Source organism: Nyctereutes procyonoides, unplaced genomic scaffold, assembly GCF_905146905.1.
Source record: "Nyctereutes procyonoides isolate TBG_1078 unplaced genomic scaffold, NYPRO_anot_genome, whole genome shotgun sequence".
In the NCBI taxonomy this organism is placed as follows: Eukaryota; Metazoa; Chordata; class Mammalia; order Carnivora; family Canidae; genus Nyctereutes; species Nyctereutes procyonoides.
Window position 1 is genome coordinate 45,103,230 of NW_026575044.1, and position 72,089 is coordinate 45,175,318.

Here is a 72,089-nt window from a genome sequence, read left to right on the forward strand (position 1 = left end):
TAAGGATGCCAATGCAAACTAAAAAACAAAGCCTCTAATAAAAAATTTCTCATCAGTGCATGGGCTGATGATCCTCATTCCTATAGCCTCCAGAGCTAAGGAGCCTCTGCTTTAGCACAGTGCACATTTCATGCCCGTGTTAATCACATCATCACCAATTTAGAAGTTGCTTGTCAGAGCTCACAACTGATAACAAGGACTTTTGAAACACGATCTTAGAGTTGAAAATCAAAGGTTGACAATATTTTCATCAGAAATATGTGAATATATTTATTAAGGAGGGAGAGCGTGTAAAACTAGTCCAAGTAGAGGAACGTTCTCAACCCAGTGAGAACCATGCTCTCTTTGCCCCCAGCTAGGAGCAAACTGGCGGAATGAGATGCCAGTGACAATAGAAACAGAAGCCCCCTTCAACCTTGAGATCAACTGGACAGATTTACAGGCTCACAGACTTTCCCAAACCGAGAGAGAGAGAGAGAGAGAGAGAGAGAGAGAGAGAGAGAGAGTACATGCTCCTACCTGTGTATTTGCTTGACTTTAAAAGTAAAAGCATTCACTTTCAGATAGGTTTATCTTTTGTAACCCCAGTGGATGTGATTTCAGGGTCAATGAGATGAAACATTTCAGTACTTGAGTGTTTAGCATGATTTTGAATGTGGAGCATGCAAAAAAAAGTTGAAACTCGGTGTTTCTCTTTGTGTGAGCACCCTCGGGCAACATCTTTTTTTCCCTAGAGCAATGTGCTCACACACCTACTCAAAGCAATGCTCCCAATCTCCTGACCTCTGTGGGGAAAATGAGTTTTACCCCCTAATCACAAAGGTCTGCTCAATGCAGTCATGTTGTCAAATCTATAAAGGCACAGAGGTAAGACTAACGACTTAAGATCTTGCCACTAAAATGAACCTGTTATTTCTGTTGTTTACATTGGGATGTTTGCTCTTTGGTGGTTTTTAAATATAATGTTACAATTTTCATACAATATTATTATTCTGTGTTTTTTGCAGAAGGCATGGCACGGTTTAGCTGATGATGAACTGGGATGCTGTCCGAGTGATGATTGAAATGACGGGCATCTGGCCCTCAGGCGACTGTTTTCAGGAACTGATGTGACTGGGGAGGAGTCAGTCACTGCACTGGGGCCAACCAGGAAATTGGGAGAAATTGAGAGTCTTGGATGTGCCTGTTTGAAGCTCTGAAGTTGGGTAAGAAGTCCTCTGTCCTTAGGTTACAAAATAGTTTATTGGATAGTCATTTGGTAGCACAATAGGTTTTATGTTTTGCAAGTGATCCATCTGGTGTTCATTTTTTTATAAGTATTTTTTTGTTGAAGTTCAATTTGCCAACACATAACGTAACACCCAGTGCTCATCCCATCAAGTGCGCCCCTCAGTGTCCGTCACCCAGTCACCCTACCCGCCCCGCTCACCTCCTCTTCCACTACCCTTTGTTCGTTTCCCAGAGTTAGGAGTCTCTTATGGTTTGTCACCCTCACTGACTTTTCCACTCATTTTTCCCTCCTTTCCTATATAATCCTTTTCACTATTTCTTACATTCCCCATATGAGTGAAACACTACTGTGGATTTACCCCAAAGATACAGATGCAGTGAAACACCAGACACCTGCACCCCACTGTTGATAGCAGCAACGTTCACAATAGCCAAACTGTGGAAGGAGCCTCGGTGTTCACCAGCAGATGAATGGATAAAGATGATGTGGTCTATGTACTCCAGGGAATACTACTCAGCCATCAGAAAGGACGAATACCCACCATTTGCTTCAACATGGATGGAAGTGGAGGGTATTATGCTGAGTGAAGAAAGTCAATCGGAGAAGGACAATCATTTTATGGTTTCACTCATCTGGTGTTCATTTAATATGTGGTTACAGAAGGGATTCCATCTTCTATTTCCCATTTAGGGAGCCAGTCTCCAAGCACTACCCACTGAATAGCTCATCCTTGCCCAGCTGGCCTGTGAGGCTATTCCTGCCCTCTATGATGCTCCTGTGCACACATGTGGCTCTTGCTCTGAGCTCCCTCTTTGGCCAACTTGTCTGCTGTTGTACCACTACTGCATGTTACTATTATTATGGCTTGATAATATCTTGAGAAAACTGCTAGACAAGTTCTTACTCTTTTCTTTTTCAAAGTTGAGTTCGCTGTTCGTGGATATGTATTCTTTCATATAAAGTTTAATCTAAGTTGGTTAGGTAAAAAAATACAACTGGGAATTTCTAAAGATTACATTTAATTTGTACATGGATTTGGGGAGAATTTCCATCTTTGCAGTATTGTAGCATCCCATGACAAAGCATGGGACATATCTCTGTTTAGTAATAAAATCCTCTATGGCTTTTAGTAAAGTTTGAAAATCTGCTTCCTAAGGGTCTCATGTATTTTTGTCCAGTTTTTTTCAAGCATACAGAAAAGTTTTCAAGCATACAGAAAAGTTTTTGCAATTTCATAGTGAACACCTGTATAAACACCACTTAGATCTTACCACTAACATATTATTTTGCCTTTTTCTCACGTATCCCCTCATCTATCTATCCATCTATCCCTCTTATCCATACTTTAATCGATCTCACTTTGGATGCATTTTAAGGTAAATCATAGACATTAGTACACTTCTCTATAAATATTTCAGTGTGAATATCCTCCAAAGGAAATCAGCTTATTTACAGTTTTTCTTTTAAGGACACCATTTATACAAGAACTTCCAAATGGGCAAGACTTGTCATGGTGAAAAAAATAATAATAAAATAATAGAATCAACAGTTATACCATATTGTGTAAAGCTTCTTTCACACAGCATAATGTCTTCTGAGACTCAACCATGTGTTGCAAGTACTACTAAAAATTAATTACTTTTTATTATAGAGTTTTATTCCATTGTATGAATTTATGAGGTTTTTGTGTGTTTGTTTTTCCATTCTCTTGTTAATGGACACTTTGGGGTGTTTTCAGTTTGGGACTTTTATGAATAAAGCTGCTATGAACATTCTTGTCTAAGTTGAAGCTGCTATGAACACATGTTTTCATTTCTCTAGATATGGAATGGCTGAGATGTGATTATATGTTTAGTTTTATGTTTTTTAAAAACTGCCAGAACTTTTCCCAAAGCAGTTGTATCATTTTATTTTCCCACCAAATATTAATGAGTTTCAACTGTTCTACAACCTCAACACATTTGACATTTAAAAAAATATAATTAGCCATTCTGTCAGTGTGTAGTTGTATCTAACTATGGTTTTAATTCTCATTTTCCTGATGACCAATGACATAGAACATTTTCTTTTTTTAATTGAACATAATGTGTTGCATTAGTTTCAGGTATGCAAGATAATGATTCAACAATTCCATACATTTGTCAGTGCTCATCTCATTAAGTGTACTCTTAGTCCCTTTAGTCTATTTCCCCCGTCCCCTCACCCACCTGTCCTCTGGCAACCACCAGATTGTCTTCTGTATTTAAGATTCTATTTTTCTGTTTATATCTTTTTTTCTTTGTTTGCTCATTTGTTTTGTTTCTTAAATTCCACATATGAATGAAATCATATAGTATTTGTCTTTCCCTGTCTGACTTGTTTCACTTAGCATTATACCCTTTAGGTTCATCCACCTGCTGTTGCAAATGGCAAGATTTCATTCCTTTTTATGGCAGAGTAATACTCCATTGTATTTAGATACATCACATCTTCTTTATCCATTCATCTATCGATGGACACTTGGGTTGCTTTCACGTCTTAGCTATTGCAAATAATGCTATGATAAACATATGATTAAATATATCTTTTCAAATTAGTGTTTTGGTTTTCTTGGGGTAAATACCCAAGAGTGGAATTACTGGATCAAGACTTAATTCTATTTTTAACTTTTTGAGGAACCTCCATACTGTTTTCCGTAGTGGCTGTACCAGTTAGCACGAGGGTTCCTTTTGCATCACATCCTCCCCAACAGTTGCTATTTCTTGTGTTTTTCATTTTAGCCATTTTGACAGGTGTGAAGTGATATATCATTGTGGTTTTGATTTGCATTTCCCTAATAAGTGATCTTGAACACTTTTTATTGTGTGTGTTGGCCATTTATGTCCTTGGAAAAATGTCAGTTTGGGTCCAACAAATGAAGTCAGTATAGTTTAATCTACTTCAGATTTACCTGTTTCAACTTTTCCCATCATTTTTCTGTGCCTTTTTAAAGCATTCTCTTGCAGATAATTTATGGTAAACTTTTGAGTCTGTTGAATCCAACCCAAAACTTCTGCCCTTTACTATGTGTGCTTGCCCCATGTATATTTGTTGATGACTATAATATTAGAAATTGTTCCTGCCGTTGTACTTCATGTACTCAAATTTTTGTTTTCTCTATTTGTTCCTGTTTTCTCCTTTCCTGTTTTCCGTTGGATTGGGTTTCCTTCTGATGTTTTAAAAGCTAAACATTCTATTTTTGTCCCTAGGTGTCCTGAAACCTAAAATTGTTCATGATTATTTGCCCCTATTGGTTTAAAAAACTCAACAATATTCTATTTTCCCACTAACTGGTAAGTATTTGGGCACATTCTCATATCTCTCTTGTTCCCTAATTCCTCCCATCAAGTTACTATTGTCTGAAATTCTAGCTGTGGGTTGTAATGGGTATTGTCTTTCTCCCATTTTCTCTTTTTTATCAGCTGTTACTCCTGATAGAATCCTGTTGATACCAGTGTCCTGGACTGTTGCTGCTGACTTGGAGAAGGAGCAGGCGAGGATTGTCTCAGGATATCTCAAGGAGAAAGTGAGAGCAGAACCTAATTCTTCCATTTACATCAGTTCAAAACTACCTTCAGTTGCCACAGAGCTTTTCTTGGTTTTAAAAATTCTTGGAGTTTATACTTCCCCCTCTAGCTTCTATAACTTTTCTCAGGGCGATCCTGGGAAGAAAGCTAGCATCAGACAATTTATGAGCACAGAAATCTGATGGTCTGTATTTCTTTATAGAACAGAACACAACTCCTCTGAGAAAGGAAGGCCTGAACGGAGCAGAACCTTCCTTGGAACTGGTTTTATGGCTTTGAAGGTGTCAGAAAGAATGCCATGGGCAGTGCAGAATGCTTGTCTTAGAGGCCACTGTAGCCATGGCAATGGTGAAAGAGCTGCTCAACTAGTTTAGGAGAAGAGGAGGACAACGAGAAGATAGGAATGGAAAGATATTGACCTTTTTTTTTCTGGAATATGTGAGAAATCTCTTGGGAATTCCCTTCCAAAAAATTGATGTGTAGGGGAAGTGACTATAGGTAGGACATCTCCTCTGGAGTTCTGCAGCTTTGCAGAACTATTCAATTTGTGAAGTTTGAATATTCTTATATCATTATCCTAGCATATATTAGGTATCTTCTAATTACTCCCTGTATATACTTTTTCTCCTTCCTTTCAACCTTCTGCAACTAGATTGAAGCCTCTGAGAAGCGCAGGATGCTTCGTGACCTTACTGACTTATGTCCCGTGCCTGGCACATAATCATGTGTCCTTAATAAATATTTGTTGAAGTTGTACTAAAACTGAAGTTCTTCTTTACTAAATGTATGCTCCTTTCAGTCGTGCATGAGAATGCCTGTTTTCCTAAACCTCTGCCAATACAAGTTATCACTGTTCTTTGTAAAGATTGTAAATTAAATAGATATGAAGAGACATCTCATTTTTATTTTTAATTTGCATTTTCCTGATTCTTGTTGCAATAAAATATTTATCATAGATTTCATTTTCATTTGAGCCACTTGTATTGTGAATTTCTTTTGTCCATTTCCTAGTAGAGTTTTCATTGCTTTCTTACTGATTTGAAGTGCTCTTTCTGTAAGAATAGCAAGCATTTGTTATACTTCCAACTTGAAAAGGTCATTTTTTTCCTAATGATCTTTAAATTTTGTTTTTTGATAAAGTTAAGTTTTTACATCATCAAATCTATCAAATGCTTCCTTTCTAGCTATGTTGCTAATATATTTTCTTGAGTTAATCTTCTTCCTTATTCTGTCTTTCTTAATATTTAACACATTAAAATACCTTATTTAAATTGTTAGTTATTCTGGCACCACTTTTTTTGGGCATAATTTCCCCTCACTACTTTGGAATTCTAATTCCGTTGTGTTTTAATACAACAAATTGAAACTTATCATTTCTAATGAAATGATGCTATCACAGGAAGAGCAAGTATGTCCAAGTGATGAGGGTAGCATTGAACTTGGCCAGGTAGACTCAATGGCCTGTACTCTTTATTGAAATTAGAGAATAGTGTTAGAATGAACAAATGTACAGTGTGTCGTGAGAAATTTCTGGAACAGGATAAATGAACTAATACAATGACTCAACAGTACATAGTGTTCTGTTCAACAAATGGAACCCCCTGCCTTGCTGGTCTTTTAAGACAGATTGGATTACATGTTCCTCCTTTGTGTGTGCTGCTACTTCCATTTCTCGTGACCCCAACAGCTGTATGTCATTTGTTCTCTAAGTGTCTTGTCTGAAAGACACATTCACAGCTACAGACACTGTGCAAAACAAAGCATTTGAGAAAAGTACGTCAGAATTTAGAACAGTTTCAAAGAAAAAGGTAATAAGAGTTGGTGACAGTTGGAGTGACAAAGGTTGTAATTTGAAATAGAAATGCAGACTTCCATAGTGCTCCTGTGGATCAGCTCTGAAGGGAAGGGATTACAAATGGCTCAAGTGTCTCAGGCAGCCCTTGACACTCCAAAGTAGACAAGCACTCAGGTTAACACAGAGCAGTCCAAAGCTGCTTCCTCCCAAAGATCACAGGGTTTGGATGACATGCTTTCTGGTAAGAAAGGTCAGGGAAAAACACATAGAGGTAACCTCTGAGGATTTTGGTGGCCCTCCCCGGCATTTTTACAAAAACCAAGTGAACAATGTGCTTCCATTTATAACAGCCTGGGACTGCCTTCCTGCAACTGCACCAGCCTCTCCTAGAAGCCACATATATATAGTACCTGGCAGCGCTGGCTTTGTTCAGAAAGAGTAAGGTATGAGGCTATTCACTGCATGTATTTTGTAGGCCTTACGCAATGTATAGCTTTCCGTTAGCATACTGATGGGCCAGCTCATGAATGTGAGACTCTGTGGTCAGAAAGCCAAAGGCAAAATGCTCTCCCCCATCAGCCCATTAGCTCAGGGTAAGGTTCTGCTCATCATTGATCTCCTGGTCCCAGAAGGAGTGAGGTTTGGGTGAGTGGTTCTCTCCCAGGCAGATGTGTCCCTAATAATCCCTGATGGCTACAGGACACATGAGACCCAGGATCAGGAGGTCATCCCAGTATGACAGCACCCAGGCCTTGGTCCAAGGCCAGCAGAGACCAAAGAGCAGAGCAGTGTGATAGAGAGGGATGGAGCCACAGCTCAAGACAGATTCTCAAACTTGCCCTGGGCCACACAGGGAGTTCTGCTGCCCTGTGTTACCTTATAAAGAAGGCTATGCGGTAGAGAATCTGGAAGCAAAGAATCATTGATCTGCAAAAATATGGTGAGGACTGCTGGCCCAATTCTGAGGTCCAGAGAGGAAGGTGACTTGCCCAACATCACACGAATGCGGGGGGCTAGTTCCATTAAGCAAGACAGTCAAACTTCGTGGCACCATGGGATGATGAGCACAACTGAGAAAACTCTCTGCATGGATCACATTAATTTTTTCCCCCCTTTTAGGATAGCATTCTGAAAGAGGAGCCCACTGCTGGTATGAGAGTGAAGCATGTGATTGAATCCTGCTGCTCATGGCTTTGTTACCTACTGGCATGGGCCTCATCTGCTCCATCTCTTCCCCAAATTTCTCGGTTATTTCTGGGCTCTTCGTTTAGCTCTCCCCATCCTCTTCAAATCCCACCCTGACCATCTGCTCTGACCTCCTCTTTCTAGTGTGATGGATGGTAGATAGGGAAGGTAGGGGAATGTAAACTGGCCAGAGGGAACCACAGGACCATCCACCATGCATCTTAGACTCAACATCTAGGCTGCCGTGGCCACAGGGTGCCCCTGCCACCTGTCATGGGGAGCTGTATCTGTGATCACCTCTAACATCAATCAACAGTCACACCTGAAGTCTGACAGGGTCATCATTTTCTAGATCTGAAGGAAGATCTCAATGCCTAGAAAACTATAAATATACTGTAAAACTTCAAAAGATAATCAATAATGAATGCAGGCTTTGACTGTTGGCTACTTACTCCTGAGTGAAGGTGGGAACTTGTTCAATCAAGTGGAGTGTTTGGAGGGGCTAACCACTTCAGTGTGGCCATGGATAACTGTGGTTGCACTACTGGCCTAGCATCAGGCAAGTCAAGGGAAAGGTCTGACTTGAGGCAGAGTCCTTCCTTATCTTGTCCAGCTTGAAAGGCTCTCCAGGCTACCGCAGTGAGGTTTGGAGGTGTGTTATTCTCACGCTGACTGGTCATGACTGAAATGCTGTTTCTTCCCTCCTTCACTCTCACATTCATTCAATAAACCAATGTTTATTTTACATGGAGGTCAATGGTTCTCAAACTTCACTGTGCAACAGAATCATCTGGAGGGATAATCCCACTCCTGGGAATATATTCAAAGGAAACAAAACCGCAATCCTGAAGAGATATCTGCACCCTCATGCCACTGCAGCATTATTCACAGTAGCTAAGACATAGAGACATTATTAGTTCCCATCGAGAGATAAATGCATAAAGAAGTTGTGGCTTATAAACATAATGGATATTATTCAGCCATAAGAAAAGAAGGAAAGTCTGTCATTTGTGACAACATGGATGAAACTGGAAGGCATTATGCTAAGCGAAATGTCATAGAGAGAAAGACAAACACTGTGATGTTGCTTATGCAGAGAATCTTAAAAAAAAAGCTAAACTCCTAGAAAAAGAGAACATATTGGTGGTGGCCCAAAGGTGGGGAGGTGGGGGAAAGGTGGTCAGAAGACACAAAATTCCAGTTATAAGATGAATAAGCCATGGGGACGTAATGTGCAGCCCAGTGATAAAATTACTAAGTTCTGTATATTTGAAAGTTGCTGAGAGAGTAGATCTTAAAAGTTCTTATCTCTCTCTCTCTCTCTCTCTCTCTCACACACACACACACACACACACACACACACACACACACAATTTTGCTGTGTGAAGCGATGGATGTGTTAACTAACCTTATTGCGGTGATCATTTTGCAATATACACGTATCTTAAATCGTGGTGCTATACACCTTAAGCTTCTACAATGTTCTATGTTAATTATATTTCAAGAAAGCTGGAAACAGACAAAGAAACAAAAGTACCATCTGAAAGATGTGTTAAATCACAAAATTCTAGGCCATCCCTCAAAGGTTTCTGATTCAGCAGGACTAGAGTAGGGCCTGAGAATTTGCATTTGCAACAAATTCCCAGGGGAAGGCGAAGCTGCTAGCCTGGCATCCACACTTGGGGAATCACTGATCTGGATGCTGAGGCCAGAAGATTTAAATCCATCCCAGGAGCTGAAAATAGAGGCGAAGTTTCTGGATCAGGGAGTTTATGTGGGATATGATCTCAGGAAGCCCTGGGAGAGGAATGAGGGGCAAGAAAATGAAGGAAGGAAGAAGATGGATGTTGTACCACTGACCACCTGGGGCTGTCTGCCCTAGAACTCCACCAGGGGGTCGTGCAGACAGCGCATCACAGGCCTCCAAGCTGTCCCGGTTGGGGGCTGGGGAGGGGGCACCTGGGCCTTACTCTAGTCAGCCGGTGGGTGAGGGTTTTTCCTGCCCACATTTGTGGCCGAGGCAGGGCAGGCTCGGGGTCAGAGGACAGCCACAAGTAGGCCAAGAATTGGGACCTTACGTGTTGGTCAGGGATGTTTGGAAAGGGAGGCCAAGGGGGCAGGGCACTAACAGGCATCAGCACACACACCTAATAACTTCTGTTCCATTTGCGGATATAAGTTATACACACAGAAAGTTTTAATAACTGCAGAGAACATTAAAATTTAAATTACATTGCCATGTTAAAAACTTTCCCGCATGATCTTGAGACCTTGGGTCAGGTTTTGTTTTTGTGCTCAAACACTTCAATTTTCTGGGAAAGAAAGCCACCTGCCTTTGGTTCTAGACTTCCATTAGAGACTGGCCACCATGGAAACAGGATACCTGTTTCCAAAATTAGGACAGAAACTGTGGAGCCCTCCCCACATGCCTCTTCACCTCCAGGCGCATCACCAGCTTCACAGTCACTGCCACCATCACAAATGCATGCACACATGGACACACTCAGACACACACATGCACACACATGGCTACTACGGGTTGAGCTACTTCCTTTTCTTTTTCCCCTCCAGGGCCAGTCTCTGTGGGTGATCAGATTTGTCCAGCCCTTGCCTTCTCCACATCCAGTGAACTGGCCTTTGCACACTACAGTTTTTTCCTTTTCCCTGTTGCCCACCCTGGTGCAAACCTGGTCTGAGGTTGGGAGGGGGGCTGTTGGAGCTCAGACCCTGGTGTTGGGCAAAATTAAGTTTTCATCCAGCTTCTACAGTTTATGGGCTGCATGACCTTCAGGTGTGTTGTGTAGCCTCTTAAACTTCAAATTTGCTCTCAATAAAGTGGAGAGAATGATTGTTCTCTCTTCGTGGAATTGTCGTGAGGATTAAATTAATGCCTTGGACTTTTTTTCTTTTTTTGGATTTTATTTATTCATGAGAGATACAGAGAGAGAGGCAGAAACACAGGCAGAGGGAGAAGCAGGCTCCCTGTGGGGAGCCCGAGGTGGGACTAGGGATCACAGCCTGGCCCAAAGGCAGATGCTCAACCACTGAGCCACCCAGCTGCCCCAGTGCCTTGGACTTTTGATGTGTTCATTAAATAGTAGATCCTAAAGGAGTGGGCTTAGTTTCACAGAGGTGTTGTGAGGATTCAAGAAGATCAGGCTTATGAAGTGACCAGCAATTCCCAGCTCACAGGAGGGTGCAGATGTAACTCATGCTCATTACTCTCCAGGAGCAGTTGTAAAGTATTCTTCGCCCGAGGTTGGGCAAAATTCAATGCTGGATGATTCCGATCCTTCAGGACGCACATCCTCTTAGAGCTTACCTGGCCCCCCTCAGCCAGGACCAGCTTCTGCCTGGGGCCCAGAGCATGTGGGCAGTGTTAGGTCACCTCATGATGGGTGGCCAGGGGCCCCAGCACCCTCTTTGCAGCCACCATCCCTCCTGGGGATAGTAATTCCTCATTCATAACAAATATGCTTTTTGCTTTGTGAACACAAATAGCATGCCTCACTGAATTAAACAAACATTTCACTGTCTTTGCAGACCATGAAATTACTCACATTTTAATCTACTTGTTATTAAGAAATGAGGCTTCTAATTTAATAGGTTCCACAAAAGTAAGTAATTCATAAACACATTTTCAAACTCTGAAGACAGATGAAAGAGTGAAATGATGTGTTAGGAAAAATCTGTCTGAGTCACAGTTTGGGGTTTCAGGGTGTGAGGACTTTCTTGCCCTCCCCAGCAGATTGGGGCTGTACTTGGACTGCTTTGTAAAGCAGGGCCTCCTCTGGGGGTGCCAGGCTCCTGTCCCTTGAGTCATACAAGATGAATTCTTCATGCTTTTATTTTTTTTTAATTTTTTTTAAATTTTTATTTATTTATGATAGTCACACACACAGAGAGAGAGGCAGAGACACAGGCAGAGGGAGAAGCAGGCTCCATGCACCGGGAGCCTGATGTGGGACTCGATCCCGGGTCTCCAGGATCGCGCCCTGGGCCAAAGGCAGGCGCCAAACCACTGCGCCACCCAGGGATCCCTCTTCATGCTTTTAGAGAAAATGCCAGCTGGACCAAAATATGCACCTACAGATATATATGTTCTGATCCTTGTCCCAATACCAAATGAGAGACTTCGGTAAGCACGTTATAAGATTCAGAAGGAAGACATGCTCTTGTATTCTTCCCATTATCTCATTACGTGGCAGAAATATGATCAATTTCTGCTGAGCGGCTGAAGATATCTCCTATCAGAGAGGCGTGAAATGCCCATGCATGAGTCCGTGGGGGGTGATGGGGGGCCATGGGGCGTGTTTAGGCTTCTCTGACCCCTGTAGGTTGCTGCGTTGATGGCTTGTGGGTTTGTTCAAGGAATTAATTGCCAAGGGGAATTTCAGTCTATTTTTGAGATTTAATTTACAAATATGAAATACACATATCTTAATGGTGCAGCTTGATGATTCTGTGCCTATCTGTGCAGCCATCACTGAATACTTAGGTGATGCCTGTCACCTCAGAAAGTTGTCGGGTTCCTTTGCTGTCAATACCACCACTCCACCCTCCCAGGTAGCTACTACTTTGCCGTCTATCACTAGCATTCTTGAACTTTGGGATTATATAGTATATATTCCCTTGTGTTTGACTTCCTTTGTTTGATTCAGTGATTTTCAGATCAACCCATCTTGTCGCATGGATCACTAGTGTCTTCCTTTTTCTGGCTCCGTACTATTCCAGGGTGTGGACACCCCCTAGTTTGTTTATCCAATCACCAGCTGGTGAACTTTTGGTCTCTTTTAAAATTTTTGTCTACTGTGAATAAAGCTGATGTAAACATTCTTGTACAAGAATGTTGTTCTTGTACAGAATGTGTTCTGGGGACATACACATTCATTTCTAGGAGTGGTAGTGCTGAGTCATATGGTAAGTACGTGATTCGCTTTATAGAAACTTCCAAAGGGTTTCCCCAAATGGTTACACCATTTGACATGTCATCAGTTCCAGTTGTGCCACACCCTTGACAAGCCAAGTCCTGCCATTTGAAAGATCAATGGAGAGTCTGTTTCCTATGTTTACTCCACGTGCCTGAAGAACACACTTGCCATTCATGGGAAGCCTCCTATATGCCTAGTAAATATTTTTACTTTAAATGTCACAACAACCCTACCAAGGGAGTATTTTAATTTTCCATTTACAGAGGAAGAAAGTTGAAATTCGTACATCCTCACAGCTAGTAATGCTTCTCACCAGGACTTGGCCAGCATTCTTACCTCTGCGGTGGAGTGGCCAAGGACCTCAAAGAGCACTTTTCCCTTCCTCTTCAATTTGCTGATCCAGAGAAGGGAGTGAGACATGAGGACTTGTGTAAGGCCACAGATTTAAAACCTATCTATAAAGCAGTTCAGCCTCATTTCTCTCTGTAGTCAGACATCGAATGAGGTAACCTGTCTCTAAAACCTGCAGAAAAAAGGCATAATTTACATGGCTTATTTCTTTCCAACCTGTGTGAACATAGACTCCAGTTTCCACTATCACATTGAAATTTTGTTTTGCCACTGTGGGAGGTAACTAAACAAAAAGATAAAGAGAGAAAAAGAGAAGGGAAAAATGAGATGACTTTGTGTAAAAATACCTTGAAAATTCCCACATGGGCACTTCTGGAGAGGGTGGCTTCCACACTGGTTAAAAGAACCAGGAGGAGAGTCGTGAACGAGTGGGCTGGGAAGGCTCAAATTTTCCCAAGTCAGCAGTTGTAATTCAGGTCAGTAGGTAGAGTTTGCTTCCTGAAAACGGTGCATTTGTCAGGCTTCTCCAGAGAAACAGAAGAAACAGGAAATATATAAAAAGATTTATCATAAGGAACTGGTTCATGAGATGATGGAAGCTAACAACCTGCTGTCCACAGGGTGGAGCCCAGGAAAGGCAGTGGTGTAGTTCAGTCTGAGTCTGAAGGCCTGGGAAACAGGAGAGCTACTGGTGTAAGTATCCATCCTGAGAGCAACCAATGTCAGAGGTCCAGCAGACAGACAGAGAAGGGTTAAATTCTCTCTTCTACCTTTCGTTGTACTCAGGGATTGGACAGTTCCCACCCACACTGGGAAGAGCAATCCGCTCTACTGAGTCCACAGACTCAAATGCTAATCTCATCCAGAAACATCCTCACAGACACACCCAGAAATAATGTTTAACCAGATACCGGGGTATCCCTTGGCCCAGTCAATGTGACACATGAAATTAACCATCATTAATAAATTCTGCAGCTGGTATGACTCGATGACGCAATGTTACCCTTCTAAGACATATTTGGTTTTCTAGATCATTTGGTTTTGGTCAAGGCAATATATGATACAATTTGTTTTGTTTTGTTTTTGTCATCTGTTTAGGGAGAGAGTGTGTGTGACAGAGTGAGCATAGGGGGAGGGGGAGAGGCAGAGGGAGAGGGAAAATCCTAAGCAGGTTCCATGTGCCACTCAGACTCCAACATGGGGCTCCATCTCATGATCCTGAGATCATGGCCTGAGCCAAAGTCAAGAGTCAAATGCTTAACCAACTGAGCCATCCAGGGGCCCCAATTTGTTTTTTAAAATCATCGGGGGAAATCTGACTTTCTTCATCAACCACTAGGAATCAGGCACTTTCACATATCCTCTCATTTAATCTCCAGCCTGACCCTCTCTGTAAGAGGACGATTTTTATCTTTATTTCTCGGAGGAGGAAGTCCAGGCTCAGAGAGGTTAAATAATTTTTTCATAGTCACACGGCAGGGGCTAAAATTTCACTCAGGTCATGTCTGATTTCAAAGCCAGAACTCAGCTCACTATACTACACTGTCTTTCCAAAACAGAAGTTTTTATAACACATTTAGATAAATTAAGGTTATTTACTTTAAAAATACGATTGTTTCAAAAGCCACAATTATCCTTCATGTATGATATGAATCAATGTTGGACAAAAATTATACTTAATTCTCTCTGGATAACATTTATGATTTTTATGATATACTCTCTTCCACAGAAGAACATGAGCCTATGGACTCAAGAACTTGAAAAATAGTATTAGTTTAATTAGAAAATGAATCAAATTACTGTTCACTACAATTCTGAACAAAACTCCAAAACTTCAATTGCCTGTGTTCCAACTAATCAGGGTCCTCCATTAACCAGACCTGTTTTATGCCCTCAATGGCAAATTACAAAAAGGAAAGGAAAAGACTTGTTTATAAATCTCAGCTCCTAGAAGGTATCAGGATTTGTCCATGTCCAGCTTCTATACCTTCTAAATCTACCTGAATAATCTAATAATTGGCATTTAAGAATGATGGCCAGGAATTCCTGCTGAACCCCCTGTCCTCAAAGAAAGATTCCACTGTGTTCATTCCTCTGCTCTTACAAGGACAGGAGAATGGACTCGTTCATTTCAGAAATGTTTTCAGTCACAGGGATCAAAAAGGATTTCTTACTTAACTCTCAGTTACTCAGAACCTAAAATTCATCAAACTACGCCATTGCCCAAACATCTCTCTTAATCAAGCTTGTGCTGTGCTCCCAGACTTGCTGGTAGTTGTTGTTGTTGTTTTTAATCAAATGCATCATTCTGGTAACACTGACAAATATGGAGGAGAAGCCTGGGGCGAATTGTGAGCTGAACAGATCTGGGCACATAAACCAGTGGCTCTGCAGGTCCTCATGGAAGAGAGGTTGGGAAGAAGCCAAATGCAGCACCTATTAGCTTTCCAGAATTATTTACCTGGCATTTGCACTAGTTATTTTCAAGATGGGGAAGCATGCATCCTCACACTTAACTTGTGGTGAGCTGCCTCCAAATCTCCCCTTTGCCACCAAAGGGGACAGAGCCGGGCTGCCCGCCCATGCTGGTGATGGCTCATCCTCAGGGAGCCCAAAGTCAGATATTCTGTTCCTAGGAGACTGGCTTTGTGTTGTTTGCTACTGCTGTTTGTTTTATCATTTGAAACACTAAATTTGTTCATTTCTAATTTGTAAAGCAAAGGAGGTATTTTGGTTCAGATCCCCTGAGGAACGAAGGCAGAAAGGAGGAAATGGGAAACAGGTGAATCTCATACACTAAAAACAAACATAATCGTGTGAATCCAGGCTCAGGGCATGTGCGCGATGCAGTGAGCTACTGACCAGGCAGTGCCCTTGGAATAATTAAAATCTATGGCTTATTATATTTCTTGGTGAAGAAGTTTCACCCAGGGACTCGGGCATCTTGGGAAGTTTTATCCTGGCTTTCAAGCCAACTGAATAATTTAGTGGAATCCTAAAACAGTAAGTTACTGATGCTTTCACAGCAAATTCAACAAAGCTGCAAATATTCCTTGAGTACCTGCTGTGTGCCAGGCTGGGCTCTGGGACAACAAGACAGAAGGCACAGGTTCAGTCCCTAGCCCCAGGTGACCAGTATAGGAGTGCAGCGACACTTGTCGGGCAGGGCTCACCAGTCCCAGAGAACTGACCTTGCAAATGCCTTATCCCCATGTGGTGACTTCAGGGCACCTCAAAGAGCTAGCTCACAGGCTCCGAGGACGTGCCCCGCAAAGGATGGGGCCAGACCATTTTACAGATGTGGATAAAAAACAACACTGAAACCACATGGGAAATCATGACCCTTGGCACCACTGGTAGCAGTATAAATTTATACTGGTCTTTTCAAATGTGTGGCATTTTGGTAGTATTTAATGGAATTAAGTGTGCCCAGACTTAGGACCAAGTCATCTGACTCCTGCCCACAGATCGCAGAGCAATTCTTGCTGATTTTATAAGGGATTCTGTGTTGGATTTCATGTTGGCATTGGGTGGGAAAGGTGAGTGGATGATTACCTTGTGTCCACCGTTAGGGCTGTGGACAGGTGACAGGTGATGGGCACCTACTATGGAATACTTCGAAATTTGGAGGAGGAACAAATAAAATGTGCCTAGAGCTATATGCAGAGAATGACACAGAAAAAAAAAATAATAACCCTAAGACAATTTAAGAGGCAGAATGAGAATTATAGCACAATACCAACTGTGTAAATTCAAAACACGCACTCACAAAAACGTGCACATTTAAAGATAACTATATTTGGGAATCAGGATGAAGGGGAAAAAATAAAATAAGTACCTGTATGAACCAATGTTGATAATACTGAAGATTGTTATAACACCGAAGGTGGAAGATTAACTCAACTTTCTTTACCAAAGGGTACTGTGGAAAGGAGACAAAATTTGAAGATGTAGCCCCATCTTCAGCATGATTCAATTAGCATGCAAACTACTTCTGTAGAGGTGTCCTTCCAGGGCAATTGCTGATATTCTGTTCCTGTCCTGCTGAACTCTATGGTGATTCTCCTTGTATAAAGAATTCAGAGTAGACTGGCCTCTGTGGCCCAAAACAGCCTGTGCCATGGGTCGGTCACAGCTTGGCTGGGGCTGTGCTCCACCTGGGATACTCCAGGACCCAGCCTCCAACAGTCACAGCACTGGTCTCTGTGGCAGAAGAAAGGAGACCTCAGGTAAATTGCACACTGGTTCTCAAGACCTCCAACCAAAAGTGACACTTAGCACTTTCACTTATATTCCATTGGCATTAGCAAGTCCCGTGGCCAAGTCCACTCGGAGAATGACTGGAACGATGACAGCCAAGAATATTTGCTGGGAGCACTAACATTTACTCTCCTCGTCTTCAGATAACACTCCCCTCAGATTTCTCCCAGTTGGCTCTCTTGAGCTGTGTGACCTTGGACAAGTTACTTAGCCTTTTCACACCTCAATTTCTTTTCTGTAGATGGGAGTTCTGAGACCTATCCCATGAACTTTCTGTCAGCACACGTAAGGGGGTGCAGTGAATGTGTATAGCAAAGGGTCCGGCAGCCAGGAAGCCCTCAGCACAGTGTAGTCATTGTTCTGAACTCTCACTTCCTCACTTCTACTCTCACTTCCTCTTCCTAGCCCTCCCTCAGATCCATCCTCCACACTAGCCCTGCCTCGATCCTTAAACATGGCTTTGCTCATATCCCCACTGAGGCCAAAAGCATACATTTGCTCCCTGTTGGTGTAGTAATTACCTCGACTGCTGCCTGTGGTAGCATTCCTGTTTTGGGTGCCACCCTCCATCTGAGCTTGCAAGCTCACTGACCTGCATCCTAATCTGTAAGCAAGGTGGGTTACTCAATCCTCATTCATTGCATGCATTTTCCAAGGAATTTCAAGGAATGGGAACATCTTTCTTCACCCATCCATTCATTCATTTAATGAGTGCTTGGTCTACAGCAGACATCATTCCAGGGGTTGAAGATATAGAAATGAAGACAGAGAACATATAGTCCTCATGGAGCCTACAGGAGATGTGCTAAGATACCTAAGATGGCTCAAATAAGTGATGTGTGCCATCGAGACCACTTCATACGGTGAGAGGATAGAGTGTCTGAGTGGGTCAGCTAGGCTAGTCAGGGAAGGCTGAATGATCAAGTGAAGAGGAGAAACCTCATAAATATCTGGGAGAAGAGCATTCCAGAGACACAGTGACAAACCTCATGTCAAGGAATGGAGAAGGCTGGAGTGAGTTCAGCTCAGTGGACAAGGAGAAAGTGGGAGAGTAGAGCAGGGGGGAAGAACTCAGGGACAGGTCATTTACAAGAATGTAGGAAAATGAAAAGCCTTTTGAAGGTTTACTGCTTTTGCCCTTCTATGCAAGGCATGTGTCTTCAATACACACATAATCAGATTTAATCACTGTCTGGGTCCAATTCAAAAACACTTCACAAGACCTTGCCTGATCTTTATCTCTCCTCTTCCCCATCTCCCATTAAAAGTAGTTTTTTTCCACCTTTAAACTTACAAGATAATTTACCCACCCCAAGGATTTGCATCCTTTCGCCTGGAGGAACACCTGTGGCTCGGGGATTTCAGTTCCACAAAATGAAATGGGTACTATTAACAGATACCCAGCATTAGTAGTATTGATATCTCCTTATAACTTTACTCCAGAGTCATATAGGACCAGCTTCAGAAAATCAGACAAAAATACGCCTAGAAAATGGAACAAGTCATCCAATGTCTTTGGTACAAAGAGATGGAACAAGAAAATTACTTTGATCTGGATAATTCTTTTACAGAATATTTCAGCCAGACCCCTTGTCATATTCTCCGTAAGCCTTTACCCTGTCCTGTATTTCTGAGTATTTAGCTGGGTAATAAAGTCCGGCTAAGACAATTGCAGCTATATGGTTTTCAGTTGCTCTGATGTCTTTCCTTTGTGGCTGTGTGAGTGAGACAGGGTCCTTTTCCAAACACAAGGAAAACAAAACAAAGAGAACCCAGTAAAATGAAATCATCCTGGGCATTGTCAGGCCTGCCTCTAAAAATCACTTCATTTTTTTCTCATGTATTTTGCTACCTTTCTAATCTTAATTAATGACCATAGAAAGCTTTGGAATTTGTTGTTCTGTTTCTCTGGTCACATTGTGCCTGGGGTCCAGCTCCCGTACCCAAGTATATAGTTGTTATTGCTTATTAATATTCACCGAACATCTGCCCTGCACTTAGATGCCACTGGGACACCAGAATTAGCTACAGTCACTCTCCAGTGTATTCGGCCTCTGAGCATGACAGGACTCAAAGCGAAGGAGGAGCCTATTTCTGGAAAACAAGGGTGACATCGTGACACAGGCTTGTGGGGTACTGTGTGCCAAGCTGGCTTTGATATTTGTGGATCTTATGATATTTCCAGGTAAGCAATTTGGTTTTGTTTGGTTTCAGAGGGAGGTATGAAGTGGTGGGCAGAAAGGAGGGGAGGGTGGATGGCATGTGAATCATGGAGGGCACATTCTCTTAGGCTGCAGAGGGAATGTTTTCCAACCTTGCTGAGAAATGAGCCTTGATGAATGAATCTATGAATTTAGTTGAATTGTGTCTTGACAGTGGGGATGCTGGGAGTGAATGAATGAATGAATGAATGAGAGAATGCAAAGGAGAAATGGAGGAATAAACCCAGGCTCTTTGGCAGCACACAGAACCAGGGGTAGGAACAAGATGCAGGGCCCTCAGAGTGGAGGTTATAGTTTGAAGAGATAAAAGATAATAACAAAAAGGCCAAGAAGGGGGAAAATTTTGTTTTTTATAAAGTTTGCTTTTAGGGAATTAGGATTTTCAGAGAAATCGCAGATATAAAGTGCACAAGTTCAATGAGTTTTGACAAAGGTATACATGCATGGAAATCACATTCCTATCAAGATATAGAATATTCCCCCCACCCAGGAAATCTCCCCCATGTCCCTGACTGGTCAATTCCTACTCTCCATCTCGTTCCCCACCTCAGAGGACACTGCTGTCCTGGGTTCTATCTCTGTAACTCATTTTTTCCTGTTCCTGAACTTTACATAAATGCAATCACATAGAATATTTGACATCTTTTATGTTTGCCTTCTTTCCCACAGGTCTTTTTTTTTAAGATTTTATTTAGTTATTCATGAGAGACACAGAGAGAGGCAGAGAGAGAGACAGAGACAGGAGAAGCAGGCTCTATGCAAGAAGTTCAATGTGGGACTCGATCCAGGGTCTCTGGGATCATGCCCTGAGCCAAAGGCAGATGCTCAACCACTGAGCCACCCAGGCGTCCCAGCACAGAAGGTCTTTGAGCTCAAATATGTTGCTATTTGGATTGTTTCTTTTTTTTGTCTGGATGGCATTTCATTGTACAGCTCTACTGCGCTTTTTAAAAAAATATTTTATTTATTTATTCATGAGAGACACACAGAGAGAGAGAGAGAGGCAGAGACACAGGCAGAGGGAGAAGCAGGCTCCATGCAGGGAGCCCGATGTGCGACTTGATCCCGGGACTCCAAGATCCCGCCCTGGGCTGAAGACAGGCGCTAAACCGCTGAGCCACCCAGGGATCCCCTCTACTGCACTTTTAAAATTTATTCTTCTTTTCATGGCCACTTCATGGCCCGGTTTTGGCTACTATTAAGAAAGCCACTGTGAGCATTCTTATATAAGTCTCCTTAAATTTTTATTTTTTTGGTATGTGATTTTATTTATTTCTCTTGGGCAATACCTAGAAGCGACATTGCTGGATATAAAATAGTTATATTCTTAGTGTTACAAGAAACTGGTCGTATCATTTTACACCTCAACCAGCAATGTGTGAGGGTTCTGGCTGCTTTGTGTCTACCAACTCTGGTATTGTCAATCTTCTAAATTTTCATTCCTCTGGTGATGATGAAGTTGAATACTTTTTCCTGTGCTTGTTGGCCATTCTCCTCCCAAGGGCTTTTTTTTTTTTTTTTTGGCATTTTATTGATGTTTTTCCGTCTTACTATTAAGTTGTTATGAGTTCTTTATGTATTATGTATACAACTCCTTTGTCAACTATTTCTAAGAGGAATATTTTCTTGACGGTTTAGGGCCTGCCAATTCATTTTCTTCATGATTATTTCTTGTTGAGTAGAAGTTTTGAATTTAAGTCCAATTTCATTTTTTCTTCTATAATTTATACTTTTTAGGTCCAGTCTAAGAAATCTTTGCTTGCTTCAAGCCCAAAAGACTCCTATGTTTTCTTCTACAGTCTTGTAGATTTGGCTTTTATGTCTAGGTCTTAATTAACTTAGGGTATAAAAGGTATAATCATGTGGTGCCTATCTGGCTCAGTTGGGTAAGCAGCTGACTCTGATTTCAGCTCAGGTCATGATCTTGGGGTCCTGGGATGGAGCCCTATGAGGACTCTGCAATCAGTGGGGAGTCTGCTTGAGGATTCTCACTCTCTCCTTCTTCCCCCTGCAACTCATACACATGTTCTCTCTCAAATCAATCAATCAATCTGTCAATCAATCTTTAAAAAAACTACAATCACGAAGTAGGAGTTAAGGTTTCTTTTTTTTCCCAAATTGATTTCCAATTGTTCTGACACCAGTGTGGGAAGACTTCTTTCATTGCATCACTTCTTTGGAGCCTAGTAAGGCCAGCATTTGATGAGGAAAAAGTCATTGGTGATTCCAAAGGAAAAAAAAATGGGGAGTCTGGAGAGATGCCAAGAAAAGAGGAAGGAAGGGCCTTTACAAGACAGGAGAGGATCTTAAAACAGATAGAAGCCAGATTATAGAGGCTAAGTACAGGGAGCAGATACAATGGCAAGAGTAGGGATGGATCATGTATCTAAGGGGTTCGGCTATGAAGACAAGGGTAAGAAAGGGACAGTAATTCTCAACAATCATTTCTAGGTCAAGAGATAGGAAGAATATTTATTAGCAGGCAATGGGCTAGGGAAATAATAATGTTAAGTTGGAAATGTAGAGGCTTTGGGTGGACAAAGGCTCAAATGATCTCCATTTGTGGAGACTTTGCCACTCCCAGAGTGGCACTGCAGTGAACTCATAGAGACATACTGGGGAATATACATTTATGTGCCAATATCTATTCACTATATAAGAACTGACTGCTGAAAGTGCAGTATGTAGAAGTAAAGCACTGAGTTTAAATGGCTAGTCTGCCAGATGGGCTGAGAGCCGATCACCCAGGAGCCGCCATGTCCGTGCCTTTGTGAAGAGGCTCTGCATGCTCCCCTTGGGCCAGAGGAATGGTTGAATGACTCTGCCCTCAACCATTTCACTTTGTGGGAGGAGGAAGACAGACCAGAAGTTAGCTATCAGCACCTGCTTTTCTACATGAAAGTTTTTCTTAAACATCTAAATGGATGAGGAGGATGAGGTAGCTATTTTACTTTATATGTTGTAGACTTTAGCTGCTCTCCTAATCCCACAAGAGAGAGTTTAAGGGCCTATTACAATTTGTTTTCCAAAGGAAAGAACAACAATGTTTACTAATTATTAACTGTATGCCAGGCAGGACTGTTAGATACCGTTGTACAGGTTGTGCACTATACAACTGCATTACACCAGGAGACACTATTCCTATCCTAGCTTGGTGTTGTGAAGTATGGTGGCCTTGATGACAAATGTTACTCTATGGTTTTTACACAAGCAAGCTTACTTAGCCTTTGCAACCACCCTATTGGATTGGCATTATTATGTTCATTCTGTAGATGAGAAAATCGAGGCTCAGAGAGGTAAAGCCCCTTGCCCAAGGACATTCAGCTAGTAAGTAGCAGGGATATAATTTGTAGACCTATTGATTCCAAAACATCACTTCTCAGTGAACTTGAAATATTGGTAAAGTTCACCTTTAGAAGGCAAGTAAGTAGACTATTTGAAGTCTACTTGCCTTCTACTATTTGAAGAAACCAGCAACCTTCTGGGAAGATGTGAAATGAAAAAGGCCACTGGAGTGAAAGTCAAAGGGAACAGAGGACTAGGAACTGCCAGGGTGGCTAGAGAGAGATGGAGGGAAATTCTAGATTGGCAGAAGCTGGAAGAGCAGATGGCCCAGCAACCCAAGCACACCCACCCATGTGGCAGAGAAAAGAGCCAACTACAAAACACCAAAACTGGTCCAGCCATGAGTGGCTTGGGAAAACCCCAGATGGGCTGATCCACTGGCTTAGGGGTAAGGAGGGCTAAATAGGGCTGTCCCAGTGCTCAGAAACTGAAGCAGAAATGCTCAGTGCTTGCTGGGAACCTACTGTGTTCTCACAGGAAGGCAGTTCGGCTCAGAGGCAAAAATGAATGCTTACAATTAGGGTCAAGTTCTGATTCCCAGATTTACCAGGTATGAGACAAAAGGCAAGTAACCTATTTCTAATCTGTAAAATGAGATTATAGTACCAACTGGAAAAATTGTTCTGATGATTAAATTAGGTGATGTAACTTGCGTGCATAGTCAGCATTTAATAAATGTCAGTTACTCTGAGACTCAGGGCATATAAGATGAGACATGATCACAGCGATAACAGTCCACTTATCAAACCTTTGAAGCTCCCAGTTCATAGGCCGCTGTATTGGCTTGTGTCATCCTTCAGCCCCAGCACCGGGGAAGATGTGGGAGCTCAGCTGTTGCCTTACTCCACCGCAGGCTACTTGTGCTCCTTTTCATTTTTTTCCTTATCTGTTCCCACTCTCTCTCTCTCTTTCCCCAGAACACCATGCCCATCAGAACAGCACCCTGCAGTGGCCTCAGTGACAAGCAGAGCTACGTCGTCTGTACTACTGGTCTGAGCGATTCCAACTGCAAGCTCCTGGAAGGGAGAGGTTGGGGCTTGTTAAGTTTTGCATCTTCAGAATTGGAACCTAAATCCCGTCCCTACATGTTGACTCGATGCACGGCCAGTAAGTGCAAAAAAAAAAAAATAACTTGTCTGGCCCCCGCACTTCAGATGGGACATGGACGTGGGGCTGGCAAGTTTCCATGGATGTGGATGAAGAGGGTCTGCTGGCCAGAGTGCTGTGGTAGGGTGAGAACCCTGGATTTAGCTGTGGGCTTCAGAACCAGACTTTCATTACAAGCTGTCCCTGGTGGGTGCTCTATGCGTGCTTCAAAACCATAAACTGGATGAGCAGATGCCTGGCGGTAGCGGGCTGCTTGTTTTCAGGGGGTAGGACGTGCCCAGTGGGCACTTGAAGCATGCATTGCCCATCGCACACGAGTTTTTCTGTCAGGCACAGAAATAAACCTTTCCTTTTCCTGGGCAGTAAAAGAACAGAGCTTTTGAAAAGCCATGGAAAAACAAATTAAACAGTGCCACACTACGGAGTATCCTCTCTCTCCTCTCTTCTCGTAAAACCAAGTGAGACTGTTACTCCATTTGAATGAGTCCTGGTCAGCAGCAATGGGACTATGAAACCCTTGAGGGAAGAGGTCAGACTCACAAGGTTAAACTATAAAACTTAGAGGATATCTTCCAATTAGGAAAGAGGTAGGAAATGAAGAATGCTTTTGGATTTCCAGTAAATGTAATGCTAAAATATTTGGCCATTTGTCTATTGCCATGTATCAATCCAATTAACCTTGCGCCATGCGCCCAACTGCATTCAGTGATCCTGATGTGTGTTACAAATCAATATAAAATATCCCACTGCTGATGGGGATCCTCAGGAACAGAGAAAGTCCAGCTTTTGAGTTTCAGAGTTTTGAAAATGAGTGAAATTCACCTCTCGAGTTATGAAGGTAGTGATAGTCTATGATTTGGTTGCAAACAAACAGGACTTTCATTTTACCGGCAACATAAATTTGTCAAAATCATCAGCATGTAGGACTCTGGATTCTGATTAGCAGTGATAATGGGAAATGAGTTCTAATATTCTGCAGTTGAAATGACCCATTAGTAATGAAATAAAATTGGTACATTGAAATGTTTTCTTAAGGAAAGGTTATTTTTTGCATAATGTCCGCTGGATTTTATTATTTTTTCAATTGCTTTATAAATAGAGAAACAGATGTTTCTCTTACAGCAACTCTGCTTTCTTCAAATTACCTTTGCTGTAAAGGTAAGAAGTGTAAAGGGCAAGTTGAATCTATCATTAATCTTGCGTTTGCTGTGTTCGAACAATTGCCGAAGTTGATTTTGTAAGTATTTTATTATCAAAATAAGACATATGGGGGCGGGGGGTGGGTGGATTGCCAAAATATCCCAGTGAGTATTAGGTTTTTGTTTTATTTCAACTTGATTTATCTATCAACTCATTTTTTGTCTTACTATGTATGTAACAGGGACATTTCTCATTATTCACTGAATTGGTAACTCTTCCCCACGAAAAATATGACCATGGCTGAAATTATTATTATACCCACTTTCAAGGTTTTACATATAAAACTCATTAAAGTTTTGGCAAGATAGGACAGCATCCAGAAGAAATTCAATTTGGTATTTCTGTTTCAATTAAATATGATTCCAGCAGGTTATCAGCAATCCTCAACCAAAACCAAACTGAAGACTTTGAAAAATATTTCCTAATTTACATCTGTGAAGAGAATAGGAAGTGGTTCCCACTTATATTTTCCAAAGTCACTGGAAAAAAAAAACCTATTATATTCATGTTACTTATTACAGGCTTAGGCAGGAAACGGCAGAGGTCAACTTTTTCTCTATAAAATAGTATCCTGTAACTTTTAAACCTGACTGTTACCACTTACGGAAAATAAGATATTTTCCTGACATGGTTTATAATTTAAGTATATGTTAGAGTCGAAATGATTTGAGGTTCTGAGATAAATCATTGCAGCTCTGGCTTAGTAATAAAAGGCATTTATTGAATTAGGTGGATAACTAGTGCTAGTGAGTCTGCCTTTGAACAACAGAAATGCCAGAGCACATTTACGGGGGGGGGGGGGGGGGGGCAGAATGTGCCAGAGGAAGGAAGCACTTATCTCCATGAGCAATCAGTGATGAAGATCCAGAGAAGGCCCAGGGCAGGAAGTGAGAAGGTCAGACCAAGGTTGTGCACTGCTGTGCTGATGTTCCCTGGCTCAGTGACTCATAACATGCAAGGCTCTCCTTGTGCGGCACGGCGTCTGCTGGCGGGAGACCCTGGAGACCAAGAACCTTAACTGGGAAAGCACATTACACATTACAGTGTTCTAGAACAAATACATACTGAGGACTTATGTTGCTTGACATTATAAGAGGTAAAAGAAGAATTTTCTGACCTATAGGAGCTTACAACTGAGTCAGGCAAAGAACACAACATGAGAGGATCAGTAACACAAGATATGATGTGGCAAATGCCTGAGTGATAAAGACCTGAATTACAACCAGAATTCAGAAGAACAGGGAGAGGGAGGAAGGGAAGGAGCAAGCAGACATTAACCAGCGTGACATAAAAACATTCCTTACCTGCAATACGGTGATGGCATCCAGGTGCGGGAATTAGCTGCTTAAAACAGTAGACGGGCTTTCCTAGGGTCGAGACTAAGTCTTTTTTTTCCCCCCTTATGTCTATGTTCAGCCTGTGATTCAATACCTGACACAAAGCAGTGCTGTGAACATCTGCAACTGGAGAATGAACGCATGGGTGCATGTGGATAGACGGTTGATGACCAGTGGTGCGCAAGGGGTTAGACTGGAAGGGGAGAGATGGGGCGGGCACACCTGAAAGAGGATTTATTTTTTTCCTTTTTTTGTTGTTTTAAGATTATTTATTCATGAGAGACACAGAGAGAGGCAGAGACACAGGAACAGGGAGAAGCAGGCTCCCTGTGGGGAGCCCAATGTGGGACTGGATCCTAGGAACCCAGGGTCATAACCTGAGCCCAAAGGCAGACACTTAACCACTGAGCCACGTATGTGCCCCTGAAGGAGGATTTCTAAGCAGAGAAAATCCAAGAGGAGAGGTGAGGCCTTAATAGGAGCTACATGCTACAGGGGAGGGTCAAGGTTGGATGGGGTAGAGGCGGTAGGAAGCCTGGTCAAGGACAGATTGTGAAAGGCTGTGACCCCCTGTGTCACCATGATTGATTACATCCCTCCTTAGGACTTGCTGTGATCTGTCATCCCTCCTCAGTGCTCCTCTGAGCCCTAGGCTGGGCTTTGCTCCCCGCAGCCCTGGCCTGCTTGCTTCCTGCACTCATCCTACACCCCTACCCCCCGGGCCTGCCATGGCTTACCTGCCAGTTCTTCCCGCTGCCCCAGAAACTGTGCCTGGGGGGAGAGGGGCCCGACACAGCGCCCCTGCAAGTCTTAGCACCAACCAACAGCCGTTGAGTGAACTAATGGAGAAGTGAGGGCATTCTACTGGCATTTTTGAATGAGGGAAGGGTGTGACTGGAGCATGCTTCTTGGAGGTGTACTGAAGGAGGGGACAGGTGGTGTGTCAAGGAGGAGAACCATGAAGGTGGGTGTCCATGGCACTAGTCGTAGAGAGACCGAGGCCAAGATGGCATGGGCATAGGGCTAGGCAGCGGAGCTGGGGATGATGCACAGAGTGCGGGCTCGACACAGCGGGAGAATCAACAGGACTCCAAGCCTGAGCACGATGACACTGGCCCACATACGAGGCCCAGGTAGTCAGCCCGATGGCAGTGGTGAGCAAGAGGGGAGGAGAGCAAATGGGAGCCATAGGAGCCTGGGGAATCTGGGCAGGAGAAGGAGAGGGTCAAAGCTGGAAAGGGCAGAAGGGACTTGAACAGTCTGATAGAATGCACCGTGTATCAGCAGGTGCACAGGGAGGGACAGGCCTTCCAGGTGGAGGGGCAGGATGGGGACCACATGTCCTGGAGGTCATATAGCCAGAGCCCCAACCGGGTGAGAGAGAGAGCTCACCAGCCCTTCCACACAGAAGCAGCCCAAAGTGTCCCCCAACCCAAAAGGAAAGCTGTCTTCCCAGTCAAGAAAGAATGGAAGGCTTATCCTGGTCTCCACATCTTAAGAGGAAACAATAAATAGCTATAATTTCCAAAAGCTTGTTTCTCTTAAGGGAATATACACAAGCATTTCTAAGCCAATGTATCATTGGTTCGCTGAGTTTCTGCTAGAAAATGGAGCAGAGAAAACCCAGTGGGTTTATTTTTAGTTCTTACAGGGATGAATGACCATCCCCTGTAGTTTAATGATTATTTGAGTATCCCTTTTGGCAGCAACCTGCAAAATCAATCTATGGTTAGCGCAGCTTAGCCTGTTCAAAAGTGATCGTTTTAACTTATATTGCAGGAGGCAGGAAGCAATGGACTGGCACTAGGGAAGGGGAGCTGGTCTCAGAGCCCAAGGAGTAAAGGTTTCAGCCATGCTTGGATGTCATCTCGTTTTGGACTCCGAGAAGGGCAGGCATTCTCTCTGTAACTCCATTTATCCATCTGTGAAATGGAACACCCACTGCCTGGCTCATGTTTCCCTCCCAGAGAAAGCCCAATGATGCATATATCCTAAAGGAGGGTTCTTTGTGTCCAGAGCTTAAAAAGAAGGTCATAGAACTGCATGGACTGACATAAAAAGATGTCCAGGATACCTGAGAGGAAAAACAAGTTGTAAAACAGTACACACACACACACACACACACACACACACTATGATTCATTTTTTTTAAATAATGGTAATAATTATGTAGATATTAATGTGTGCATAAAAACCCAGGAAAGTCGGAAAGTCTACATAAAATAGCAACTGGTTATTTCTGGGATATGTGATTACAGGGAACATTTGCTTTTATTTCTCATATTCTTACCATTTGCATTTTTATAAACTTGCATTTCTTTCAAAGTCAGAAAAGGAATGTGACGCAAATGGAAGCATATAAATGAAGAAGGTTCTCCACCTGTGGAAGCCCATTTTCTCCATCAGTTAATGGATCATCTTAGCCACAAGCTGTACCGTCTCTGGAAAAACTTTGACGCTGCTAGGGCTGCAAAACCTCATGTGGCCTCTGCCCCTGACGATTTACTGTGAATGGTCCTCACACCAGCAGAGACCTGCTGACATCAGCTCATGCAAGATGGTCATGCTCAGCTTTTGTTGGTTCATGTTTTAAAGCCCAACGAAATTTTCTCTGACAGAAAAGTGTCTCCTCACTAGGAATGAGCAAATATTTTGAAAAACACATTTCTGTGCCTACAAATGGCTGAAGAGCAAACTATCAAGAGGCTTAAAAAAAAAAAAAAACCTCCAAATGTTTAAAAATTAGGATCTGTCAAAATTTGTGTTTCTTCAAAAAGGAGGTAAGGGGCATGGCAGCGGCAGGCATGGGTTAGGACACCTGGGGCCCTGGTTGGGAAGGGCACTTGGAGGGCCTGGGCCTGCCCAAACTCAGCTTGATGCATTGTGTGGCTCTGTTGGGAGTTGGGGTACAGTTATGACGAGCAGTATAAAATTAGGGCAGCTTTGCTTGCCAATTACTGCTGACCAAAGTGAATTCTGATGTGTGGTAACTAGGCTGTAACTTTTAGGATACTTAGGAGGATGATAAAAACACACTCATATACACCCTGGGCTGTGGATGTGCTGGAAGGAGTGGCAGGAAACTCCCTCCCAAAATCCAAGCCCAGTTTGCTATATTAAAATATTTGAATCCAGCTGTTAACCTGGATTCACAGTATTTAAAATTCTGGGTATTTCTCTTACGCTTCATTTAGTTTGACTCACCAAGGAGCACTGTATCTTCCGATGTTCATGTTCTTCCTAGGCTCCAAAAAGTTTGATGCTCACAACATCTTTCTTTGGAAATCTCGCGAACCTCCATAAAGCATTAATAAGAGCTGGTGATCTTCACAGGAGCCCCTAAGAAGGTTCTGTGTCCTGGTAGATTTAGTGTAAATTGTTTACCAAAAATGAGCTTTGTCGAAGTAGATGGACATCTCTCTCGGCCGCCAGTGTCCTCGTTCCAGAGAGACAACACTGTCAAAGTGTGGGATCTTCTAGCACAGAGCCACTGACCATCTGCTGTCCGAGTCCAGGCTCAGAGGACTACCTGATGCAGAGCTGATTTGCAGCATGTCCAAGGGAGAGGAGAGAGAATGTCATGGTGTCCACAAAGAGATGGAGGCTGGAAACTGTGGACAGGCTCACCACAGGTCACACAGTTTGTCATTCACAGGCCGGGAATGGAGCCGACCCATGCCCTCTTGGTCAGCATTCTTTCCCCTTCTCCCAACTGCCTGCTTACCAGGGGCACAGCTTGCCACCTCTCTCAAGGTATACTCGCATCTTGACAAGTCCCTTCTGACACACAAAAATTTAACTCTAAAGACTGATGCGATTAAAAAAAAAACTGACGCAACCATGGGAATTTCATATCAAGGTGAAATTTCGCAGGGAGATATTTGGGCCTCAGACCTTTTGGCACTCTTCCAAGTCACTGCCCTGCCGTGATTACTCCTTTTGCCTTGCTTTTCCTTGGGAAATCCTTTCTTGATTTTTAGCTCTATTAGCCTTGAATGAGACACCTTTTATGTGGACTTTCCGAGTCCTTTTTTTTTTTTTGATTAATTGATAAGAAGGTCCAATACTGTTTATGTTGCCTTTATCTTGTTCCAAGTATGGATTTTTTTTTCCATCACCAAAACCATATGTTCAAGACAGTGATGTGTTGGAGCTAACCCCTACCTGCTTAGCAGAGCCACGTCCGCATCCTCCCCCAACTCCTGTTCAGTGACTTCACACTGGTATCTCAAGATTGGACACGGAGAGAATATTTACATCGTAGAATGAGGCAAACACTAAAATTGAGGATTATTTTTTTCTCCAGAGAGCCTGTTTACCAGCATACAATTGGTGCTAAGTATGCGTTTTTCTACTCTAGCAAGACACTTTATTCATTTGGTAAACTATTACCCACTTGTGCTTGATACATGATAAATACATAATAGATGTTTGTAAAGGAACAAATGAATGAATGGATGGATGATGGATGGGTCTCTTCCAGGTAGATTCAGTGCTCCATGCTAGTTTTTGAGACTCAGTTGGTCACCGAAACTTAGTAATTTTGGATTCTCTGTCTCTTTTTGATTTTTACCTCATATTCATCTTAGTCCCTCAAATGCCAGTCCATGATGTGGGAACTTTTCTACAGATTTGTTCTTTTCTACAGAACTGTTCTTCAGACAAGAGAAAAATCAAACATCTCCTCCACTAAAATGAGGAAGTATGATTTAATTATGATAAAAAGTAATTTTAATTTTTATGGTGCAATATTAAGGAAAATTTATTTATATATATTATTAAAAGTTATTTTTTGTTTTTAAAAGCAGGAGCAAGTCCCAACTATAAACTCTCTGACGTACAGTCTCATTAGTACTTTGCCTCTCTGATTACTAGCTCCAAAAAATCATAACGAGTTGCTTTTAAAATTGATGCTCAAATTCAATATGATTGTTGCTTTGCATCTTGTTCCAGTAAAGTATCTTGTTGATTTGCTTTTTGGGAGCCAAGTAAAGCAGCTCCTGACAAGCTTTGCTTGGAATTTTTGCTTTGGAAAATCGTGTGAATATTTACATAGAGGCTTTAAGCTGCAGGGAATTTAAGCAGCTTAGAAGAATTTTTGCAAAGTTTTTAAAGCAGGGAGTCACTCTAAACTCATAAATACGAATACATTCACGTCAAACTTGAAATTTGTGAGTGCTTCCTATTATTATTGCGTTGGGCCTGGGCCCACACAGCCTTTTGAGCATTTCGGAAGTAACTTGACATAGCAGTTTCCACTTACACAAAGTATTCTATTCCGTATTATCTGCACTAATAAGTTTGGTATGTCTGCTAAACTTCTATTAATAAATGTTCAACATTTTGGTTTTGGCTTTTCATAAACACTTGTCAAACTCAGGCAAAAAATTATAGACCAGATATCATCTCATACGTAACTCAACCCCAAACTTCTGTTGCCCTTGGTTGAATCTTACAAAGAGTATATTGAGTAAAGGAAGTTAGAAACAAAAGTTTATGGGGAGCCTGGGTGGCTCAGTGGTTGAGCATCTGCCTTCGGCTCAGGGCGCGATCCTGGGTCCAGGGATCCAGTCCCACATCAGGCTCCCTGCGAGGAGCCTGCTTCTCCCTCTATGTCTCTGCCTCTCTCTATGTGTTTCTCATGAATAAATAAAATCTTAAAAAAAAAAAGAAACAAAAGTTTATGGACCATATTATTCATTTATATAAAGCTCAAAAACAGGCAAAATAAACCCATGGTGTTAGAAGCCCACACAGTGGTGACCCTTCTGGGGGTCAGTAACAGGAAGTGACAGAGGAGGCTTCCCTGGCTGCTGGAAATGTTCTGTTTCTTGAAATGAACAGGTATGTTCACTGTATAAAAAATATATCAAACTGTGCTTATGGTTTGGGTACTTTTCTGTACGTAACTTCTATTTCAGTACCGAGTTTATTTTTTTAAAATGAACTTTTCCCTGATTCTCTTTGGAATTCTAAAGCATTTCAAAGAGTGAATCTAAGTAGACAAGAGTGGCTTCCCAGAGGGTGTTACCTAACCAAGGTCAATGACCGGAAGGAAGCAGATCCCTGTGCAAAGAAAGACTTGGCCTTACATACAAGGTGCATAATTTGCCTTTCTGAAAGAACTTTCCCTTCCTGCGGCTCCACAATTTCTTTCAAGAGACAATTTCGTGTTCCTCCAAGCAAGAGGTTGTTTGTGAGTAAGAACCAAACATTGTCTTTCAGCTCCTTTAACAAGTGATTGGGAACTCAGAAAGACTTTTAGGGGTCATGGAGATAGCTCTGTGACAGCCTCAGAGAATCCCATTCTGGCATCTTTTCTCCCATCCTAAAATCTGCTCAGGAAAGCTGAGCTAATTAGAAGTGGCCAGCTAGCGTTTCGTCAATAAATTGCTTGGCTCAGCAGACAGTTAATGCAATGCCAGATCAATAGGGACTCTGAAAATTATTTCTTCATTTCCCTCTATGGCAAGTAGAAGCCCATGAAGGACTGAATGTCAACCTTCTGTCAAAGAAGCACAGAGCTTTTACACCTGACATGAGATGTTGCGAGGGAGCAAATGTAAATAGTTTCAAGCTTCTTCTTGATGTAATGTCAGATTTTTGTTTTGAAATGGAGTAGGCACTAAGAAGATTTTGTAAGAAAGAGCCACTCTTTCTCAACCAGAAGCTCTTTGCTTTCCTGGAGAGACCACTGGAAATGGCAACCACACTGTCACTCAGGGTGACTCACTGAAATCACAGCTTTTAGGAGATGATGAGTAGTTATCTTTTATGATCTTACATAATAAAGGAAAAATTAAAAGAATATTGAATGATAAGAGGAAGCTTTTTTGGAGGAAAGATATTTTTATGTGACCTAATAATTCATATTGCATGCTGTTCATTTTCTAATTTTATGGCTATATAGAGTCAACATGAAGCTCTTTTCTGGATTCTGGGATCTCACAGAGGCCTTATGGCACCAGTGTTCACTGGGACCTGGTGGCAAAGGCTTTGAGCTCTGGGAAGCAGTGTTGCAGATACTAAATGGGGAACAACATACTTCCTAAAATAATAACCCTCCAGCCAGTTAAGAAGCCCAGCAGGAAGTATGATGGCTGTTTTGATTTTTGAGAAGGGAGGGAATCGTAGAGTAAAATTATAGAGTCTCAGAGTTCTTTCCTTTCTGTGATTAACTTCAAACTGATAACTGCAATGGATTTTTGTTCCCACGTACAGTTTGCGAACTCCTGTTCTGAATGTCAGATGTAGAAAGACATCTATACCTCAGGAGCAATTCATGCTCTATTTATTTCCTTGGAACCTCCTACCTCCTGGCAGCACAGCAACATTTCCCTAGGGGTAAGCAATCTGGAACCAGAAAGTGTTTTTTTCTTTCTTTTTTTCCTCTTTTCTTTTTTTTGGGGGCGGGGGGGAGATAAAATGACTACAAAATTCCTCTATCTCTGAAGATAAAAGTAAATTTAATCACAATGCCATCAGTTCAGCAACAACAAAATGGCAAAACTATCATGTCGTCCAAACTTCCCATGCAGGCTCGTTTTTTCCCATTGGTTTTTATTCTCTAAAAAGAATAAAATGGAATCCTAATGGAATATTGGCTCACTGGGAATGAATTCTCCACATTCCCCATTTGTTTGTTTTTCCCAAATTACTAAAGACAGTGTAATGCTACATTCCACCAGAGGGAATGGTCTTTTGTGTTGGTTGGTAGGTTTTCAAGGATGTGCATCATGTGAGCAACTGACTCTACACCCTTGTAGAGAGTCAGAGATCTCCATGGCAGAGGGCCCCAAGATGAGGACAATGATCAGACTTAACTATTGCTTTTCACCCTCCATGGTTTTGATGACATTCTTCCCCTGACATTCCGCACTGCCTCTGCGCCTCTATTCCAGCACAGACTGTGTTCTTGTGCATGCTCTCTTCTCTGCCCCAGACATTCCCTGTCACACTTCCCCCAGCTGGTCGTTTCCAAGTCCAGTTCTCAACTTAAATACCACCTTCCTTTGGAAGCCCGTCTTGACCCACCTCGGGGAAATCCATGGCAACACATCCTGTAATCTGGTCCACCTCTCCCTCGGGTTGTACTTGCCTCTTTATGAAATTAGAGCAGTCTTCTGTTGTAATTGGAATGTAAGGGCCATGAAGTCTCAGGCTATCCCTCTTTGTTCCCTGTCCTATCCCAGGACCTGGCACGGTGCCCGCTCCGAGGCAGGCACTTGGCAGAGATTTGCCCACACGTATGTTTCCTCCATCCCTGCGTGAAGCTGGCCTTCCTGTACAAGCCAATACCATCAGAACACTGTACCAGCACCAGTTGCAGGCTGGCCAAGAATTACTTGACAAACGTCTGCTGCCCTTTTCTTTCTTTCTTTCTTTCTATTTTTTTTTAAAGATTTTATTTATTTATTTTCTATTTTTTTTAAAGATTTTATTTATTTATTTGAGATAGAGAGCAGGTGAGAGAGATAGAGAGAGCACAGGAGCAGGGGAGAGGGGAGAAGGAGAAGGCGAAGCAGACTTTCTGCTGAGCAGGGAGCCCGATGCGGGGCTCGATCTCAGGACCCCGGGATTGTGACCTGAGCCAAAGGCAGACACCCAAGCAACTGAGTCACCCAGGTACTCCCAAAGACTAATTTTTATATTAGCAGAGGAGGAACACCAAATGGTTCTGGGCACCTAGGGGAAGAGGCAAGGGGAGCTCTGAGGAAGGAGAGGTAGAGATGTGGTGCACAAAAGATAAATGATTGTCTAATTGTTGTCTGGCCAGCCAATTAACATGAAGGACACAAGTTATATAAATTCACTAATTTTACTTTATCAGAAATTATTATTTCATGAATTTAAAACCCAAATTAATCAACAGTAGAACAAATAGAGTTGTTAGGGCAGAACTGGCCTTGTGTGAAAGATAAAATTTGAAGAAGATTCTGGTACCTTTGGTTTAGGTTCATATTCAGTCACCTCAAAAATTATTAAATTATTTTGAAAAGGGCAGCAGGGTGGGGCACCTGAGTGGCTCAGTGGGTTAAGCATCTGCCTTTAGTTCATATCATGATCCCAGAACCCTGGGGTGGAGCCCCACATCAGGCTCCCTGCTCAGCGGGGAGTCTGCTTCTCCCTCTGTCCCTCCCCCTGCTTGTGTTTTCTCTCTCTCTCTCTCTCTCTCTCTCTCTCTCGCTCTCAAATAAATAAATAAAACCTTTTTAAAAAGTAGTCTTTGAATCCTTTACTCATTCCAAAAAATGCATCACTTGTTTAAAAATCATGATCTCTTCTAAGGATGCTCATCATATTAGAATTGGAGTGACATAGTGGATTACGCAGCCTCCTTTTCTGGATACAAATATGATGATATCACTCCCTCATGCAGCATCTTTCCCTTCTAGAACCCTTCACCTGGAGGAGCAGGATCTTTGACTAGGCTCTCTGCTGTGCTGCTTGCTCTGGACCCTTTATCACCTCGGGCCACACTCATTCTTGTCCCTGGGCCTGATGCAGACATCTCCTTCCCTGGGCCACATCCACCTGCCTTGCTGCTTCCTCTGGCTCACTCCTATATTTTAAATACCTTTGTACTTTGTACTGTCTCTTCCTGGGATAATGGGCAGCTTCTCATCTCACTGTATCTCCAGCCCAGCCCAGGCCCAGTCCAGGGGAAGATCAAAATCAACAATGCAAATGAAGGGAGCTAACGTGACAAAGCTCCACGGGTGGAGTTTCAGGCATCAACCAATGGAAAAACACAATTATTTTGGGGGCTGAGGTGCTGATTCTTCTAAAACTTCCAAAACTCTTCCCAAGCAGCTGTGCACTTTGTCTTTACTTTTGGTACACCCACCTTGATGGGACAGTTCTTTCTTTTTGGTGATAAATGTCACATATATTTGGAGGGCATAGGCTAGGTTAGTCCATTAGTCAATCAATAACCATATATTTTTATTACCTGCTGTATATTCCACTAAATAATATTGTAGAGACTCAAGCCAACTCTCCCTCTCTCCTGGCCCCCAGAGACTGCCCCTGAGATCACCACTTCATCTACACTGTGCATTCTTGGCCAAACAGATTGGTCCCGTCTGGCCTGAGATGCCTCTCTGCCTCCCTAGCCTGTCTGAAAGTCTGTGAGCAAAGCTGGTTAAGAGTATACCTCTGCTGTATTGGATGTCTCCTCCTCCCCAGTTGTTGCACCTACAGGTTGTACAATCGTTGTACCTCTTGGGTTGGTGTTGAGCAAGTAGGATGAACTGCAAGGATAAGGAGATGAGGAGTGTTTGAAATTTGGTTACATTCATAGTCCAATGATGAGGAAGCAGTAGTAGCACGGTGACCCGGAAAGGCCTCGGAGGACCTGATTCAAATTGCCAATTGCTGCCTTCTTTGGTCTTGGACACAGTAACTAATCTGTCTATGGACCTGACTAAGCTCTCAGAGATCTTATGAACATAGAGGAGACAGTGCAGGGGCACCTGGGTGGCTCAATCAGTTTAGCATCCGTGTCTGGATCTCAGCATAGAGGAGACGGTGCAGTGTTGTGAATGCACCCAGCCCCTGTTAGGTGCTCTGTCCTCACTCGCTTCCAGCCCCCAAAGGAGACAGGAGCCTGCATGTCAGATGCCATGAATTCTGGGATTGAATAAAAATGTCTAGATTCCAGGGTGCATTTAGCCCCAGATGACCCTTATTTCCTCTAAGGTTTTTTGTTTCTTAACAGACATCCACAGCCGTACGCAGCTTAAGCCAGACTCACAAAACCTCAAAAACCTCCTGGAAACCTCTAGCATAAACATGCCTCCCCTGCTCCAAGTCTTCAGTTTCTCCACAGTCTATTTCTAGAAGCTAGCAGAGGTCTCAGTCCTCACCTTTTGTGTGTCAGGTTTCGAACTGTATGCTCCTCGGGGCAAGAATGTAGTCTTTTTATCTTGTTATTGTTGTCATTCAGCAGAGATTCATCCATTGTAAGGCAGTGTAGACATTTATGACACTTTATGAATAATGAACAATGACTGTGACCTTGCCAGAGCCAGCAACTTAATGAGTCCAGCTTAGATAGAGCTCCAACTGAGACAGTGTGTGTGTGTGTGTGTGTGACACAAAGATTACTAGCAAGCAAGTGTGCATGTGAGAGTGTGAGTGTGCATGTATGTAAGAGAGAGAACATGTGTGAGTGTGTGAGTGAGTGCAGGTGTGCAGGGAGCCCTTGACAGCAGTGCCAGGGACAGAGCTATCTGTATATAGCTGTGAAAAAGTCATCTTGTCTCCTCTGGGTTTTCATAGAACAAGTCACCAGGTTTTTAAAAAATCTCTTTTAGGGGGATCCCTGGGTGGCTCAGTGGTTTAGCGCCTGCCTTTGGCCCAGGCGGTGATCCTGGAGTCCCGGGATCGAATCCCACATCGGGCTCCCTGCATGGAGCCTGCTTCTCCCTCTCCCTGTGTCTCTGCCTCTCTCTCTCTCTCTCTCTATCATAAATGAATAAATAAATCTTTAAAAAAAATCTCTCTTACCTTGTGGAACTTCCTATCATCACTGTTGTTCTTTAATCCGGTCTCTCCGCGAGGGTGCTGGTCCTCCCCCACGTCCCCAGCTCCTCAGAGGATTCAGCAGACTTGGTGGTGGGCCTGTGGGCTTCTCTTCTGGAGAGGCCCCGGGGCCTCTGCTCCTCTGGGCCCGGCGCTGCCACCAACCGTGGACCCCTCACGGCCTCCGGGTCTCACAGCATCAATGTGGCCAAGGCCCATCAGTGTCATGTGCCTGTAAATAAAGAAATCGAAGGCTCAGAGAGCCCCAGAGTGGGCCTGGGGTTAGGCGACCAGACTGTCGTCTGGGCCTTCGCAGCCTCTCCTGGACATTGTCCCTCTGGAAAGAGAGAAGTAGAGGACATGGAGGCAGCGGGTGAGGAAAGGGGGACAGGATCCACCCTCACTCCCCAATAAAGACCCAGAGACACCGACTTTTCTTTCCAAGGGCAGAGATAGGATGACAGCGGAGGCCTGTGGGGTGGGGGTGGGGGCTTGCCTGGGTGCGTTGGCCTGAGAACACTCTGGACCGTCTTGTAGTCCATTTAACACACTTTTGGTTTCTTGTCTCACGCCTGTAGACATTGTTTTCTTTCCAGAGAAAACTCTAGGCTTGTATGGGACTTAACAGAGTATGGAACAGATGTCATCCGTGGAAAAAACAATGGTGATGAGAGCAGTAACACTGAGATGACTGTCTTTTAGCTTATGGAGGATAGAGAATGACAAGGGGGCTCACAGTCTCTGATCAGCTCCTCTGAGAAGCATGACAGATGAGGGAGACAACCTCGTTCTTCCCAAATGTTCAACTTCAGGCTCTTGTATCTTTAGGACAGAAGCAAATATGTACGAATCTGCATCCAGTTGGCCAAGACTCCCTCATCACAGTGGTTTCCGGTTGGGCCCTCCCCGCCAACTACAACAAAGGCCTCTAAGCTGAGGGAAGCCAGCAGCACTCCAGAAATGTGCCCCCTTTGTCCTGCCAGCACCCCACCCCCCAGAAGACATTTTTTTAAAATTTATTCTTTAGAGACTTTATTCATGAGGGACACAAAGAGAGAGGAAGAGACACAGGCAGAGGGAGAAGTAGGCTCCCTGAGGGAAGGCTGATGTAGGATTTGATCCCAGGACTCTGGGACCATGACCTGAGCCCAAGACAGCTGCTCAGCCAGTGAGCCACCCAGGCGTCCCACCCCCTACCCTACACTTAGAGCTGATAAACTCACTGGGCACCAGATAGAAGGGGATGTATTTATTCTTTACGTCTTATATTATAAATACATACGTAGCTACACTGTAATATTTTAAGCACCAAAGAAAAATCTATAAATGATGGTGCTTCTTTTTCCAACCAGATGTCCGCCTTCCTTCCCTCCCAGCCTCTCTGAGTACTTCCAGAGAGGATGTGGACAGCTGCTGGCACAGTCCACACGGACTTCACCCTGGGGTTTCTGTGAGCAAGGCTCACACAGAACAGTTGGGGCTGCTTGGAGCAATAACATCAGCAGTCAGAACCACTTGTCTTTTTCTATTTTCTTTTCTTTTTTTTTTTTTGGATTTTTTTATTTGAATATGGTTGACATGTAATGTTACATTAGTTTCAGGTGTACAACATAGTGATCCAACTTCTCCGTACTTTATGCTATGCTCCCCACAAGTGTGGTACCATCTGTTAACATGCATCACTATCATAGTACACTTGACTATACATTCTCTAAGCTGTGCCTTTCATTTCCATGATTTAGTCATTCCATGACTGGAATTCTCTATCTCCCACTTCCCATCATCCATTTTGCCCAGCCCCTCACCCCCTACCCCTCTGGTAACCATCAGTCTTTTCTCTGTATTTATAGGTTTCGTTCTGCTCTTTGTTACTTTGTTTAGTTTGCTTTTTAGAGTCCTCATGTAAATAAAATCATATGGATTTGTCTTTCTCTGTCTTATTTCACTTAGCATTGTACCCTCTAGACCCATCCATACTGTCACAAATGATAAGATCTCATCTTTTTTATGGCTTAGTAATATTCCGTTATAGAGAAAATATGCCACATATTCTTTATCAGTTCATCTATTTTTGAACACTTGGGTTGCTTCCATATCTTGATTATTGAAAATAATGCTGCAACGAAACATAGGGGTGTATATATCTTTTCAAAATGGTGCTTTTATTTTCTTTGGATAAATACTCAATAGTGGAATTACTGGACCATATGGTATTTCTATTTGCAGTTTTTTGAGGAACTTCCATACTGCCTTCCACAGTGGCTGCACCAATCTACATTCCCATCATTAGTAGCCAAGGATTCCTTTTTCTCCACATCCTTGCCAATACTTGCTATTTCCTGTCTTTCAGATTTTAGCTATTCTGACAAGTATAAGGTGATATTTCCTTGTGGTTTTGATTTGCAGTTCTCTGGTGGTTGTGAAGCGAGCATCTTTTCATGCTCGCTTTCAAGCTAAGACATATCTGTATGTCTTCTTTGGAGAAATATCTATTCATGTCCTCCGCTCATTTAATCGGATTCTTTGTAAAATCACTTTTGAGTCCCTGTTGTGTATGGTACAATTGCTAGGAACTTTGCACATTACATATTTAATATTTACTTAATACATATAAAGACTTGTTCCTTCTTTTCTGCAACTTCTGTTCGAGTGAAACAATCTTTCTCAAGCATTTTAGCTGTTTCTTCTGGCATTTTTCTCCATCTTGCTAGATATTTTGCTTATATTACAGTTTATTGACTTTTCAGTTTTATCTCTAATTATATTTCTAATATATATGTATATTTTAAACTATGAATGTTATGAGTTTAGCTCTCTCTGCCTTCCTCTGCCATCCCATGCACACTTTCCTTCACCCCTTTTCTCCTGGTGGTTGTGTTACAGTTTCTAGTTAAGTAAATATGCAATGTTTATATCACTTGTATGCATATGTTATTATACATAGCTGAGCTACATAGCATAATTTTACTTCTTTTACATTTTTTTTTCACTTCTAGGGTCAGTAATATCATGATTTTTAAATTTTTCTATGGACCTCATATTAATTCTTCTCCAACACAATAGTAAATGTCTTCTCAACATATTACAATGCACTGGACAATATAGGTTTACTTTTTTTTTTAATTTGAAGATATTCCTGGTGCAGCCATCTATTCTGCTTTAATTGGGATTGGACATCCCTACAAGACAGGATGCACACCTGCCATCCTAAGACTTCTCTTACCACCCTCCTTGACCTTTTCTCCTCTGTTAAAAGTCATGATTTTCTTTTTTTTTTAACTTTTTTTTTAATTTTTTATTTATTTATGATAGTCACAGAGAGAGAGAGAGGCAGAGACACAGGCAGAGGGAGAAGCAGGCTCCATGCACCGGAAGCCCGATGTGGGATTCGATCCCGGGTCTCCAGGATCGCGCCCTGGGCCAAAGGCAGGCGCCAAACCGCTGCGCCACCCAGGGATCCCATGATTTTCATCTTCATTTCCCGTTGCTTCCTCTACCCTCTGCCTCGTGTTGCTATTATGGAAAGACAGCCAGGGGCCAACTAGGAAAAAATTTTGGGAGGTAAATTTAGGGGCTTTAAATGTGTGAAAATATTTTCATCCTACTCCTATATTTGATTGATCTAACATTCTTGATGGGATATAACCCTAGCTTAGAATTTTGAAGGCATTGATCCTTCCTTCTACCAGCTCTGGGCATAGGAATAATAATTTCATTGAATTTGTTCTTTTGATTGCTATATTATCTATTTCTTCTAAGTTTATTTTTTTCCCCATTTTTGTTTTTCTCCTTCACAGTAGATGTCTTTGAGTGTCTTGGGATTCTTGAATGCCTGTATTTATTTAGAAGTGAGGCACTGACATGCTGATTGGAGGCTCTTTTGTGCAAATGGGAATTATCATCCAGAAGAATTTGCTGTAGGGACTCTTGTCATTTTGTTAGGGGACTCTTGAGTCTGTGTTCATGGGTGTTTTTTTCTCCCTAAGTGGAGTCCTGCAATCCATTTCCTTGTGGGCACAGGCTTGGCCCCCAGGACTCTGGTAGTAGTTAGGGGGAGAAGAAGGTGTAGGGGAATGTCACAGCCCAATATGTAGACTTTCACTTATTTTTCCTAGTTTTGACATGATGCTATATCCCACTTAACTCTACCTGATATTCCAATTTCAGAACACCTCTGGTTCAAGCTCTTCAGAGAGGAAGCATTCATTTTTCAGTCAAGGACGTGGAAGGGATAGTAACCTGGCTGGACAGACCAAGGAGGAAATCTGGAGATTTGACTCTGTCTCCATGTTTCTATGTCTCTGTTTCTCTCTCTCCTTTTAAGCCTTACCCACACCTTTGCCTTCAGAGATACCTATGATTTCTGAGTATTTCTGCAAGTCAGTATAATGAGTCAGCTGCTCATTATTGATTTCCCCTCTGCAGGTCGAGTTTTCAGCCAATTATCTTTGTTCCATGAGATTTCCAACTCTCAAAAACTTTTAACCATTATTCTGTGCTGTCACCTTTCTTCTTTTCAGTTTATCACCTCTTCGTTTAAAAAATGTTCACTGTAATTATAACAGAATATAGGAAGAAGTGGACTTAATGCATATTACAATCTGCCATGTTTAACTGGATTTATCCTCACTTGATTCAAAGAGACTAAAAACTTACATAAGGGCATACAGCTCAGTAAGTGACACAGCTAGAATGTCAACCTTCTAGGAAGGAGGGAAAAGGGAAGGTAAAGGAAATCAGGATTGAGATTGTGCATGATCTCAGGTTAGAGAATGACATGTAATGAGATGATGAGTTGGTCGTGGAAGGTGTTGCTGGGAAACACAAATGGGGGAACAGCAGGGTCATCCTTGAAAAATGATTTTGCCTGACATCTCCCTTTTTCCTTTAATCTGTTTCTTTCCAGCTTTTCTTTATCTTCCATGTCCTTCCCTCCATGAACATGTTGGAGAAATCACCACATACTAGTTGGAGAAACTAGCACGTGCTAAGATCAAGGCTAAGTCCTGGAGACACAGGGGTTCATGAGAAGAGGTGTTCCTTTCCTCAGGAAACTCACAATTTCATGGACTTAACACTTACTGTGTAGCACTTTCAGAGCACAGAGGAGAGACGTGGATGCCTAGCTTACGTCTGAGTGGCAAAGTAGTCGGCTTTTCCAAACATCACCAGAGTTCCTTGTCCTTTGACCCAATGTCATCTTTGTCCCCACAATCATATTATTAACATCTAACTATTCACAGAAAATTCTACTATTTGCCGGGTACCATGATAGATCCTATTTAGCTTATTCAAGTCTCACAACAATCCAGCAAGGTAAGGATTATCAGCTTGAGCACACTGATGCTTACAGAGATTAAGGAACTCACCCAAAGTCATCAGGAAGCAAGGCATCTCAGTCTGTCTCCTTCCTCTGATTTTAGATGTCCCTTCTCTGCTCCTCTGTAGTACCCAGTGAAGGACATTGTCTTTGTGCTTAGCCTTCATCAATTTAAATGTTTTAAAATTTGTATATATTCTAGATTGTGTGCTCCCAGGAATGATTGCTTACTTATCTCTGTATGCCTAATGCCTAACTCAGTATCTGGCACAGGATTAGAAATCATTTAATAAATCTCCATATAAGGCAAAGTCAGGATTTGAACACGGATTTTTCTAATTACAAAGCTCTTGTCTTTCCATTGTGTGACTTTTTACTCCAGTTGAGGCTTTCCCTCCTCAGTGTTCCTTCTTATTAGCAAAGATTTATCTTTCACCCATTCTTATCTACTGCCCTATAAATGTTGAGTCCCTACTGAAAATTCATCTTTTCTTTGGGAAGACTTGTGGGCAGCCCGGGTGGCTCAGCAGTTTAGCGCTGCCTTCAGCCCAGGGCGTGATCCTGGAGACCCAGGATGGAGTCCCACGTCAGGCTCCCTGCATGGAGCCTGCTTCTCCCTCTGCCTGTATCTCTGCCTCTCTCTCGCTGTGTCTCTCATGGATAAATAAATGAAAAAAAATTTTTTTAAAGGAAGACTTGTGATTAAACCAAAAGTCATAGGCATGTCTTTTTCAATTGTAAATAAATGCCTTTTGAAAAAAATCCCTCATTGCCTACAAGTGCCATCACAGCCCAAATGTGAGCCACAGAACAAAGTTTTTGTCATAAATATTTACTACATTATGGACAGAGACTTAGGATTCCATCTGTTCTATGGGATTTTCATTTTAGTAGAATCTTTTGAAACCAGATCTGCAAATCATTGTTACTATTGGCCATGCATGGAAATATCTTGCTTAAACAGAACCTTGTGTTCAAATGGCATCTGTTCTGAATCTTTGGTTTGTCCATACAGAACTGCAGAAGGTAACAAAGATAAGCAATGGTGGGAATCTGACTCACCAACAGTCAATCAAGAGGTTGCCTTTCCTGGAAAACTCTCCACCAGGAGCTTGAAACCCAGGTGAAAACAGATGGAACTGGTGTGGTAGGAAGCCACTGCTGCTTTTCCCCAATTCCTTGCCAGGGTCGTTCCCTCAGCCAGGCTTATCAACTCTTACTTATGGAGGCACAAGAGCAGATGAACAGATCTGGAATCTGGGGCCACAGAGGGCTGGGTTACATTCTGGCTGGGTGTTTGGAAACTGTGACCTTGGCAAATTGAAGCATCTGAATCCTAAATCTTTATTTCTTATCTGTAAAATAAGAATAATAACAGTCTTCTAAAGACTAAATGAAAGAACACATATAAAACAATAACACTCTTCTGGGAAGATAGTGATTGGGCAATGGCTCTTCAGTCCCCTTGAAAGGAAATAAAGAATCACACATAGAGATGATGTGAGCCCCCTGCCCCCTGGACACCCTGAATGAGTGTGAGGCCTGGGCACCTGTATATTTTCAAAGTGTCCCAGGGAAATCTAAGTGGAGAGCCACTGCTGTAAGTGAGATTTGGGCCAGCTCTCTCAGCTGAGGCAAAACTTTTGGTTTCCAATCTGAAATTAAAGTAGAGTATCAAGTTCAGGATGTAGCAAGCAACATCACTCTCCATTTGTAAAACATTTTACAATAATTATGTTTATTCTTTCTATATCCTTGATGACAAGTTTGGCTTTATGAGCCATACTTTCTCTTTGAGGACACAAATACAGGAAGATTAGCTTGGAATCCCAAAGGCAACAGCAGGACTGGGATCCAGAACATTATCATCCACCATAGTTGACCACTACGGTTCTTACTTAAGCAGAATGACTACGGACAATCTAAATAATTTACTGCACTAAAAATTTTGTCAAAAAATAAAACTTTGTCAAGTCAGTCTCATGATATACGGTTTCATGGAATATTATCACTTGGCTACACTGAAAAGCAAATTAGTGATTTGTATTTAAGAATAAGTTGCAAATTTCAACCATTTGTGGAAACTATTAAGAATGGATCCTCAACTGACATTTTTAATAGGGACAGAGCCAAACTCAGAGTTACACAAGAGAGAAAGAAAATTGTACCAAATACAAGTTTCTAGGTGTAAAATAGGGAAATACTAATAAGAGATCCTAGGAAATTCCAGAAATTTTTATTTAAGTAAGAAAGTTAAAGTGTCTTTAGTAACTGACCAGGAAGCTCTTCACCCAAGCCACCAATTTTTTGCTGAACTCCATGAGAGTTTATTTATAATTTCATGTCTTGTTTTCACAACTGCTTTATGTAAAACACCCAAATTAGAAAAACAACAACAGACCAGTTATCTAGACACTGTCATCTGCTGGAAATTTTGTTTAAATGTAATTTGTTCCCCATTCTTCTACCAAACAGATGAAAAGCATGGAGACAAAGTACAACATTGTACAAAAATCATTTGCAAAAGGTTATAAAGAGGCTAAAAGAATCCGAATAATAAACCTCTTCCTGTAACACAATTATCTTTCAATGTCACTTTGTTGCCATTCCTCCTCAGTGCCATAAGGGGGTAAAGAATATAGGGCTCACCACTCAAGGTATTCCAGCTTTAATTTTTTGCAATGAAATATCATGAACTGTGTCATAATATAGAGGCATTTAATTAGAGTCATTTAACACATTGTAACTCACCAATGATTTTTGCATTCAGCCTGTTTCAAACAGCTGAGCTTTAAAAATGTGGAGATTTGTTCGCCACTAAATATCCATGGGCCTCTGCAGCTGCACAGCCCCTAAATATGGTTTGCACATGTTGCTTAATGACTCTTCAGAAGCAAGATAGAACCAAGGAAATGGAAGCAAAGAAAAATACCCAACTGGAAAGAGAGTTAACCCAACTGTGAAAGTGGGACCCTGCAAGGTACCCTGGGCTGGAAGACCTCAGAAGAAGCCTGAAGGAAAGCAAGCAGGGAGCCAAATGGACAGAGGGCCCCGGACCTTGGATGAATGTAATGTGCACCCCTAGCTAGCTCTTTTATTTTGGGTTTCCGTGGACTTCCTCCTACAGAGGGTATTTTCTACAGAGGCATCCTCTACCAGTCCTGAGCACAGATACGAATGGCATAGTGAGGCCACAAAACTTCTGGCTCCCTTACCATCTGCTCCCACGGCAATCCCTGCACCTCCTATTTGACATCAAATTCCCAATGTTGAGGTTACTCCCCTGGCATCGGTGTCGTAGAGAAGGCTATTGTCACCAAAAGGAAAATGTTACCTGAGAGGGACATAAACTCTCCCTGAATTTCTGTGTTTTTTTTTTTTCCTGAAGTGTATTTCTTGCCTCCCACAAGCACGAAATTTTTAAAAGATATGAAAATCCTATTAATTCTGCAATACAGATATGAGTATTGTTAGTCCCATGAAGCTGGTCTTCTCAAGCCCTTACTCTTTTTAAAAACATCCTTCTATGTATACTTTATGCATATCTGTTATCATTTCCTTAGGATACAGTCCCACAGGGGATCTCATGGGCTCAGATGCTACGCACATTTTAAATCTTTTTGATAAATATTACAAAACTGTCCTCTAGAAAACTAATTATTTTATATTTGCATCAGAAGAACATGAGAGTGACCATTTCCTAACACATTTGCTTACAGGGAATATTATATTTAACTTGAAAGGTAGAAGTCATTTCATAGTTGTTTAAATTCATATTACTTTAACATTTCCCATGAATTTTCACTTCCTATCCCCACCTCCTGAGGGGGGTGGGATTGGTCCTCCAGGAGACTCACTGAATGTCAGCCTTTCCCTCTGGCTGACATTTTCAGAAAGGATGCTACTGCAGAATGAAGGAGAAACAAGAGGAAATAATTATTGAAAATTAAAACAGCGTAAAAATACTCATATGTCTGAAGACTCAGCTGGGAACTTTGGAATACTTATGAGTCTTCCAAAAATCCACACCCCATCTTGCGTGGATTCTTTCCTTCCCAGTTCCCAGGCACCATGTGTTTCCTGCCCTATAGAAACAGACCACCAGAACATTCTTTGCAAAAATAACAAATTGCTCAAAGCTAATTCACGTTGCTGTCCCACATTTCCAAAAACTCCTAGAAGCCTGCCCTCTCAATTATGGTGTTTCTGTATTTTCTGGGTCAAAACTTTAAACACTTGCTTTGATTGAGGATTTTTAAATGTGGGTCTTTATAGTTACAAACATTAGTTAAACTTTGAAATCACACTCAGTTCCATACTTAACCAAGTGCCTCTGTTTGAGGAGAATAAAGTTACATAAAATTTTAAAGAAATTCCAAACACAGGTATTGAAGGAAATCTGAATCTTGAAGGAAAAGCTTATGAATCAACATCCGAATCTATCGATTGCTGCCTAAGAGAGAGCTGTACTTAGAAGGAACAGTCTGTAGTCAAAGTGAATTTCTGATCTTTTGGGGAAGGTGGGAGTGCATAGGGATTGGTTGCTTCTGTGTGGAAGCAAGGCTACCAGAGTGAGACTCTTGCTGATTGATTGACTTTCTGTTACTGTGGTTGTCCCTGATAGGCTGACATTCATAAGAATGTTTAATGGAGTTGTCACCGATAAAATGGGTTCTGGTGAGCATTCATGCTTTCCAACTACGAAGAACAGTCTTTTCCTTTCTTCAGTTTGGAGGACAGGCACATTTTATTCTCATTTGATTGCCTTGTCTTTGAGAAATAAGCTTTTTTCTTTTTTTCACTAATAATATGCAGTTCACCTAAAAATGAGCAAACTTGAGACCCAAACTGAATGACCAGAGTCATTATGTTCTGGTACTTGACCTTCATCTATCTCTGGAGTATTTTGTGATAACCTTCAGAGTAATGTCTTGGAATAACCTCAGAGAGTCATAAGATATTTCTTGAACCTTTGAAGCCTATTTTCTTTCAGGTGAAAAAAACTGAAGCCCTGAAAGCTGTCTTCACATTCTAGAGGATATATCTTTCCCTGATTCCCCATTCATCTCTAGACAATATATATTGGGTAGGCTTCAAACTTTTCTGGCATCACGTGATGAGAAGCTGGCAATAAATAGGGGAAAATTATGTCAATAATTTATTCAGGGGGATTCCTGGGTGGCTCATCAGTTTAGCACCTGCCTTCAGCCCAGGGCATGATCCTGGAGTCCCCGGATTGAATCCGGCATCAGGCTCCCTGCAGACAGCCTGCTTCTCCTTCTGCCTATGTCTCTGCCTCTCTTTCTGTGTGTCTCATGAATAAATAAATAAAATCTTTAAAAAATAATTTATTCATATGAAGTAGCTCTGTATATTATTTAATGAAGTATAAACTAAGTTAAATTAAAAATGCACTATTGACAGGGCCCCTGGGTGACTCAGTGGTTGAGCATCTACCTTTGGCTCAGATCATAATCCCAAGGTCCTGGGATCAAGTCCCACATCAGACTGCCTGCAGGGACCCTGCTTCTCCCTCTGCCTATGACTCTTCCTCTCTCTTTGTCTCAAATAAATAAATAAATAAATAAATAAATAAATAAATATTTTTTAAAAATGCACTATTGACATAATAGGTACATATCTCTTGACCTTCTGTACACAAAATGTTTCCTGTTTTGTCCTTATTTTCTAAGAGGAGAAAAGGGAAGTATAGAAGAGAGGAAGAAAGGAATTTGGAAAGGAATTTGATGTGGAGGAAGAAGCTGAGGCCAAGGAAAGAAGTGGAGTGAGAGAAAAAGGAGAACATGGAGATGCAAGCAGTCAAAATGGTCCATAGAAAATAAAATATTGATGTAATACATAAAACCATGTGTTTCTTTTTCATAAGGATGCAGAAAAATCAAAAGTGAAGGCAGTAGGATTTGGCATATGGACAACCTAAAGCAAAAGTTGGTTTTATCTCTTCATCTGAGGAGGACCACCTCATGCTCTTGTGGTCAGCAACAAAGAAAATGATAGGATCTAGTGGTGGTTGGCCATTGAAATACAGCTCATGTATTTTCACTATTCTCCATCTCCGCCACTACCTCTCCTGGTCCACGTCTGCAGCCTCCACACTGGTCTCCATTGCTTCACTCTTGTCATCTTCCATACAGCCACCAGTTATCTTTTTAGAAAGCACATCCAATTTACTCACTCTCCTTCAAAGGCTTTCTCTTGCCCTTGGCATAAAATCCAAATCTTTATTATGTCCAATATATAAAGTGGATATATAATTTATCATGCAAGTGGGGGCACCATGACTCAGAAAGGAGGAGGAGGGTCTTACTGATGATGGCACCAGCATTCTCTAGGACTGTCTGGAGCAAGCTGGAGTGGGTGGCTCCCCAACCACTGGGTCCTTTTGTCATCTTGCCTATCCTTCCACTTTTGCTTTTTCTTCTCCCCCATCACTTGCCATGTTACAACAATATTATCCTTCTTTCCATTCTTTTTTTTCCCTCTCTCTTTCCATTCTTTAAATGTCAAATCACTTCCAACTGCACAGCATCAGCGTATTCCGTTCTTTCTGTCTAGTGCATTAGTGCCTATACTGACTTCCCCTCAACCTTCAGGTCTCAGCTTTTGATCCACAGAACAAACTTCCTTGACTGCTCCATCTAACCCAGTGCCCTCTTACACTCTCTTGCTTTATTTTATTTTTCCTTCATATTTGTTGCACAATTAGTGATTTTGTATTTATGTGTGTGGCTGTTTAATTTTGAGATTCATTTATTTAAGAGAGAGAGAGAGAGAGAGAAAGCGAGCATGAGTGGGGAAGGGGCAGAGGAAGAGGGAAAGGATCTCAAGCAGACTCCCCACTGATCAGGGAGCCCAACACAGGGCTTGATCTCAGGATCCTGAGATTATGACCTGAGCCTAAACCAAGAGTCGGACACTTAACCGACAGAGCCACCTAGGCACCCTTGTATGGTTGTTTAATGCCCATCTACCCTCTCTCAAGGTTACACACTGTATCCTTGAGTTCAAATTTTTTAGCAGTGTATGAGATATATGGCAAGCACTCCAGATATAAGATACATTTGTTGAATGACTGATTAAATAAATATATGGATGAGTGGTTAAGAGGAGGTAATACTTAACTAAGTATGTAGGATGAGGCCATTGCAAATACCTTAAATTAGACTGCTGCTGGACTTAGTAAAAGACTTTACTTTTCCAAATAATACATATCAGTCAGCTCAGGATCAGTTATACTGCAGTGACAAATATCTCCTGACTTTCAGCAGCTGACAGTAATAAAGGTTTATCTCTTGCTCATATTACATTCTTGTTGTAAGTCAGCTGTATATCTTCTTCATCTGGGTCCCAGATATTTGTAACACTCCCTTTTACAGCATTGCTTGTCTCTTGGCAGAGGGAAATGAGCGTGAGGTAGAGCCCTTGAAGCCTCTGCTGAGAAGCACAAATCATTTCTGCTTCAAAGCAAATAACATGATTACCAATGTGGCAGAGATGTTTAATCCTCTCACAGGGAGATGTCTACCTCCATAGAAAGGAGCATACGCAGAGAAAAATCACTATTTTAAAATATAATATTTTCTACACATAGACTATAGTTGTCTAAAACTTTGGTAGATGAATAAGAACAAAGAAGGAAGTTTTCTTGCTTACGTATTCTGATAAGGTTGGGCAGATTAAGAGAAGTTGTGATGACTCTAACTTTATTTTTGGGGAAGCCAGGACCCTATAGTATGAGGCAGCATGCACACTGGGAGCCTGAGAACCCTAACTAGACTGCCATGATGTTGCCCCTCTGCAAGGCTTTATTTCCTTTTCACCTATGTCTGATCCTTTGATTCATGTGCTGACGCTTTGTGGTATTCCTGATAGTTTTTTCACTTATAGGAGTTTTCTTAATATTAAAGTTAGGACTTTCCATGGAAGAGAGAAATAGATGCCAATGAAAAGAAAACCCAGCCTTCTGTTTCCAGTGAAAAGGTATGTATTTAACACCTTCTACAGACAATTAATATCTCATTTCTTAGAAGAAAATTGAAGTATTCAACTGAGTGGGTCAGTGAGTCATTCTTCTGACTCCTGCATTCATCCAGTTCTGGGGTAACAAGACTCTAATAAGGAATTAAATGCAGGTCGCTTGGATAAACCCCATGCTTTCCTCATTTTAGAGCAAAATAGACAGGAGACCTGAAAGTTAGAAGCGGTTGAGACTGAAGAACTTATATAATTCAATTAACATCTGCCTTGTCAGAAAGGGTACCTAAAGTTTTTAGGCATAATTTGAACTTGTCTCTGGAAATGGGATGATATTTAAGGAACAAAATGTGTGTGACTAGAAATGGAATGAAATGCAGCTAAGACGAAGCATGGGGCACGCCGAGGAGCTTCTTTAAAAATGCCTATGGGCAGAAAATGTGCAAAATAAGATTTTTTTTTTATTCTGGCAAGTGAGGCTCTGATTCTGTAACCTTCATACATATTTAACAGCAGTTGACTTCAATTGACTCTGAGTACCTTCAACCCCATTTAACTTCTGTTTTGCCCAAAACACAAAATCAGAATTAAAACTAGAAGAACATAAGTGATCGCAAAATAGGCTGAAAAGGCAGGAATCGTGTAATAACAATTTGGTGAGCAGTGAAACTCTACCACTACGACCACCAAGGGAAATCTCGGAGTAGTGGAATGCCCATCAATCTCTTGGATGTGCCCATGCCATGCCACATCCTGCTTATGAAACACTGAACTATTTCTGAAGCTCTAGAGAAAGATGGTCAAACATGTCCTGATTTTATTAAATTTTTTGTTTTCAGCTTTATCTCTGTGTGATGTTTACTGTCGGAGAAATAAGTTACATTTTCAAGGAAAACCCACCGGAGGGTGGTTATTTCTGTTCGAGGCCGATAACACCCACCAGTGGACCCAGATGTCAGGCATAACAGAATGTCAACTTTACCACCCAATTATTACCTTTAGCAAGTCACTAAGATGAACGAGAGATCAAAGCAAATATTTACCCAGCTTTTTTTTTTTTCAAAGAGTATTTATTTATTTATTTATTTATTTATTTATTTATTTATTTATGAGAGACACACAGAGAGAGAGAGGCAGAGACACAGGCAGAGGGAGAAGCAGGCTCCATGCAGGGAGCCTGACGTGGACTCGATCCCGGGTCTCCAGGATCGCGCCCTGGGCTGAAGGCGGCGCTAAACCGCTGAGTCACCGGGGCTGCTCATTTACCCAGTTTTGAATGTCTTGAATAAGACTATTCCCTTGCTGCATCTCTGGGTAAGAATGAGCTAAATGATGAAAAATAAGACAAGATCCAGTCAGGAGCAAGAGTTAAAGAAATCAAACAAAGCAGGTACAGATGAATGCCCTGATGGCAAATATGCTGGCTTCAAATTGTTAGCTCTATTCTAAAGTCTTTAGACACTTTTTTGGACTCAAGTGATACTTTCACATTTGTAAAGCAAACTGAACTCTCAGACTTCATGTGACCTCTCCCTATTGCTTGATTCTATTGGCTTTACATATAAGTGTTGAAGTTTAGAGGTGAAAGTGGCTTTTTTAAAGAAGAGACTTTTAATTCGATTTTATTACTTTATTTGCATAAACGCAGTAACATAGCTACTTATAAACAATGTAGGACATACACCTTTCTTCCAATTTCTCTTTTTTTCCTAAAACCACTGAATCGAGCTATACCCTATCTTTAGTCTTTCCCTATGCTGTTCTTATTTCCACTTTTTAGGAAATTACACCAGTTTTATGGCCTCAGAACCTTGAACCACATCCCCATTCTCCCACCTTCCACCTCCCCTTACCACCATTGTATTCAGGAAAGTCATAGTAATATTATTCCACTTTCCTTGTATCTCTATGTAGTTCATCTTCCATCTTGTATCCTAAAATTCTGAGTACATGATAAGTCTGTCTCTTTACCAAAGAGGTATTATGCTATATTGGTTTATAGCAAGGATTGGCAATTTCTTTTTTCTTTTTTCTTTTCTTTTCTTTTTTCTGCAAAGGGCCAGATAGTAAATATTTTAGGCATTGAAGGTGATAGGGGCAACTTCTCAACTCTGCCATTATAATGTGAGAGCAGTCATGGGAAAGTAATCAAATGAGCATATCTCTGTGTTCTAATAAAACTGTGTTTACAAAACAAAACCACGTAGCTTTTCAAATTTGGCCTATGGTGACTCCAAGTGCAGATGATGGACTTTGGAGTGATACTACCTCATTTACTGGTGCTGTGCCCTTGGGCAAGTCGCTAACCCCTTTGTGTCTTAGTTTTCCCTTCTTCATGGGAACAGTAACACTTTTATGGGTTTTGTGATCTTTATAGTGTTGTTTTAAGGCTTAAATTAGATAATCCATGTAAAGTTATTAGATTTGAGCCTGGCCTAGGATAAAATCAATATAAATATTTGCTATTGCTATAAGCAACTTGAGAAAAAAGACCTTTATTATTCATTTTCATCTGTTTTGTACTTCTACAATTTCCTTACTCTCTATAGCACATATACAGAGTACAAGGTATATAGACGCTCAATAAATATGTGTTGAATTTAGTTACTCTGAATTGCTTTGTTCTTACTTGTTTACAAAGACTAACTTATTTTTTTAAGATTTTATTTATTGATTGGTTTGAGATAGAGAGAGCACAAGCAGAGGGAGGGGCAGAAGGAGAGGGAGAAGCAGACTCCTCACTGAGCAGGAAGCCCAACTCAAGGCATGATCCCAGGACCCCAGGATCATGACCTGAGCTGAAGGTAGATGCTTAACCATTGACTGAGCCACCCAGGTGCCCACACAAAGATTAATTTATTAATCTCTCTTCTTATTATTTCCCTGTAATTAATAAATCATCTATATTTTTACTGATTTCTTACTCCTGCAGCAAAATTTCATTTTGAGCTGCTGCCACCAGTACGTCTTTCCCCTGCCCCCTCCTTTTATGGTTTAAACCTAAACTTTTAAAGAGGTTTTCCTAAAGAGATCAAGTGTTTTGTTCTTTCTCAATATTTTCCTGGTAGACAGACTCTAAGACAGCTTCACGATTATCCTGCCCCGCTGCCATTCTTGTTCATGTGTAATTGCTTCTCCATAAGTATAAGTAGGACCCATGACTTACTTCTCAATGATAAATTACAGTAACAATGGTGGGGTGTCACTTTCATGATGATGTCACATAAGTTTGTAACTTCCATCTTAAAGTAAGCTCCTTCCATTATCTCTACTTTTGATGGCTGATGAAATAGGCTTCCATGTGAAGAGATCCACAAGGCAAGGAACTGAACGTGATCTCCAGTCAATAGCCAAAAAGGAACTGAAGCCCTTGGTCCAATAGCCCATAATAAACTAGATCCTGCCTATAGTCACAGGAGTTCACAAGTAGATTCTTCCGTAGTCCAGCTTCCAATGAGACCCTAACCTTGGCTGACACGTTGGTTATAGCCTTGTGAGAAACCCTGGACAAAGGACCTAGCTAAGCACGTCCAGATTCCTGACCCACTGAAACTGAGAGGTAATACATGTATGTAGTTTTAAGCTGCTAAATTTGTAGTAATATTGTTATACAGGAATAGATAACATAGTATTAAACTGTTGGATTATAACACCAATTATTCAACATAATTGTAATAATAGTTTCTTATCAATGATTTGGTTTGTCAATCATCGAAAGTATTTAAGAATTGATTTTAATAGCTTTGTGTTAGTCAACTTGGTTCACTGCCAACACTATTATAATTAATAGTCCACTAAAACACTTGTATCATCCAGCCTTCTTGAAAATTCAGTCCTCAAGAAGAATTCTAAATCTAGAAGACAGTGTAAGAGAATGAACAAATTCCAACTTTTGTGAAATAAAACAACACAACTAAGAAAAACTAAAGACTGAAATATTACTGCTCTGTGATTGGTTGGCCCCATGACACAGAAGCAAGAGGTTAGTCTTGGTTCTGAAAGTGTACCTATGGTAGCTGGACTTGATGGAAATCCATATCATCACTCTTACTCTATCTAAACACAGCCTCCTACATAACTGTGATCAGTGTTTGGTTTGAGCAGGAGACATCTGGCATAATAATCCCTGAAATTAGTATCCTCAACCTAATAGCTTTAATATATACTCACTTCCTCAGGAGCTAACTTCCTACTATTCAGTGCTTAAGCAGAGACAGAAATAGATCCTAAGTAAATAAGTAACGAGTCATATTTTCTCTTCCCTATAATCAAGAATGGACATGTGTAATCAGAGTTGAATGGGCCAAATCACTTTCTCCTATGCTAGGGTAGTGTGAACACACCTTCTAGTCCAGAGACAGATCTATCAAAATCAGATTTCCCATATCTGCCACAGGTATCCTTCACTTTCATAACCCAAGGGATAACAGGATCATGTTTAAATGGAACAGAGACACTGGTATAGATTCAGGACATAGGGGGTTTCATTATAATATATATGTTTACCTACCTGCATGTGGGGAGTGGGCCATCAGAAGAGCTGGTGATGTAACAGGAGAGTGATGGGGATGCTTGAAAGCCTGACCTCATTACATATCAATGGACATAAAAGCAGCTGGGCCCATCTCTCAGACAATTGGCTAATTTTATGAGGCATCTTGGCATTTTCAAATCCAGGATGATAAAACCCTACTGGACAGGACTGGAGAGTCCAATGAAGGTGAAGAGTGAGCTTTTATCCTCTCCCTCTTGGGATATTGGAGGACACACTTCCAAGGAAGGGGGAAAAAGTTATGATAAGAGAGTTACTTACAAAGCTACTCAAGGCTTTGTGGAAGTTTTAATATTGAAGCATCCCCTTGCTGACAGGCAGAAGCCAGAGAGCAGAGCAGCTAAGAAAGTAATTTCACTTATAATGAAAGCTCACAGAAAAAGTTTTCAACCAAGCTTTCTATGGAGTCTTTTTTATGGGTTTGGGATTCTGTGTAAGTGATTAATAATTTCAAATCTCCACTTAGCTTCATCTTTGCAGGAAGAAAATACCCAATTGTGTCTCAGCCTTACATTAATTTGGTCCATATCTAATTGAAGACTTTTTGTCCTTCCACAAGAATCAGTTACAGTAATAATCCATGGAGTCCTCACATCTAGACTGCTAACACTCTCTACCCACTCTTGACACCATGAAGATTGTAGTAGATGAATACTGTGGTGCCATTCTGAGTAAACTTCAAAGCTGTCTGGCTCAAATTCATTGATTGCTGCACTGGTTTCCTGGTTAATTTTAGATTCAGAAGAGTCCCAGCGCTTGTAACACTGAACTGATGTTGAGTGGAGTCCTGTGTCTTCTGGAACTATCTTACCTCTGCTGTCTCTGTGTAACTAGACTATAAAGGGCCACTCATCTAAGAGCTTTGCTGTACCCAGAATTCCACTCTCAGATTCAGCGAGGATCCCAGCCTCCTTATTGCAAAAAGAAATCACAACTGGACCAATCACAACAGGTTCAAGGCTCCTCTACTGATGATAATCCAATTATTTTCCTGACAGCCATCTTGATTCAGAAAGAATGTGCTTTCTATGCATTGTGGAGGTTAGCCTAACTACACTTTCCGATTATTAGAGGGGAATCTGTAGGAAATTTATGGTAGACAGTTAATGTGAGACTTTGATTATATGTGTATATGTTAAAGCACAAGTTGTAAATTCTGGTTTTTCATGGCTGCCATTGGCTGTAACATTATTTTACAGAGTAATTACATTAAACAGTTCCTGGAACCATAGGACTATGAAGTGCTTTAATCAAACACATCTGCTTTACTGCTCTCATGACCAACCCCAAAGGTCAGGACTGTGGTGTATTATTGCCTCAGCAAGCTACTCCCAGTTCAAGCCAGTTACTTCTCTGACGCTTGGGTACAGGACAGTTTTTCAATGCCTACATACTTGTGATCAACAGAAAACTACCTCATTCTAACTAAAGGGCTGCCTGTGTCCTCAAGTCACCTTCCTGTCCTTCCAGCAAACACTTTCCTCCTCATCTTTCACCTGGAAGCCTGAATGAAGCGTCCATGCCACCAATAGCCCGATAAAACAAGTGCAATTAAAATGAGAACTTTCTTTTTTTTTTTTACAATTTTATTTATTTATTCATGAGAGACAGAGAGAGGGAGAGAGAGAGAAGCAGAGACACAGGCAGAGAGAGAAGCAGGCTCCCTGCCGGGAACCTGATGCAGGACTCAGTTCCAGGACCCTGGGATCATGACCCAGGCCAAAGGCAGATGCTCAACCACTGAGCCACCCAGCTGCCCCCAAAATAAGAATTTTCAGTTGAATCCCACACCCCAGTTAACAGCTCAAAAGTAAGGATGAGCAAAGTCTGTGAGCAGGTTAGGGAACATACCCAACATTTTGGGCAGCCCAGTGACACTTATCTCATAGCCACTAGGGATTCCAAGAAGCCGTCTGCACAACGTGTTGTAACTGGACGTGCTATAATTAGAAGAGGGATCTACTCACAGTTTGATATTTTCTGTTGCACCCCTGAAGTATGTACAAACAAAACATTTCCTTTCTTTTCCAGAGAGATATGGTGGCCTTCTTTAACTCTTTCCTTTCTGCAGAGTTCTGAGATGAAAGAAAGTTAAGTCCATCTTTCGTTGGTGCTGAGACACCTTTCTACTCCACTGGCTGCTTCCTAATCTGTTCTCAAATGGGTTGCATGGGGGTCCAAAGACCTAAGTTCCAGTTCCAGTGTGATTAGTGATTGCTCATTCTGTGTCATGGTAAGTAACGTGTGCTGAATACTCCCTGACCACTACACTTTCATCCTTCACTGTCCAAGGATGAAAGAATAGAGACCCTTTTTCTTTGTTCCCTCCAATCTCTTCCTCCTTCAAGAAGAATGTCTTGGATGACGTTGGGGCACTGAGGTCTCCTGTTAGTATTAGCTGTGGAAGGAAGCTGGCACAGGTGAACTGGTAAGTGCAAAGAGCCAGTAAACTTGGCTATCCCCAACTTGACAAAAATGGAAGAATGGGTGGCCTGTCCCACTAGCTACTTTGAGGATAAGTTCCTCATTGCTAGAACCCAGAGCCTACTGCTAACTCAAAGTTTGAGGGGGGTACACTCTTTCCCTCTCATTCTCTGGTAGGCAGGGCTTGGGTAAGTGACCCAGACTTAGCCAGATCCAGTGGGAATACGCACTCAGCAGCTCAAAGTTGGGGTTCTGTGGTGTGGGGGTAGGGCAGCATTCTAGCCACAGGCTCCCACTTCCTGGCTTCTGAGGCCCCTTAATTCTCACCCTTTTCCCAAGTCTGTCCTCTCCCAGGGGCTTTGAGCCCTCTGTATCTTTCCAGTCAACACCCCCATTTTCTTTTTTTTTTTTTTTTTTATTTTTTATAAATTAATTTTTATTGGTGTTCAATTTACCAACATACAGAATAACACCCAGTGCTCATCCCGTCAAGTGTCCCCCTCCGTGCCCGTCACCCATTCACCCCCACCCCCCGCCCTCCTCCCCTTTCACCACCCCTAGTTCATTTCCCAGAGTTAGAAGTCTTTATGTTCTGTGTCCCTTTCTGATATCTCCCACACATTTCTTCTCCCTTCCCTTATATTCCCCTTCACTATTATTCATATTCCCCAAATAAGTGAGACCATACACTGTTTGTCCTTCTCCGATTGACTTACTTCACTCAGCATAATACCCTCCAGTTCCATCCACGTTGAAGCAAATGGTGGGTATTTGTCGTTTCTAATGGCTGAGTAATATTCCATTGTATACATAAACCACATCTTCTTTATCCATTCATCTTTCGATGGGCACCGAGGCTCCTTCCACAGTTTGGCTATTGTGGACATGGCTGCTAGAAACATCGGGGTGCAGGTGCCCCGGCGTTTCATTGCATCTGAATCTTCGGGGTAAATCCCTAACAGTGCAATTGCTGGGTCGTAGGGCAGGTCTATTTTTAATTCTTTGAGGAACCTCCACACAGTTTTCCAGAGTGGCTGCACCAGTTCACATTCCCACCAACAGTGTAAGAGGGTTCCCTTTTCTCCGCATCCTCTCCAACATTTGTTGTTTCCTGCCTTGTTAATTTTCCCCATTCTCACTGGTGTGAGGTGGTATCTCATTGTGGTTTTGATTTGTATTTCCCTGATGGCAAGTGATGCAGAGCATTTTCTCATGTGCATGTTGGCCATGTCTATGTCTTCCTCTGTGAGATTTCTCTTCATGTCTTTTGCCCATTTCATGATTGGATTGTTTGTTTCTTTGGTGTTGAGTTTAATAAGTTCTGTAAAGGATCTATACCCTAAAAACTATAGAACACTTCTGAAAGAAATTGAGGAAGACACAAAGAGATGGAAAAATATTCCATGCTCATGGATTGGCAGAATTAATATTGTGAAAATGTCAATGCTACCCAGGGCAATTTACACGTTCAATGCAATCCCTATCAAAATACCATGGACTTTTTTCAGAGACTTAGACCAAATTATTTTAAGATTTGTGTGGAATCAGAAAAGACCCCGAATAGCCAGGGGAATTTTAAAAAAGAAAACCATAGCTGGGGGCATCACAATGCCAGATTTCAGGTTGTACTACAAAGCTGTGGTCATCAAGACAGTGTGGTACTGGCACAAAAACAGACACATAGACCAATGGAACAGAATAGAGAATCCAGAAATGGACCCTGAACTTTATGGTCAACTAATATTCGACAAAGGAGGAAAGACGATCCACTGGAAGAAAGACAGTCTCTTCAATAAATGGTGCTGGGAAAATTGGTCATCCACATGCAGAAGAATGAAACTAGACCACTCTCTTGCACCATACACAAAGATAAACTCAAAATGGATGAAAGATTTAAATGTGAGACAAGACTCCATCAAAATCCTAGAGGAGAACACAGGCAACACCCTTTTTGAACTTGGCCACAGTAACTTCTTGCAAGATACATCCACGAAAACAAAAGAAACAAAAGCAAAAATGAACTATTGGGACTTCATCAAGATAAGAAGCTTTTGCACAGCAAAGGATACAGTCAACAAAACTCAAAGACAACCTACAGAATGGGAGAAGATATTTGCAAATAACATATCAGATAAAGGGCTAGTTTCCAAAACACCCCCATTTTCATCTGGGTAAATGTGCATCATTTAAAGATTAGATAATTCTAAAATACTTATAAAAATATCAACCCTCAAAAAAAAAAAAAAGCAGCCCTCCTTTCTGCCCATACATAGACATCTCTTTCCCCATCCTCACAGTGTGATTCATTTAATTTTTGGTTAGATTTTCAGTTTATATTATTAGGAGTGAAGAGTTGTTTACAACTGTGCTATACTGTAATTACAATTCCTTGCTTTAACAACTTCCCCAATCCAGAATTAATAATTGCTTCATTTATTCTATGATGGTCTATGTATCTATCACTTTTGCCGAACCTATGTAAAATTGGATACTTCTTCTCAATACATTAGAACACCTTAGGGAACGTATCCTATCTATCTATCTATCTATCTATCTATCTATCTATCTATCTATCTATCATCTATCATCTATCATCTTTCTATCTATCATCATTTATTCCTTTTCGTTTTTACTATATCTTTACATTAGTTGCTTTCTAGGCCTGAGGTACAGGGTTTCTCCCACTCTCAATCTCTCTCTTCCCTCCTCCACTCTGATATTAGATCCCCTATTTCCTGGATACCATTTCCTCCCCTCTTCCTTGGTTTACTTTCACTTTCGATGGAACAAATTTGCTACTAGCCTCTTGAGAAAGCACTTATGAAGTAAAATTTCTGAAATATTTTATTTCACACTTGATAAATGGTTTGGGAATAGGATGTGAGATTAGGAAACCCTTGCACGGAATTTTGAAAACATTGATTCATTCATTATCTTCTGTCTTCCAGATTGCTCCAAGAAACCTGGTACAATTCTAATTCTTGAAATGTTGTATACAATTTATTCTTTAACTTTAGCGTCTTTAGAAATAGTCACTGTCATTTATGTTCTGTTTTCATGATGATATCATTTTGTGTGGGTCTTGTATCATCCATCAAGTTGGGCAATTGCTGGGCTCTTTCAGTTTAGAAACACAAGAGTGTCAGTTTGGGGAAACATCTCTGAATTGTTGTATCATTGTATATTTTTCTCCATTTTCTCTGTTCTCTCTTTCTAGAACTCTTATTATTTGTATGTCAGACTCTGGATTTCTCCCCTAATTATTTTTTTAAGTTGTCTGTCTCTCTCTTTTTTAAATCACTTTTTTTATTTTAAATCTGTCTTGGGGAAATCAACCCGACTTTTTCCTTTTCATATTTTTATCAAGCTTTTAAAAATATTTAAATTTTATTGTTAACTCCCAATAGCTAATTTTAGTTCTCCAAGTGTTATTTTTAAGAGCTCATTGTTTTGGTTTTATGGATGGAATATCTTTTATTATCTTTCTTAGGATATTAATCATAATTGGTTTTTTTCTAATCTTTTCTCTTAGTATATAATTGTTTTGGGTCCCCCCCCCAAAAAAAAAACTTTCTTTATCCTAATTATCTGTCTCAATCTCTGTATTAGTTCACTAGGGCTGTTGTAACAAAGCACCCCAAACTAACTGGCTTCAAACAACAGAAATCTCGGTCTCACAGTTCTGGCGGCTGGAAGTCAAACACAGAGTTGGCTCTGAAGGCTGTGAGGGAACATTCTATTCCAGGTCTCTCTTCTTGGCTTGTAAATAGCCATTTTCTCCCTATGTTCATGTTCTCTTCCCTCTGTGCATGTCTCTTACTCTTCACATGGAGTTCTTTTAATAAGGTCATCAGGCATATCGGATTAGGGTCTATCTTAATTAATTATATCTGCAATCACTCTATTTCCAAATAAGCTCACATTCTGAGATACTGGGGTTAGGATAAGATCTCAACATATGAATTTGGGGGGGCATGTGATTCAACTCATAACTGTCTCTGAGCTTCATGTTGGAGCTTTCTTCAAATGTTTGGTCTATGGTGTAAGAGGTCGTCCTCCTATACATTAAGGTAGGGCACTGAAGAGCTGAGTTGGAAGTTGGAAACCGCATGGGGTGGGGCTGAGTGGTGGTGGGTTTCACTGTAAGGTTCCAACTGGGCCATTATGTTACTATGATAGCATCTGCAGGTCTTTTCTTGTCAACTGATCAACAACAATGGCTACTACAACTTTCCATCCTCTGCCTGGAGAGGATGCTCCTGGACACCAGCATTCAGGCATCTAATTACAGGAAGAGGGCTATAGGGACCAGCATTTAATATATAGATCCTTATTCAATTCTTTGTTTTCAGCATACTTTTTCACCCTCATCTGTTGGAGACCTGTTGTGCCTCCAGTCCAGAGATTCCTGTTTTGCCCTCTCCAGAGAACAGATAAATACCTAGTCTTCTGAGGGGTGGCAGTGAGGACCAACCATCTGACCCTTTGGAACAGAGCCAGGATTTGGAGATCAACTACTACTGAGCAGATTGCAAGCCAGTCTTTCTGTTTGCAGCCATGCCACTACCCCATTTCCAGAGTTACCTTGTGCCACACGTTTCTGAGCCTTTTGTTCTTCTGGGGTACAAACCAAATTGTATAACAGCGTATATTGTCTTCTGAATCAGTTACCAGTAAACCATTTTCTATTCAGCTTCCAAAAAATGTTTGATTTTATCTCATTCCCCATTTTCATTGCCTTTTTGTATTTACTCTATTTAAAAAAAGGAAATTCCTTATGGTCTCACTGTGCTTCCAGTGAAATTTCAGGAGGGAGTACAGGTAAATACATGCATTCAATTTACCTTGTTTGACCAGAAACTCCTTAAACCCCCTTTGTGGTTGGGACAGCTACAGCTGGTTTCTGGTGTATGTAACTGAGAATCCCAGCTTGTAGAGAAGGACAAGTGGAGACAAATGGAGGGTTGGAACAAAAAGTTAAAGCCACAGCTCCATCCTGTTTATGTACACCCTACACTTTAGGCAAATTTTAGCCTAACTGGTTGCAGATGCCCCAAGAAGTTAAGCTATTTATTTACTCTGTATCTTTGCTTATGCCTCTCTCTGTGCCTGGACTAATCCCCCTATATTCCCTTCTCAGCCCCAACTGCCAGGTAACATGCACCTTTTCAGAGTCTCTTCAAGCCTTATAGACTCCATAAAAGCCTATTCTAATCCTTTCAGGACAAAACTGACTCCTTCATTTCCTGCCCCCCCCCCCCCATGTACATAATACATTTTATTGTACCTGTCTGTTTACAGGCAGGTCAACTCTCTGTCGCTTTCTGCCAACTTCTCCCTGGCTATGCAGACAACAATAACTGCTCCAATTCAACTGGAAAACAGTCTCACACTCTTGGAGATTATGTGGAGGTATAAACGGCATCATTTTCAGAACAGAAATAGTGGTCATTTTCTTAAGACGGTTCCTTGGATACTGATTAATTTTATTTATAAATTTTATATCTCTCTGAGTCCCAGATCTTTTAATAGCAGGGCTGCAGTAGCACTTGCTACCCATCTGGATGGGTGAAATATACATGTGTCTGTCAAGGTGCCGGGGATATTGGTAGATAAGGTGCCTATAAACTCAGATGGCTTCTATATATGAGCAACTTCTGATGATAATGGTAAGTTCATTAGCTAGTTCCAACAGTGAGCCATTTAGAGCATCATCATTCACCCCAAATCATGCATTCACCCAAAAGGTGCTGACCCCTGATAACCACTATGCAAATTGTTAAACATCGAGAAAAAGAAATCATTAGAATTCCCCATAATTAGTATTTACTATGTGCCAAGTATTGTACTCAATGTTTTATGAGAGGATCTCATTTCATACTAACCAACCAGGGGCAGGAAAAGAGAGAAGAAAATGAGACTTAAATAAGATAAGTACCTCAACCGGGTTACATGGACAGGGAGGTCTGATTCTAGAGGCTGAGTGCTTACAACCACCCTCAGCTGCCACCCCTCTGTGTGGGAGATTGTCCTGTCTGTTTGGAAGCTCTTCTAGCTCTTCCTGACTCAGTAATACCCATACTTTCTCCCCCACTCAAGAAGGCTCAATTGAGAGTAGAAGATGATTCTCTTGGGATCAGAGAATTTAAAAAAAGAGAGAGAGAGAGAGCCCAAGAGAAGCTCAGTCATTAAAGTATTAAATTTTACACTGATCCAATCCCTGGGCTAATAGTGCTGTTCAGGACTCTTGCTGAACTCCTCAACATCACCCCCCCTTTGATTGAAGGCCTCACCACACCCAGTGGATTTGCCCTCCAGTGGTGATCAGTTTCCATTTGAAAAATAATGTGTTATAGATTTTAAGAATCTCTGACATTTAGAGGTTTATTGACATGTTAATTTTTAAGACTAGCAACTGGGGTTTCTCGGGATATTTGGTTTTTACTTCCATGAGTGAAAATGCATGCCTTGAGAATTGATTTGTCACTGTCTGGTTTTAACTTTTTGACTGGAAAAATAAGGATAATCATGTCCCTTTCTTGATTTCAGCCAAGTCAGAAAGCAGTAAGTGGCAGGGCCGTCTTGTGGAAAAACCACAGGTCTCCTGGACCTTTGGTCTTAGATGTGCTGATTTGAGTCATTTGCTGAGGTCGCCTTGTCTTTATAACTGCCTCCACTGTTGCTTTTAAAAAGCCAGACTTATAGGAGGTTGAGAATGGGGACGATGGCTTTGCATTTTAGCTTAGGGCAGGTTGAGAATGAACAATGTAATGGCTTTGGGATAAAGTGTAATACTGGTACTTTGTTTAAAAAATGGGTTTCAGGTTTGTTCTGTCATAAAATGGTGCAGAGGTGCAAAATCTTACTTCTCATAGAAAAGGAAGGAATGTATTACTCTGCAGCTTAATTTACTGGAGGAAAGAAAGAAAGAAAAAAAAGGGAGAGAAAAGAAAAGATGTGCAATAGTACCTAAGTCATTCTCCCCATAGCTCTTAAACAATGAACCACTGCCAGGAGCACCTAAATGAAATAGGAATGACAGATGCTAAAATGGTGTTTCCTACAAATGTCAAATGATACCAGTTTTGCTGGAAGCCATTTAAAACAGAGAAGTCTTCGTCTTGGAAATCTGCAAGCTCCTCTCTCATTGAGCTTGGGTATAAGAAAAGATTAGATTGCTGCTACATTATCTAGCCTAGATCCAGAGATTCATGAAATCCAATGCAGAAAACAGATTTTGCTTATACTCACACCTAGAGGGAAAACCATGGAATTAATATCAGGAGAGAAAATTTGGTGTCATGTGATCCAATATTAGTATTTGGATATGTTTTTTTAAGTTTCGGTTCACTCTCAGAAAATGGATTTAAAATAGTTAACATTTTTACTGTGCTTTATATTTTGAAAAATTTAAGCAATGGGTAAAGTGTGGGGTACACTGCTCCAAAGCTATACAGCTAGTTAGTAGCTCAGCCAGGATTAGTCTTCTACTTCCCAACCTACTGTTGTTTTTGCTTGCACCCCAAACTAAGCTAACTTTTCTTTTTTTGAGTATTTTTTCTTTGGTGATTGTCTGCCATTTTTCCAATATATTTTGAACAGCATCAGCACCTAACGTTTTCTGGGAATCTTAAAACTGCAGCATGTTTAAGCACTCAAACATTTTCTTACTTGACTTAAACAAAATCACTAGTAAACTCTGTTCTCTTTATGCTTTGCCCAATCCTATGTGCAGAGAAGCAGCTCCCACCTTCTCTCTGACTTTTTCTAGCGCAATCTAGACAACATACCCAGAAAGACTGGAGTGCTCTCTGCAAGTGGGGAGACAAAGCTTCACACTGATTCTGCAGTCACTGGGAGCATCTGGCCAGCTTCTCACCTACCTGCAATTCTTACAGCAATCCCACAGATAGATAATATTTTTAATGGGTGGAGAAAATGAGGTTCAGAGAGATAATTAAGTAACTTGCTCAACCATATAGCCAGGAAGTGTCAGATCTCAAATTTGAACACAGGTCTCCAGTTACCACAGCAAGTGTGCTTTGCACTCTGCCCTGCTCTTTTGAGGGGCAGGATATTGCACTGAAAGTGTAGGGTTGTATGTTAAAACTAGGCATGGATCTTTCTGGAGATCACAGTCTAAATGGGATAAATGGTAAGAAGCATGTAATGGTAAGAAGCATGTCTGTCATCTATCTATCTATCATCTATCTATCATCACTGCTTTTTTTTAAAAAGATTTTATTTATTTATTCATAGAGACAGACAGACAGAGAGAGAGAGAGAGAGAGGCAGAGACACAGGCAGAGGGAGAAGCAGGCTCCATGCAGGGAGCCCGATGTGGGACTCGATCCGGAGTCTCCAGGATCACGCCCTGGGCTGCAGGCGGCGCTAAACCACTGTGCCACCGGGGCTGCCCTATATCATCACTTCTGTGCGAGAGAATGAGAACAGTATAGTATCTTTTTTTTGGTACCTTTTCACATAATTCCCCTGATTGGAATATATGGGCTATGTATCCAGATATATATTTCTTTTATTTCCTTATGTTACAGGTGTCTTATTTGGGTATGAATTCTTGATTACAGTCCTTTTCTCTCAGTGATCCATGAATATTAGCTTCCTCTATCTTTTAGGCTTTCCAATGAGTTAAAATGGTAGTCGGATTCTTTTTTATTTATTCATTATAGTTGATATGCAATGTTGTACTTGTTTCAAGTATACAGTAGTGATTCTACAATTCTACACCATGCTTACCAGTTTAAATGTAGTTACCATCTGTCACCATACAAATTTATTACAATATTATTAACTATTTTCCCTCTGTGTGTACTTTTCATCCCTGTGACTTATTTATTTTATAACTGGAAGTTTATTTTATAACTTATTTATAACTCTTAATCCCTTTCACCTACTTCACCCCTCCCCTCTAGCAACCACTAGTTTGTTCTCTGTATTTATGAGTCTGTTTTTGTGTTTGTTGTTTGTTCATTTGCTTTATTTTTTAGATTCCACATACAGGTGAAACCATATGATAGTTGTCTTTGTCTGACTTATTTCATGTAGCGTAATACCTCTGAGTCCATCAACATAGTGTCTTTAATATCTGGCATACTGTAGGCACTCCATAAACATTCAGTAAATAGAATAAGGAAGGAAGAAATGCAACCCAAAGGCGATTAGGACACAGTGTATACACTGGCAAGTCTCACAGTCTTGCTGGAGAGACAAATGTGCCCCTAACTAATTCTATTCAAGTTTGAGCAGTGCTTCTATCAGGTTTATGGGAAGGGGTGCAGAGGGAGGAGGTAGGCAATGGGTAAAACTTATTTAAAAAACACACAGACACACACCAATGCCCAGTATTCATCTCAGGTCAATGAAAGAATCTTTGGATGGGACCTGATGGGTATTTTTAAAAGACTCCTTGGGTGGTGTTAATGTTTAACCAACACTGGAGAACACCAATGGGTACATCATTGCATCTGTTATGAGGACAAAGAATGGAGATATCAGCACAGCAGTGAATGTTAGGGGTCTTTCTACAGGGATGTGGTATTGGAGAGGGTCTGTGATTAATCCCAGTGACAATGCCAAGAGGAGAACATTGACCAGGAAGCCCAGGGGGAGTAGGGAGTCACCTAGAGTCATGAGTCAGAAGCACAATCTCAGGTCCGAAGGCCAGGCTTGAGACCTCCAGGAGGCCATCACTCATCCCAGGATGGCAGGTGTGGCAGGAACAGAGAGCAAATTCCACATGAAACTGGAGTTTGAAATGCTGATGGATTGTAACTCTCTGTAGGCAGCTGGAACTGATCCCTGGGAGCCTAGCATGAACTCAGCACCTTTCTATAGCCTCTGTTTAAAGGTCTGGCTCTGTCCCTCTGGGACTCAAGAGCCTCCTCTGTGTGGGGTGCCTGGTGGCTAAGTGTGGGACTCTTGATTTTAGCTCCGGTCATGGTCTCATGGGTTATGAAATTGAGACCCACATCTGGCTCCATGCTCAGCAGGGAGTCTGCTTGAAATTCTCTCTCCCTCTGCTACCCCATTCTCTCTCTCTCTCTCTCTCTCTCTCACACACACACACCCTCTCTCTCTGCCTTCTCTCTCATAAATAAATAAATAAATAAATAAATAAAATCTTGTTTAAAAAAGACCCTCCTCTGTTTAATAAGGGAGTTATCAAAAAAAAAAAAAAAAGGAGTTATCTCAGAATAGCAGTTTTAGGCGCGCCTGGGTGGCTTAGTCAGTTAAGTGTCTGCCTTCAGCTCGGGTCATTGATCAAGCCCAGTATTGGGCTCCCTGCTCAGTGAGGAGTCTCCTTATCCCTCTCTTTTTGCCCCTCCCCAACCTGTGCACGTGCATGTGCGCCTGTGCTCACTCTCTCTCTGCTCTTTTCTCTCAAATAAAAATCTAAAATCTTAAAAAAAAAATAGCAGCTTTAAACTATGCCTTTGGAGTGCTAGGCAGTGGTTCTCAAGTTTTATGAATAGTAGACTCAGCTGAGGAATTTTGTATAATGAGGATTCCCAGGCCCCCTCCTAAGACTCTGATTAGGTGGGTCAGGGTGGTGGTACTTTGGAAGACAGAAGTCTGAGTCTCCTGCGAGTACTGTGGGATCCTATTTTGAGATACATTGCCTTGGACACACTGAGTGCATTAGGGACTACTGCTTGGTTGTGCAAATAGCCAGTTGGCAGGCTCTGGGCCACCGACCCCCTAAAGGAACTGGAAGCCTCCTAATGTCTGGTTCATATATTGGACTCTGCAAGACTTGCTTTGAAGAAGGGGTTTTGTTGAGAATAGCAATAGAAGTAGAGAACCATGCAGTGGCTGATCCTTGAGGTCCCACCAAAATCCAGCATACCAAGAGCCTCTTTGGAGGAGCCTCCGAAGAGCTAGGGAGGGAGAGAGCAGAGGAGCAAACACCAAATTGGGCACAACGTTTTTGTTTAAGGAATGGACAGAGGGGATGACAGTCAAGGGGGAAAAGATATGACATTTTTCAAGGTTTTAGTTTTCAAATGCCTTTGAAACCCATACACTATAAAGATAAATCAGTAAAATGACAAACAGCTGGCAAGGTAGCATTTTGTCTTATATATAAAGGGATGGCTCTTAACCCCAGCTATAGAATCCGGGCAGGTAGTCCAAGATGAGAAATGAGAAATCCTCACCCAGACTGGGGAAATAGCTTCAGGGCGGCCATCATTAGAGAAGATGTACTCCTCCAACTTGCACACAGCAAAGACTCTAAAATCCCTCCTACCTGGTTACAAAAGCATTTCCAGAATACATTTTGAAGGAGACATTCATGGCAAACATCAATGGAGTATTTTGCAATTGATAGAGAATTGCATGGCTAAACACTTTCAGCAGCTCTGGATTCTGTTCTGGCATGGATTTGTGAAATAGCAAAAAGAAGGAAATCAAGAGAACAATAGGAATAGTATTAAAACGTGGACTTTCAGAGAAGTGAACTGATAACTCCCTTCATAGTGTATTACTGGGATACAGAGAAACAGCCAGCTTGGCGTCCACCCCCACATCCCCCACATCCTATACACTTTACAAGGGCAGATGCTTGCTCGGCTCTCCCTGATGTAATTGCCTGTGTCCCCAGACAGACTATAGGTTCCTTTCAAGGGCAACTACATTGTAGCCAGTGCTATATCCCAACACTTAGCAGAGCCTGTCAGATGATGGGCATATAATAATTATTGTCTGTGTTAATTGGCATGGACCAGAATGAAATGCAAGGAGGAATTCTCCATAGGTGACTTAATAGAAAAAAGGTTTGAATGGAGCTGGTACCGAGATACTCCCTAGTTATGCATGGCTCAGTTTCTTGTTCCTCCAGGAGCCACACTGGTGCATAAAACACTATGCTTGCATATTTGCATATTATTTCTATCTTTACTTACATCTCTGCTTAAGTAATGAATGAATCTGTCAATTCCGTTTTCCTTCTTCCACAGTGAAAGTGAAGTCTTCTTAACTCCGGTCCTTTATTATCTACTCTAAGTCCCAAGTTCAGGGATCCCCTCAGATACTATTATATAAGAATTCCTGAATCGGGGGCACCTGGGCAGCTCAGTCAGGTGAGCGTCTGACTCTTGGTTTCAGCTCAGGTCATGATCTCGGGGTTATGAGATAGGGCCCCGTGTTGGTCTCTGAGCTCAGTGTGGAGTTTGCTTGAGATTCTCTCCCTCTGGCTCTCCCTCTGCCTGTCCCCCACTTGTGTGCACATGTGCACACACTCTCTCTAAAATAAATAAATAAATCTTTGGGGGAAAATGAGAATTCCCAAATTAGGTATTCCCAACAAGAATTTGGCATCCAGCTCCTGGTGCTCAGATGTGCGTAGCACCTTAAGAAGCATCACCACCATGGTCATAGATAATCCTCTCTGGATGTAAGGTCAGATCTGACATGGGATCAGCCAACCTAGAAACCCCAGGCACCCACCACCCACCATTCAGACCTGCTCAGCACCTGAACATGAGCCCTACCCTACTCACAGGCCTCTGGAAGGTGGGAGCATGAACCTGTTCCCTCTGAGGACCACAGGGAAAGTGATATTGTCCGGGAAATACAGAGCAGTATCAGGATGAGAGTCCAGAAAGGATGTAAGAGGACACGGGAGGCAGAGGCAGCATTTGCCGCCTCCCAAACCCATTTCCTCACCCCTCCCTTCCCACTCTTGTGGGAAAACCCTTCCTCCCTTTCAATCCGGCTGTATCTCAGCATCAGTCAGGATTTCCTGGGTCACAAGCTGCGGGAACTGGCCTGTTCATGTGGGCTGAAAATGAGCGTATTCATGGGATGCTGGGCAGCCACAGAGCTGCAGTGGGGATGCTGTAGTGTGCTAGGGTGAGGGTCCTGGTTGGAGAACCGGCTTTATAGGCTCTGCAAACAGGAGCAAAGCCTTAAACCATTCTGCAGAACTGGTCTGTTGAAAAGCCACTGTTGGCCCACTCGGCCCCAGACACACGTGGAGGCTGCCGTCCACACTGGCACCTGTGCACCTAGCAGCTGGGCAGGGGGATTTGGCGGCCATCCCCTTCTAGAATGGCTCCTGTGTAACAGGTACAAGCTTGAGCTTCCTGCCACAAGTTTGGGACAGGCGTGTCAGATTGGTAGGGCCCAGTCGCTTGCCTTTATGCCATCTGCCAGGGAGTCTGAAAAAGTGATCCAGATTTCATAATGAAAGGCCGTCTTCACCTGCCTCTCTTAAGGTACAGGATTCCCTAAACAGAGCCTCACCTGCCACAGTCAGGTGCTACTATCCTCACCATTCGCTTCCTCTCATTTCTACTTCTGTCTCCCCGTCTCCACATCTCTCACTGTCCTCTTACTGGCCCATCTAATAAATACAGTCTTTTTCTGCACTCTGTCCTGCTATCATCAGGTGTGACTTTGGTATCCATGTACGTGTTCCATCAAACAGCCTAACTTCATAATACCTTAAATCCAGAGACCTCTACCTGCACACCACTCTTTTAAAATGTATATATTTATTTGAGAAAGAGCGCACAAGCTTGAGCAGGGGAGGGGGCAGAGGGTGAGGAATCCATGGAGGTGGTCCATCAAACAGCCTACCTTCATGGTACCTTAAATCCAGAGACTTCCTCATCCACGTCACTCTTGTCACTTACACCCAGAGTCAAACCTAGGAGCTTGTCACTGCTAAGCGCTGCTCCTCTTTAGAACTCTTCGCCTCCTATTTCCCAGCACCGCACCTGCTCTTCTGCTGGAGACAG